The sequence below is a fragment of the Microcaecilia unicolor genome, chromosome 3 (genome assembly GCF_901765095.1).
Source record: "Microcaecilia unicolor chromosome 3, aMicUni1.1, whole genome shotgun sequence".
NCBI classification, from domain to species: Eukaryota; Metazoa; Chordata; class Amphibia; order Gymnophiona; family Siphonopidae; genus Microcaecilia; species Microcaecilia unicolor.
The window spans coordinates 308,727,716-308,799,804 of NC_044033.1; the positions used below are offsets into that span (position 1 = coordinate 308,727,716).

General features: G+C 43.7%; 1 protein-coding gene across 1 annotated transcript; it reads left to right on the forward strand.

Annotated features, from left to right (window-relative positions):
- The first annotated feature begins 10,159 nt into the window (after window positions 1–10,159).
- Window positions 10,160–44,999, forward strand: LOC115465067 (25-hydroxyvitamin D-1 alpha hydroxylase, mitochondrial). Its single transcript, XM_030195466.1, has 9 exons — window positions 10,160–10,363; window positions 17,054–17,244; window positions 28,595–28,791; window positions 30,654–30,854; window positions 32,434–32,597; window positions 35,181–35,347; window positions 35,523–35,604; window positions 37,330–37,527; window positions 44,886–44,999. Exons 1-9 carry the CDS (start codon window positions 10,160–10,162, stop codon window positions 44,997–44,999), a joined length of 1,518 nt encoding a protein of 505 aa, XP_030051326.1.
- Window positions 45,000–72,089: the final 27,090 nt, after the last annotated feature.

Consider the following 72,089-nt stretch of genomic DNA (forward strand, 5'->3'; position numbering starts at 1 on the left):
TTAAACCCTGCTAAGCTAATTGCTTTTACCACAGTCTCTGGGAATGAATTCAAGAGTTTCATTACACGTTGAGTGAAGAAATATTTTCTCTGATTTGTTTTAAATGTACTACTTTGTATCTTCATTGCGTGCCCCCTAGTCCTAGTATTTTTGGAAAAAGTAAACAAGTGATTCACATCTACCTGTTCCACTCCACTCATTATTTTATAGACCTCTATCATATCTCCCCTCAGCCATCTTTTCTCTGAGCTGAAGTGCCCTAGCTACTTTAGCTTTTCCTCATAGGGAAGTCATCCCATCCCCTTTATCATTTTCGTTGTCCTTCTCTGTACCTTTTCTAATTCCACTATATCTTTTTTGAGACGCAGTAACCAGAATTGCACACAGTATTCGAGGTGCAGTCGCACCATGGAGTAATACAAAGGCATTATAACATCCTCATTTTTCTCTTTCATTCCTTTCCTAATAATTCCTAACATTCAATTTGCTTTCTTAGCTGCAGCCGCACACTGAGAAGATTTCAACATATCATTAACGATGACACCTAGATCCCTTTCCTGGTTGGTGACTCCTAATGTGGAACCTTGCATCACTTAACTATAATTTGAGTTCCTCTTTCCCACATGCATCACATTACACTTGCTCACATTAAACGTCAGCTGCCATTTAGATGCCCAGTCTCGTAAGGTCCTCTTGTAATTTTTTGCAATCCTTTTGCGATTTAACAACTTTGAATAACTTTGTGTCATCAGCAAATTTAATTACCTCACTAGTTACTCCCTTCTGTAGATCATTTATAAGTATGTTAAAAAGCATTTGTCCCAGCACAGACCCCTGGGGAACCCCACTATTGACCTTTCTCCATTGAGAATGCTCTCTGTTTTCTCTTTTAACCAGATTTTTATCCACAATAGAACATTACTTCCTATCCCATGTCTCTCCAGTTTCCTCTGGATTATTTCATGAGGTACTTTGTCAAACGCCTTTTGAAAATCCAGATACACAATATCAACCAGCTCACCTTTATCCACATGTTTGTTCACCCCTTCAAAGAAATGTAGATTGGTGAGGCAAGATTTCTCTCTACTAAATCCATGTTGGTTTTGTCTCATTAATCCATGCTTTTGAATATGCTCTGTAATTTTGTTCTTTATAATAGTCTACCATTTTGCCCAGCACCAACATCAGGCTCACCAGTCTATAATTTCCCGGATCATCGTCTGGAACCTTTTTTAAAAATCGGCGTTACATTGGCCACTCTCCAATCTTACAGTACCAAGCTTGATTTTAAAGATATATTACATATTACTAACATTAGTTCTGCAAGTTCATTTTTCAATTCTATCAGTACTCTGGGATGAATACTATCCAGTCCAGGCAATTTGCTACTTTTCAATTTGTCAAATTGCCCTATTACATCTTCCAGGTTTATAGAGATTTAATTCAGTTTCTCTAACTCATCAGCTTTGAATACCATTTCTGGCACTGGTATCTCTTCCTTGGTGAAGACCGAAGAAAATAATTCATTTAATCTCTCTGCTATGGCTTTGTCTTCCCTGAGTGCCCCTTTTACCCCTCAGTCATCTAGCAGTCCAACTGATTCTTTTGCCGGCTTCTTGCTTTTAATATACCTAAAAAAAGATTTTACTATGTATTTTTGCCTCCAACGCAATCTTTTTTTCACAGTCCCTCTTTGCTTTCCTTATCAGCGTTTGACTTGCCATTCCTTATGCTGTTTCTTATTATTTTTTTGTCGGATCTTTCTTCCATTTTCTGAAGGATTTTCTTTTAGCTCTAATAGCATCCTTCACCTCACTTTTTAACCATGCCAACTGTCACTTGGTCTTCCTTCCTCCTTTTTCAATACATGGAATATAACTGGCCTGGGTTTCCAGGATGGTAATTTTGAACAGCATCCGTGCCTGATGTAAATTTTTGACCTTCACAGCTGCTCCTCTAATTTTTTTTTTTACCGTTCTTCTCATTTTATCATAATCTCCTTTTTGAAAGTTAAATGCTAACATATTGGATTTCCTGTTTGTACTTACTCAAGAGCCGATATCAAATATGATCATATTATGATCACTGCTATCAAGCGGCCACAGCACCATTACCTCCTGCACCAATCACACGATCCACTAAGGACTAGGTTTAGACTTTTTCCTCCTCTTACTGGCTCCTGATCATCACATAGTATGGAATCATTGCTGCTGGTTCTAACTACATATGTCAAACAACACATATGGAAAGGCGACCAAGTAATTCTTCTCCAATTCAATATATTGGTGGCATTCGATGCTGTTCATCACACATTGCTACTCAAACGCCTGGATCAGATAGGAATAACGGTGACTGTGATCAAATGATTCACTGAATTCCTTTCAAATTGAAGCTATTCTGTCAAGCAAAACAACCAATTTTCTAACTACTGTAAGGTTATCAATAGAAATCAAACAAAATAAAACATGGAAAAGAAAATAAGATGATACCTTTTTTATTGGACATAACTTAATACATTTCTTGATTAGCTTTCGAAGGTTGCCCTTCTTCCTCAGATCGGAAATAAGCAAATGTGGTAGCAGATAGTATATATGAGAGAAACATCAAAGCATTACTTTGACAGAGTGGGAGGGTGGGGGTATGCATGGGGACATCAAAGCATTTCATTGATATTCTAACAGAATGGGTGTTGGTAGGTGAGAGGAGGGTAATAAACAGAGAAATAAACAGAGAAATACACCTTTATGTTTTATAATGAGTTAGAAAACCCAGATCCTTATTAAGTCCTGTTTGTTGGGTGTCAAAATATTCAATCATTCTTATTTCAAAGGTCTTACGTTCCTGTATTGTTTTAAAATTACCTTTCAGTATTCTTACTGTGAAATCACTGGTGCAGTGTTCTGGTCTTGTGAAGTGTTGGCCCACAGGGGTGGGGGCCTGACTGGCACCGGCTATTTTCATGTGATGTCTGTGTAGATTGAATCTTGTCTTAAGCATCTGGCTTGTTTCTCCAATATAGCATCCTTCGTTACATTTCTTACACTGAATGATATATACCACATTGGAAGATGAGCATGTAAAATAGTCCTTTATGTTGAATATTTTTCCTTTGTGAATGACTGTGGGGTCTTGTGAAATGTTTTGGCATAGTTTGCAGCTGGCTGTGTTACACGGGAACGTGCCCTTTTCTTTTTCCATCTGTGTTGGAAGTTTACTTCTGATCAGCTTGTGTTTTAAATTTGGTGGCTGTCGGAAGGCCAGCACTGGTGGGGATGGGAATATCTCTTTCAGTAATTCATCTTCCTGAAGTAGTGGCTGTAGGTCTCTTATGATTTTCCTCAGTTTCTCTAGCTCTGGGTTGTATGTCACTACAAGGGGAATTCTGTCTGTGGCTTTTTTTTCTTTGTACTGTAGCAGATTTTCCCTGGGTGTTTTGAGGGAGGAGGCAATATTCTTGGAGATTATTTTGGGGTTGTAGCCTTTCTGTTTGAAGGATGCAATCGGGGTTTCAGGGTGTCTGTCTCTATCCTCTGGGTCCAAGCAGATACGGTGGTATCTTGTGGCTTGGCTGTAAATAATGGATCTTTTTGTATGTGAAGGGTGTAAGCTGGAGTTGTGGAGGTAGTTGCATCTGTCTGTGGGTTTCTTGTATATAGATGTTTGTATACAGCCATCACTGATTGAGACTGTGGTGTCCAAAAAATTGACTTTTTCTGGGGAGTAGTCAATTTTGAATCTGATTGTAAGATGGTATGTATTGAAGGAATAGTAAAATTGTTTCAGAGTTTCTTCCCTCTCTGTCCAAATCATAAAAATGTCATCAATGTACCGGTAGTATTTTAGAGGTTTGGTCTGGTATCTCTCTATATAAAAGGCAACACCAACGTTCTATGAAGCCTCCAGCCGGAAGTGTGAAGGGGGAGAGATACCCGGTTTCCCCATGAGTGTCTGCCCCGCCCTCTCTGTAACATAAACAGGCAGTGAAGGACTCAGAGGGGGGAGGGGAGAGAGGGCAGAGGGCAGGGACACACACACTCCCACATGCACACAGAAGAAAACCTTGCTAGCCCCCGTTTCATTTGCATCAGAAACGGGGCTTTTTTACTAGTGTATTCAGAAATGTCTCTTCCAGCTCAGCCATAAAAAGATTGGCATATTGGGGTGCTGTCCTGGTGCCCATTGCAGTGCCCATTATTTGTAGATAGATATCATTGTTAAAGTGGAAGTAGTTGTGAGTTAAAATGAATTTGATTAATTTTGTAACAGTTTTTAATTTTGTAATAGTTTTTAATTTTGTAAAAGTAATGCTTTGATGTTTCTCTCATATATACTATCTGCTACCTCATTTGCTTATTTCCGATCTGAGGAAGAAGGGCAACCTTCGAAAGCTAATCAAGAAATGTATTAAGTTATGTCCAATAAAAAAGGTATCATCTTATTTTCTTTTCCATGTTTTATTTTGTTTGATTTCTATTGATAACCTTTAAGAGTGGACTAACACGGCTACCACACCCCCCAATTACTGTAATAAAGATTTAGGTCTTTTTACCACCATCCCAATATTCATACATATCCCGAGAAAAGATTGGAATGATAAAAGACCAAGGCCACATATGAGAAAAGTAATTTATTAGCTTACCAGTAGAGTATACAAAATTAAAATACATTTTCTCATAGGAGTACAGTTCTGCTTACATAAACATATTGGCTGAGAACTGTCTCAAACATTTACTAATCATGCAGCTACTTATATATTGTTTCTACACAAAGCCTTTTCATAAAACATTACTTCATTCTTTTCACTTATCATCTTTTTCTCTTGTGTTGTACAGCCAAAAACTCCCTGCTACTTTGTCTATTACCTCATGTTCTATTTCCTGAACTCCTGTGCACATACCATTCTAACTACAGTGTGGTCTGTTAGTTTGGTCAGCCTTCACCTTTAACAACATCCCTTGATCCATAACTGTGCTGCTATTTCTTCACTACTGGTCTCCTAACTGTGGGGTCCAGCAAGAATCTCCCTTCTCACCTAACCTGTTCAATTTCTTTATGTCATCCCTTGCCTCAATACACCTGAGTCTTAATGAACTACTGTTATCCTACGCGGATGACATCCTGCTTCTCTTACCAGTGGCAGCATCAGACAAAGATATAACACAGTCTGTAGTGAATGGCATGACTACTGTTAGCACCTGGGCTCTGACCAATAAACTGAAATTGAATGTGCAAAATAACAAGGTCCTGTGGCTCTGAAATTAGGGAGTTGAGGTCCCATCATCAATATCTTTGTCCAATGGTCAAAGTTTTACAGTCGAGTCTGAAACCAGAGTATTAGGGGTCTTCCTTGATTCTTCACTCACCTTCTCTCCCCATATTAACCAGCTATGGAAAAAAAAACACTATTCAAAATGAAACAGCTACGTCTAGTCAGATCATTCTTCAACCAAAACGCCTTTGCACTACTAGTGCAAATGTTAGTCCTACCTCACTTGGATTACTGTAACATTCTATATCTTGGTATTAAATGTCAAAATAAGAAAAAAACTGCAAATAATACAGAATACAGCTGCTAGACTAATATACTGATTGAATAGATATACTAGTGTTTCAACTCACCTTAACAAACTGCACTGGCTTCCCATAGCAGAAAGACTCAGGTTCAAAGGTGCTTGTTTAGTTTTTCAAATCTCACAGGGTTTCACCTCTGAATTACTGACTAAGACCACTTTGCTACGTTTGGTCCATTCTTACAGACTTAAAGAGCAATTGATGGTAGCGCCATCATTTCAAAAGACAATTCAAAATCAGAAGATGTTCAGCTTTCTATTCCCTGTACTTGGAGTTAAAATATGGAACTCTACCTATTGCCATCAGAACAGAAAACAGCTACCTTAGCTTCAGGAAGAAGCTAAAAACCTTTCTCTTCCCAAAGACTGCTTCATAATAATCCATTGACTTCTACCTCCTAGTTTCATCCATTATTCTTTCCTCATGCTTTACACCAATGGTCTCTAATTGTTCTCATACCTCACACTAACTTTATTGGCTTTTGTCTCCTGTAGAATGGAAACTGCACTGATCTCTGGAAAGGGAATATTAGAATAGAATTGATTCATTTGATCCTGTACCAGCAAAGCAGTCTTTGATTTTGTCAAGAAATTTTACCTCCCTAGCAGTGGCGTAGGAAGGGGGGGCGGGAGGGGCGGTCTGCCCCGGGTGCACGCGCTCGGGGGGTGCCGGCCCCGCTGGTTCCCTGCTCCCTCTGCCCCGGAACAGGTTACTTCCTGTTCCGGGGCAGAGAGAGCAGGGAACCAGCGGGGCCGACGCAGCTCCGAGTGACGTGCACTCGAGGCGGATCGGCCCTCCCGCAGGTAAGAATGCGGTCCGGGGGGGTTGCGCTCTGGGGGGGTGCACTGCAGAGGGGGGTGCACCGCAGAGGGGGGTCATGCCGTGCTGCACCCGGGGGGGGGGGGGGGGGTGCGCAGCGGCGACCCGCCCCAGGTGCCATTAGCCCTCGCTACGGCACTGCTCTCTAGCATGTCCTGTTACATTTACCCAGTGAATATCGGGGCAATTGAAACCACCCATTATTACTGTGTTCCCTAGTTTGTTGGCCTCCCTAATTTCTGATAACATTTCTACCTCTGTCTGTTCATCCTGGCCAGGTGGGTGGTAGTACAGTCCTATCACTATCCTTTTCCTCTTTACACATGGAATTTCATTCCATAGGGATTCCAATATGTGTTTTGTGCCCTGCAGAATTTTCTATATATTTGATTCAAGGCCTTCCTTAACATACAATGCTACCCCTCCATCAATTCGATCCACCCTATCACTGTGATATAATTTGTACCCTGGTGTGACAGTGTCCCACTAGTTATCCTCTTTCCACCAGGTCTCACTAATTTTTCATTTAGTGCAATATATTCTAACTCTCCCATCTTATTTCTTAGGCTTCTGGTATTCACATATAGACATTTCAAACTATGCTTGTTGTTCCTATTTACATCTTGCTCAGAAGTTGACAGTGATAATTTGTAATTTCTTGTCTGCTTTTTCTTTCTTTCTTTCTTTCTTTATTTATTTATTTGTTGCTTATATCCCACATTTTCCCACTCATGCAGGCGCAATGTGGCTTACAGACACCTGGTCTGCTATGGTCTCTACTGTGCTATCGGGATCCCCTATCTTCCCTGTTTTGGTGATATCTTTGAAAGCTACCTTGTTCCGAACCATGCGCTTTTGAACAACTGTTGGCCTTCCCCCAGTTTCTAGTTTAAAAGTTGCTCTATCTCCTTTTTAAATGCCAATGCCAGCAGCCTGGTCCCACTCTGGTTAAGGTGGAGCACATCATTCAAGAATAGGCTCCCCCTTCTCCAGAATGTTGCCCAGTTCCTTACAAACCTAAAACCCTTTTTCCTGCACCATTGCCTCATCCACGCTTTGAGACTCCGGAGCTCTGCCTGTCTCTTGGGCCCTGCACATGGAATGGGGAGCACTTCTGAAAACCTAGAGGTTCTGGATTTGAGATTTCTACCTGAGAGTCTAAATTTGGCTTCCAGAACCTCCCTCCCACATTTTTCTATGTCATTGGTACCCACATGTACCAAGACAGCTGGCTCCTCCCCAGTACTATCTAAAATCCTATGTAGGTGACGCGTGAGGTCCACCACCATCGCACCAGGCAAAAAAGGGACCAGGTGATCCTTACAACCACCAACCACCCAGCTATCTACATGTCTAATTATTGAATCACCAACTACAACAGCCATCCTAACCCTTCTCTCCTGAGCAGAAGCTCCTGAAGACACATCCTCAGTGCAAGAGAATATTGCATCCCCTGGTGGGCTGCTCTTGGCTACAAAATTACTTCCAGCTTCACCAGGGTGATGCTGTCCTTTTAGATGACTTCCCTCCTCCAAAGCAGCACAGGGGCTGCCAAACTAGAGATGGGACTTCTCTACAATGTCCCTGTACGCCTCCTCTATGTACCTCTCTGTATCTCTCAGCTCCTCCAAGTCTGCTACTCTAGCCTTGAGAGAACGGACTCGTTCTATGAGAGCTAGCTCTTTGCATCAAGCACACACATACCGTGTTTCCCTGAAAATAAGACACTGTCTTATATTAATTTTTGCCCCCCAAAATGCACTAGGTCTTATTTTCAGGGGCTGTCTTATTTTTCGGGGAAACATCGGGGTTGGCCCGCCCGCCCTCCGTCGCTCCCGGAACTAACCTTAAACGCCTCCTTTCACCTTTGCAGCAAGCAGCAGCAGGGCAGGCCACTCCTTCCTTCCATGTCCCGGCGTTGCCTGACGTAACATCCGCGAGGGCGGGGCACGGAAGGAAGGAGAGGTCTGCCCTGCTACTGCTTGCTGCGAAGGTGAAAGGAGGCATTTAAGGTTAGTTCTGGGAGCGACGGAGGGTGGGTGGAGGGGGGCCGGCGACCTCGGGTGGGGGGGCCGCCCGGGGGTGGCCTTGTCCGGCTCTCGGCGGCCCTGCTTTCAAACAAATATTTGCTAGGTCTTACTTTCGGGGGAGGCCTTATATCTAGCAATTCAGGAAAACCTCTACTAGGTCTTATTTTCGGGGGATGTCTTACTTTCGGGGAAACAGGGTATAACCTCTCACCAATTGGGAGATAATCATACATATGACACTCAATGCAAAAGACTAGATAGCACCCCTCTTGCTGCTGGACTGCTGTCTGCATCTTAGTATTATAGAGTTGTTTAATTAAAACTTCTGTACTAGGGATATCAGATGAATATAAAGAGCCTTAAGATTATATGGTATAATATACAATTTATTCAGTGTTTGCTTCTCAGAAACTAATTAAATGTAATTAAACTCTAATGAAAACTCTCCTCTTGTTGTCCTAATTAGAATAATGCTTGCTGCATATGTGTCCAGGCAAAGGAAGTTCTCACATGGTATGCAACACCAGTATTTCACCTGTACAGTTTTTTTTTTAATGGCCTGAAAAGATAAATGCACAGAGGACAAAACCTTGCTACAAACAGTATTTTCAGAAAAAAAAGAGAGACGTTTTGCTATTTGGATTTGGGATGTTTAGCGCAAAATGTCCAAAGTCCAATTTAGACATCATATTGAAAATGCCCCTCCATGTCTTCCTACCCATGATATAATCTGGTGTGGATACGCCAACAAATACAATAACTGTCAGAAGAGCACATAGTCATACAGACATTACTGTAGTCCACCTATATGTGTGAATCTGTGAGAAACATCCCTGCCACGGTCCCGACGAGTCCTGTATATTTAAACCTTCCTTGACAAGTAGGTTGAAATTAAAACTGCACAGCACTATTGGATTGGCTGTCAATCTGTTAAAATCGTTATAGTTTTGTCTGTAATATTACGTAACTTATTCATTAAGAAAAATAAGTTTTATTTGTTGTATACATCCGCTATGAAAACTTACCAGATTTGCTACAGGATTTCTAACAAGCCTTTCCCTACTAGGACTCTTGTTTAAAAGGACGATCCAAGGAGCGGGGAATGGGACTGTTTATATGTGTCTGTAAAAAGACGCGTACACCTGGCTGGCACTGGCAGCGCTATACGATTAGCAACAACAGTAAATCATCATCGGGTTCCTTTTTCTGCACAGACTTAACTGTCTGTAGATGTGCAGAAAACTGAGGCGTCTTCAAAGGAATGAGGAATATTTTTTTTACAGCCAGAAGCAGGTGAGCAGTCAGTGGGTCAGGTTACTGTACAACCGGCTCCAAACCTTCCTGCTCAGACTGTGCACAGAGTCACACCCCCGTTAGGGTTGGGTTACACCCACTCTCTTCTCATTGGTCAATGCGGCATGCGCGACTGTATTTTGACAGTATGTTGCCAAGGAGGTTTAATACCTCTTTGATTGCTGCGGAAACCCAACCCTCCTTCAGAGGAACCCTCTGCCAAGCCTTCGGCGCGTGCAGAAAGCGGCAAAGCGATTGGCTGAGAGGCGGAGCCGGTGCCGGAGGGGCGGGACTCCCTAGCACGAGGTGGTGTTGGTGTCCCTTTTGCCGGCAGATTTCTGCTCTCCTGTTTCTGTATAAATAGGAGAGGCTGGACAGTGGGGAGATGTTAGGGATCCCCTTGTGCATAGTACCTCGGTCTCGGTTCTCCTCCGTCCCGGGGAAACATGTCACAGACACTGAAGCTGGCCAGCAAGTCATCACTGCTGTACAGGTATTTTCCAGAGATGTGGGCTGAAGTGGCCAGCAAGAGCCCAGAGGCAGTCGTCAAAAGGCAGAAGTCCTTAGCTGACATTCCCGGCCCTACAACCTTCAGTTTTCTTGCAGATCTGTTCTGCAGAAAAGGCTTGTCAAGACTGCATGAACTACAGGTAAGACAGCATAAATTCTGCAGAGCCTTTGCGATGTCTGCTGTTGCTGTAACAGTATTTAATTATAAGCATTACACGTCAGAGTATTAGACAACGTTAATTTCTTATAAGACACGTATGCGTGAAATCTAGTATCACATTGTTATATTAATGGTACTACAGTGAGTTGTGCTGCTGAAATCAAATGCGCTTTTTAAAAATGTCCTGGAGGTAATTTCTTTTGTGAGGAAATCATTAAAAAGTTCGATGTGTTCATTTTATGGAAGTTTGAAGAACCTTGTAAGTACATAAGTATTGCCATACTGGGAAAGATCAAAGGTCCCTCAATCCCAGCATCCTGTTTCCAACAGTAGCCAATCCAGGTCACAAATACTTGGCAAGATCCCAAAAAAGTACAAAACATTTTATACTGCTTATCCCAGAAATAGTGGATTTTCCCAAGTCCATTTTAATGGTCTATGGACTTTTCCTTTAGGAAGCCGTCCAAACCTTTTTAAAACTCCGCTAAGCTAACCACCCCTACCATATTATCTGGCAACGAATTCCAGAGCCCAATTACACGTTGAGTGAAGAAAACTTTTCTCTGATTCATTTTAAATTTACTGCATTGTAGCTTCATTGCATGCCCCCTAGTCCTAGTATTTTTGGAAAGCGTAAACAAACGCTTCACATCTATCCGTTCAACTCCATTTTATAGACCTCTATCATATCTCCCCTCAGCCGCCTTTTCTCCAAGCTGAAGAGCCCTAGCCACTTTAGCATTTCCTCATAGGGAAGTCGTCCCACCCCCTTTATCATTTTCGTCGCCCTTCTCTGCACCTTTTCTAATTCCACTATATCTTTTTTGAGATGCGGCAACCAGAATTGAACACAATATTCGAGGTGCGGTCGCACCATGGAGCCATACAAAGGCATTATAACATCCTCATTTTTGTTTTCCATTCCTTTCCTAATAATACCTAACGTTCTATTTGCTTTATTAGCCGCAGCAACGTATCATCAGCGATGACACCTAGATCCCTTTTTTGGTCTGTGACTCCTAACGTGGAACCTTACATGACGTAGCTATAATTCGGGTTCCTCTTTCCCACATGCATCACTTTGCACTTGCTCACATTAAACGTCATCTGCCATTTAGACGCCCAGTCTCCCAGTTTCGTAAGGTCCTCTTGTAATTTTTCACAATCCTCCCGCGATTTAACGACTTTGAATAACTTTGTGTCATCAGCAAATTTAATTACCTCACTAGTTACCCTCATCTCTAGGTCATTTATAAATATCTGTAAGTATTCATATAAATATCTAAGTATTCATATGTGAGAGATTTAAAGCATTATAACTCAAATGCCTTTCTTTAATGTGGTGGAAATAGTTGTCTTTCACATTTTATGGAACATAGATTATTTATTTGGGAAGAAAAGACACGCGAGAAGCATAGATACCAGGGTGCTTGAACACCCCCCAATTGAGCAAACTCCTTTATTGTAACCAGGGAATATTCGCGTGTGTTGAATTTAGCATCCCCAAGCATTTTGAAAAATTAGCTCTTATGGTGAGAGAGATTGATCTTTTAAAACATTTTTTTTTATGAACAATATATACGAACAGAGGAAATTAAGGAAGAGGGAGATCACTTACGTACTCTACATCACTCTAATGATTTAGCTGCAGAGCAGTAATGAAATACATACAATTCAGCTTTGAAAGCTTATAGAATCATTTCATTGGCATCGCAACACTTTCATGATAAGAAGTAATTATTATCTGAGTTGTCCCAGCTTTTTATTGTTGTTTTATTTGTTTTCCATATTCATTTCCCTGCTCCAAAGGAAAAGCTTTAACTCGGGCAGCAGTAAATAGAAATGATAAGTAGTAGTAAAAACTGCTCCGTTCAGCACTGGAACGACTGACAGGGGATGAAGTGGGGGGGTGGGGGTTGCTGGGCTGCTTTAATTATAGGAGGGAGACCTGGCATTTGGAAGAAAAAAGAGATTTTTCCGTGTGCTTGGAAAGTTTTCTAGTCTCACTAGAAGTTTGTATCCACCCCTGTGTTTAAAAAGATCAAACACTGAAAAAACAGAGAAAAATGACGGCAGATAAAGACCATATGCCTAGTACTCTCCATATCACTCCCTTTGAGATCATATGTACTAGTCCCAAGCTCTCTTGAATTGAGATACTGTTTTAGTCGCCACCACTTCCACTGGGAAGCCATTCCACGAATTCACCATCCTTTCTGTGAAGAAGTATTTCCTAGATTGGTCTGACATGTACTTTTTGATTGCAGAATAGGGGAAATAGTGTCATAGAATACCACGGATTTCACTGGTGTCACAGAACAGCCTAATGCCGTATTGCACTGCATTAGAAATCATCCACCCATCATCTGCCTGATGTTGACTAGATTCCGCAAATGGCTTTGCAACAAAAAATTAGTCACCCAAAGCCTTAGAAAACTCAGGTTTTCCTTCTTTCTGAACCTTTCTGAGGGGGTCTTTTACTAAGCCGTGCTAGCGTTTTTTGTGCACGCTAACAATTAGCGCAAGCTAAATGCTAGAGACACCCATAGGAATATATGGGCATCTCTAGCGTTTAGCACATGCTTATTTTTAGCGCACACCAAAAACGTTACGTTAAAAAAAAAAAAAAAAACGTTAGCACGGTTTAGTAAAAGACCCCCTGGAGTTTTCTCTATCTAACACAGTTGACCACTGGAATCCTTTTGGTTCCTAGTGGCTGGGATGCTGATGTTCTGTTCTTGTTGTTGGTTTTTTTTTTTTTATAAGGAATAAGGATGAGAAATAGACTCCTTTTTCAATTTTTCTCTCACCCTTTGCTACTCTTCCTTGTTATCCTATTTAGTCTTCTGGTTATTATGATTGTGTTTGAGTCAGACTTATTCCATCTGTAATGTGACACACTGACCTCATTTATCACACCTGGGTAGGTTTTTGGCTCAAAAGGAAAAACGTGTATATACGTATACAGTCATAAATGTAAGTTGAGTCCAGCAGGGCCGTGCCTAGGGTCTCTGGTACCCCCCTGCAGACTATCAGTTGGCGCCCCACCCCCCCCCAGTGTGGCACAAGATGCAAAGGAAATAGGAGCTGAAAGATGGAGTGCATCTTTGTTGGATTGCTGAACAAATAGAGGGTTTACAACCACTTAGTTTTTCGTGCTTTCATGTTCACAAAATTAGTAATTGAATCTTTAATATCTAACTGGGCACATATATCATTCTCAATAGCAATCATGGCAAGGCTCATAAGCCTTTCTTGCAAAATACTTGATCACAAATAATTTTTTATGATTTTTAACCGTGAAAATGATCGCTCACCACTTGCCACACTGACAGGAATTGTCAGCAATATTCTTAGAAACAAATTGCTATACATTGCAAAATAAGATAGCAGATGTAAATTCTCAAAGTGGACATATTCCAAACACTAAAATGAAAATAAAATGATTTTTTTCTACCTTTGTTGTCTAGTGACTTTCCTTTTCTGATCATGCTGGCCCAGTATCTGATTCTGCTGCTATCTGTCCGCTTAACTCCATTTCCAGGGCTTCCTTTCCATTTATTTCTTTACTTTCCTCTTTTCTTCTTCATTTCTTGCTCTATATCCATAAGTAAAAGCTGGGTCCTCCGCAGACTTGACTGTCCAGTGGATCCAGCTTCTGCCTATTTTCTCCATCCATGTGCAGTTTTTCTCCTCTCTTCCTTTTCCGTCATCTCATCTCCTTCCTCTCTCTTCCCTCCCCTCCATCCATGCCCAGCATTTCTTCTCTCTCCCTTCCCCTCCATCCATGTCCAACAATTCTCCCCTCTCCCCTCCCCTCCATGTCCAGCAATTTCTCCTCTCTCCCTGGGCCCTGTCCTCCCATCCATGTCCATCCTTGTCCCTCTCTGCCCTTCCCTCCTCCATCCATATCTAGCAATTCTCCTCTCTCCCCTTCCCTCCATTTCCAGAAATTTCTCCTCTCCCTGGGCCCTGTCCTCCCATCCATGTCCATCCTTGTCCCTCTCTGCCCTTCCCTCCTCCATCCATATCCAGCAATTCTCCTCTTTCCCCTCCCCTCCATTTCCAGCAATTTCTCCTCTCCCTGGGCCCTGCCCTCCCATCCATGTCCATCCTTGTCCCTCTCTGCCCTTCCCTCCTCCATCCATATCCAGCAATTCTCCTCTTTCCCCTCCCCTCCATTTCCAGCAATTTCTCTTCTACCTCGGCCCTGTCCTCCCATCCATGTCCATCCTTGTCCCTCTCTGCCCTTCCCTCCTCCATTCATATCCAGCAATTCTCCTCTCTCCCCTCCCCTCCACTCCATTTCCAGCAATTTCTTCTCTCCCTGGGCCCTGCCCTCCCATCCATGTCCATCCTTGTCCATCGATGCTCCTCTCTGCCCTTCCCTCCTCCATCCATCCTCCCATGTCCATCTGCACGCCCTCTGAGTCTGGTTTCTTGTATTTAAGTTAAATTTACCTCCATTGTGGCAGCAGTTGCGCAACGTCAGTGAAAGCGCTGCCGATGTCTCCAGCCTTCCCTTCGCACTCGTTCATTCCCTCAGTGTCCCACCTTCTTCTGACATCATTTCCTTGCGAGGGTGGGACACTGAGGGAACGAACGAGCGCGAAGGGAAGGCTGGAGATGTCGGCAGCGCTTTCACTGATGCTGCTCAGCTGCTGCGATGTCGGAGGTAAAAGATTTAAAGCCCCCAGGGCAGCGCGGAGCTGAGGTAAGTGGCGAGGGTAAGCACCACGGCGGTGCCCTCCAGAGGTCGGCGCCCCCCTGAAGTACTTACCCCGCTTACTGTGTTGGCACGGCCCTAGAGTCCAGTATTCACTCTGAGGGGGGCTACTAAAATGGTCAGTGGTCTTCGTCATAAAGCATATGGGGACAAACTTAAAGATCTCAGTATGTATACTTTGGAAGACATGCAGGCGAGGGGAGATATGATAGAGATGTTAAATGCCCAGGAGGTGAGTCTCTTTCAGTTGAAAGGAAACTCTGGAATGAGTGGTCATAGGATGAAGGTGAAGGGGATAGATCCAGAAGTAATCTGAAGAAATACTTCTTCACAGAAAGGATGGCGAATTTGTGGAACGACCTCTTGGTGGAGGTGGTGGAGACAAAAACTGTGTCTGAATTCAAGCAAGCTTGGGACAACTACATAGGATCTCTAAGGGAGTGATAGGAAGAGTATATGGCATGGATGGGCAGACTAGATAGGCCATATGGTCTTTATCTGCCATCAGTTTCTATGTGTATCATTATTTTCCTCTTTGAAAAAAATTACAGTACCTGTTCTGTAAAATTGAAAGCTAGATGAGTTTTCTCTGTACTGGATCAGGCTTCCTGTCCTCTTATAGATTATAATCCTGCCATTAATTCTCCCCATTTGTGTTTTTCAACTGGGGTATTTTTTTGGACCCCTCGGGTTCTTGGTCTGTGAGCTTTACCTCCTAACTATTTCCCATAGACACAAAAATGGCAGAAAACTCCTAGAACTCCATGTGAGTGTTCAGCATTAAAGTTAGTAGGATAATTTTATCTGGAAAATTCAAATCTGGAGCAATTGCTGGTGTGTGGATCCCTCTTGTCCAAGCCTGCGTGGATGGAACAAGGAAACTTTGCCATACACTAAGGGATCAATTCTATAAACTGGCACCTCAGTTTCTAGGTGCTCCAATGCCATGCACTGGTGCCTCAGTCTAGGCGCTCCAATGCCATGTTCTGGTGCCTCAATCTAGGTGCTCCAATGCCATGCAATGGTGCCTCAGTCTAGGAACTCTAATCCATGTGCTGGTGCTGCAGTCTAGGCGATCCATTGCCATGCACATAGTGCCATTTCTATAATGGCATCTTGGCACCAAGATGCCATCATAGAATACTAGTGTAAGGTCAGCACTGGCACACCCGCGTTTAGGTGTACCCTTAAACACCATGTCAATGTAGGCATAAGTTGATGCACCTAAGTGTGTCCAGTGATGTGTGTAGTTCATAACATTTTATAAACTACCTGTGTACCTGGGAGATACACCCATGGCCCGCTCACATGTATTCCCCCCTCCCTTGCAGTTGGGTGCTGCCTTATTTATTTATTTATATTTTGCTCACACCTTTTTCAGTAGTAGCTCAAGGTGAGTTACATTCAGGTACACTGGGTATTTCTCTGTCCCAGGAGGGCTCACAATCTAAGTTTGTACCTGAGGCAATGGAGGGTTAAGTGACTTGCCCAAGATCACAAGAAGCAGCAGTGGGATTTGAACCGGCCACCTCTGGATTGCAAGACCAGTGCTCTAACCTCTAGGCTACTCCTCCACTCTTATGGCATAGTGCTTCATGCACATAGATGCCTAAATGCCAATTCATGGAGCTTTTGACACACTTAAGTGGCGCCTTCCTCTAGGTGCTACTGTATAGAATTGTCCCCTTTAAAGCCTTTAAATCACTAGGAAAATGTGATTTAAAAAGTTATGTTGTTCTTTTGCATTATAACATTACACTGTCAGAGAGAAGTATTTCCACTTACAGATCTTTCACTTTGGACCCAGCTGCTCAGCTTTCAAGCTTTGTAAGGATCAGCTTATGGAGCATTTCTGGCGGAATTGTTCATAGTACAAATGTAACTTGCCTTGAAAAGTTGTCAGCTGAATTTAACTAAATGTTATGTAAATCATTTCCCCCTTAGCTGGAAGGAAAAGCCAAATTTGGCCCGGTTTGGAAGGCAAGTTTTGGACCTATCCTGACTGTCAATGTGGCGGATCCTGCCCTAATCGAACAGGTCTTGAGGCAAGAAGGGAAACACCCCATCAGATCGGACCTCTGCTCCTGGAAGGACTACAGACAATGCCGAGGTCATGCCTATGGACTCCTCACAGCGTGAGTTCCCCCATATGCACTCACTCCTCATATTCTAGGCTTCCTCCAGCTTTTTTCTTCTTCTTATGTTCATCCACCATACATACTTTTTCCACTGACAAGCACATTTCAGTGCTCCTCAGAAAGATCCATCACAGTGCAGCGCCTATCCTTAAGCAATAGGTAAATTCAAAAATCATTCTGTGATCTGCCTCTTCCTACCAGTGCAGATTCTAGATCTGGTGAAGTACTCTCATTTCACCATGTTATCTCTTGACTTATGAAAGGAGGTATTTTAGGGCCTTCCAGATGGTCCATTCTTCCTCCTCCTCCACCGTTGCAGGAAGCTGCTCAGTTCTGATGCTCAGACTAATTCCAGTCATGAGATCTTCAAGTCATATCTACCTCTTTTGGTTGTGGGAGATCACAGGTATGTTCTTTGTTGTAGTGAAGAAATTCCTGCATGATTCAAGTATTTTTCTGTGGCTGTGTGAGTATAAAGAGCAGGGCATCCCAAACCTGTCCTGGGGACCCAACAGAGAAACAGGTTTTCAGGATACCCACCATGACATGCATGAGATAAATTTTCATATGGGAATCTTCAGTGCATGTAGTGTGTCTCTTTAATATTTATGGTGAATATCCTGAAAATTGGACTGATTGTAGGGTCCCCAGAACAGGTTTGTAAAGTCCTTGTAGAAAAGCAGTCACTTCCTTTCTGTTTGGAAGCCCACAAATGTGGATGTTATGTTTGGCAGCGCTAGTCCAACAAGGATATACAAACAGGCCTGCATTTAGACATAGGCAACATAAGCAAGTAGCTGAAGACAAAGAAGAGCCTGGTACTGCTTGCTGTGGAGCCAGGTGGTACTTCAGAGGGACTTCACAGTGGTAATCTGTCCTCCCTGACCAGGGCCAGCGTTAGTGGGAGAGGGGGGCAAACATGGCAGCTGCCCTGGACCTCACAGCTCCAGGGGGCCACATGGTCCAGGTATCTCTTCTCCTTCTCCCCACCACAGTCCGTCTCCTCCTCCCTTCCTGATCGTCTTAAAAAATTTATTTCCCTTCTCAGAGGGGCCTTGGCGCAGCAGCCTTACTCACAAGTTGCCTGCGGCTGCCCTGAAGCTTTCTCTCTCTTCTGCGATCCGCCCCTCTCTGATGCAGTTTCCTGTTTCTGCTTGGGTGGATCACAGCAGAGAGGGAAGCTTTGAGAGAGCAGGAGGCAGCTTATGAGAATGGCTGCCGTGCCGGGACCCCTCTGAGATGGGAAATTAAAATTTTAAAGAAGACCGCAAGTTGAGGGGAAGGGAGGGGAAGAAATGCCCAGGCCGTGTAGTAGCAATGCAGGTGGGGAGATCAAGGGGAGGGGGGAAGCATTGATAAGGGGTCCCCTCCTTAATTTCTGCCCTGGGCCCCACCATGTCTAAAACTGTCCCTGTCCCTGACGCCTGCTCTCCGGGGGGGGGGGGGGGGGGGGAGAGGCGGGAGGGAGACGGGATGTTAAAGTCTTTAATCCAGTCCTCTGTACAGATTGTTGAGATTAACTTGTGATAATTTGGCACAGGGCTGCCAAGAGTCTGGTCACCGCCGCCCCCCCCCCCCCAGGCCACCGCGCTGCAGTCTCCAGTCTCCACCCACCCACCCCCCCAGCCACATTGACAGCCCCCCTCCTTCCTCCAACGGGCCCCCTGCATTCAAATCACAGCGCCTCACCTCCGTGTGAAAGCGCAGCGACAGATCGCTTCCCTTTGGGCCTTCCCTCCCTGTGTCCCGTCCTCGCGGAAACAGGAAGTTACATCAGACGAGGGCAGGACACAGGGAGGGAAGGCCCAAAGGGAGGCAATCTGCCACTGCGCTTTCACACGGAGGTGAGGCACTATGATTTGAATGCAGGGAGCCCGGTGGCGGACGGAGGGGGGCTGTTGACAGAGCTGAGGGCGGGCAGGTGAGACCGGGGACTGCAGTGTCGGGCCCGGGGAATTTTGTCCCCCCCTGCTCCCCCTCTCAGCGGCCCTGATTTGGCAGCTGTAATTCAGTACTGCCTTAAGTTTTGTCATATCGGTTGAGCATTCCTATCCCAGGCAGGCATAGTCAGCCCTGGAGTAATATAGTGCAAGCACAGCAATTCTGTGCTTCCTGTTCTGAGTGTTCAGGCTTACTGATGATTCTTTTTCAGGTGCTGATTTCATATCTTGGTTTTTCTCTGTGCTCCTTGAAGAAACCTGTGTGGCCCGGGGTCAGTCTGAGGCACACTGGATTTGCACAGTGAATCAGACGTGTGTCATTACAGCAGACAGTTCTTTATCTGCACTGTGTATTAGTAGAAAAGGCTGACACAGGTCTTATTTGAACTTAGTTGAATTTTAGTAATGATATTGTAGTCAGTCACTCTGGCTGGTGCAGCCTCTTAAAACGTGCTTGATCTGAATAAAGTTTCCTAGTTTTGCTGCTCTAACTAGCATTACTAACTGGCTCCATTTGAGTCAGGCTTCTCTGATCTAGTCCTATTGTTACTGCCATTATGTACATGGACTTGTAGTCCTGATTGCTCTCACAAAGGCAGGAGGGCTTCAAGAATCTATACACCATGGGCCTGATATTAAAAAACAAAACAAAAGAAGTTGAGCTCCTACAGTAAGTTACTGTGCCCTATTTTCAGGCAATCCAAATCTGTGTCCTATTTTCAGCCAAACTTAGAAGCCTAAGTTTTCAACTGAAAATTCATCTTAATTTAAGAGCCTAAAAGATGTGCTTATAAATTTAGGCCTGCCATTTGTGTGCCTAGATTTATGAGCCTAGTGCTGCAACTCAGTCATAAGCACCTAACATTTTTCCTCACCGATGCTACCCACGTTTTATGTTCCTAGAGGGGGAAGTTATCAACATGTGCATAACATGGGACCCCTTGCTAAAATAGCATGGCTTGTGGTAAAATAACCCATCCTAATGTTAACCCACATTGATAACTTCCCTCCTAAATTTAGGAGTTTAGGCAGGGCTGGCCCAAGGCAGAGATGAGATGCTGCCCCTGCCTCTGCCTGCAATTCCCATAAGCTACCCTGCCATGGCCTCTTCACTCTACTGTGCCCTGCCTCTGAGCAAACAGGAAGTTACGTCAAGAGGCAGGCACAGTAGGGAGAGCAGGCTGGTGCCGGTGGCAGGGCAGCCTATGGTGATCGCTGCCACTGCCAGGACCACCTTTTGGAAAAGAAAAAATAAGGTAAACGTGGGGAAGAGGGTTGAGCAGTGCTGCTCCTGGAAAGTGCCGCCTGAGGCCCCCGCTTTAGGTGGCTTAATGATAAGGCTACCACTGAGTTTAGGGGTAAATATTCAGTTAGTGGCAGGCAGCAGTTTTTGGCCATTGGTGGCGTTATAGCCAGATATTCAATACCAAGCCTCGTCCGAATACTGGCATCGAATATCTGAGTTTATATGACCGGCTATACTCGGTTATGTGTGATATTCAGCATTTTAAACTCCTAAATTAAGATGAATTTTCAGCAGAGAACTTAGGCTCCTAATTGTTGCGGTTGTCCATGTCTTGCTGCGTCTTGAGTAAGTTGAACCAACGTTTCAGCCTTCATGCTGTGTTTTCTTCTGAGTATGCTTCAGGGCATAGATCGGCATATTTTATAACAGTACAAGTAATTGTAGGCATGCCCATGACCTGCCCATGTCCCTGTCATGGCCACACCCCCTTTTGAAATCCACACATTAGAAATTACGCACACCACTTTACAGAATACACTTAGAAAGTTGCATGCATAAGTTCTAATTAGTGCCGATAATTGTTTGTGGCCAATTATCAGTGCTGATTGGCTTGTTAATCAATTAAGTTGAGCACACAATTTAAGCACGGAACTTTAGTCGCCATATATAGAATCCGGGCCTTTCTGAATATTGGGCCTATAATTTTGAAAGTTAATAACATAAATCCTCTGTATATTGGGCAACATATGACTGGATATGTCTGTAGTTGCTGACTCTTATGGATTTGGCAGTTCTGGGCTGGGTAAGGAATAACACTGGGGACACTGTCCCTTTTCATTCTGTTTCAATCTATATTTCTTATTGAATTCTTTTTTGGGGGGAGGGGTTGTTATAAATTGTACTTGAAAAAAAAATAGTAAAAATGTGATAAAAATGGTAAATGTGCCCCTTCTCAGTGGTAGTGGTGCAGTGTGCACTCCTTTGGTGACTCCACACTTTTTATTTTGGCCTGGCACATTCCTCCTGCTCCTTTGTACTTTCAGCTCATTCAGAACGAGGGCAGGAATCAGACAACTTGAGGCTTCATTGAGATTGTCTCTATATTTTATATCCATCCTTCCACTTCAACTCTACCCAATCACTGAAGTGGCAGCCCCCCAACAGGGGCCATGCGGGGGGCTCCTTCCAGAACCCTAAATCTAGTCACCAGGTGCCACTGTTGCACAATGACTGGGACTTCCTGCTTACCCAGATGCCTGTAAATACTAAGGGGTCGATATTCAGCTTGCGGTGGTAAGTGGCCTGCAAGCCGCTTCCAACTGTGGGCTGACCTAACCCTCATATTCAATGCCAGGGCATGCGAAACTCCCAGGACTGAATATCTGGGTATGTCCGCTGACCTGGGCACTGGTCAATATTCAGACTGGTGTCCAGTTGTCTCGCTGCATAAAGTTAGGACAGCTATTTTGTTGTCCTAACACTTAGCCGATTAGCGGAATGAATATTGCCACTAATCAGCTAAGGAAATTAGAAAGTCATGGGATAGGAGGTAATGTCCTATTGTGGATTAAAAATTGGTTAAAATATGGAAAACAGAAAGTTGTGAAGACAACCTATGACCACCTAAACTTCAGGAAATCATTAAAGACCTACCTGTTCAAAAAGGCATACCCCGCCGACCCAACATAAATGCCTGCACTCTGCAACACAAATAACCAAAGCTTGTACTGGACACTAAATAATCTTTCCTCTCCTTGATTCCCATTGTAACTGAAACATATGTTCCTTACTCAACCCCTTTGTTTCTTTACCGGACCGGCGAATGCCTCTCCGGTACTATGTAAGCCACATTGAGCCTGCAAATAGGTGGGAAAGTGTGGGATACAAATGTAACAAATAAATAAATAGATAAATGAAATTATGGTAGTTAATTGGCTCCAATTAGGATTTGCGCATGCATCATGCTAAGTGCTATTCTATAAAGATGTGCATGCAAATCTTTTAGTGTGCAACTGAAAAGGGGGCGTGGCCATGGGACGGCATGGGTGGATCAGGGGTATGAACTAATGATGCGTGCAGTATTATAGAATTCGGAGGATCCGAGCCAAACTTACACATGAGGATTTATACCAGGTTTCAGTTGGTGTAAATCCTTGTACCCAAAGTTAGACGTGGTTGCCAGGATTACACGCTATTCTATAAATGGTGCCCAACTCGGAGCACCATTTACAGAATAGTACTCAGTGTGCATTTTCTCAGCGCCATTTACTGAATCTAGTCCTTAATATGCATAAAAAGTTAAGTACATAAGCGTTGCCACACTGGGACACACCAAAGGTCCATCAAGCCCAGTGTCCTGTTTCCAACAGTGGCCAATCCAGGTCACAAGTACTCAGCAAGATAAGCACATAAATACATAAGTAATGCCACACTGGGAAAAGACCAAGGGTCCATCGAGCCCAGCATCCTGTCCACGACAGCGGCCAATCCAGGCCAAGGGCACCTGGCAAGCTTCCCAAACGTACAAACATTCTATACATGTTATTCTTGGAATTGTGGATTTTTCCCAAGTCCATTTAGTAGTGGTTTATGGACTTGTCCTTTAGGTAACCGTCTAACTCCTTTTTAAACTCTGCCAAGCTAACTGCCTTCACCACGTTCTCCGGCAACAAATTCCAGAGTTTAATTATGCGTTGGGTGAAAAAACATTTTCTCCGATTTGTTTTAAATTTACTACACTGTAGTTTCATCGCATGCCCCCTAGTCCTAGTATTTTTGGAAAGCGTGAACAGATGCTTCACATCCACCTGTTCCACTCCACTCATTATTTTATATACCTCTATCATGTCTCCCCTCAGCCGTCTCTTCTCCAAGCTGAAAAGCCCTAGATCCCAGAACAGTAAAACAGACTTTATGCTGCTTATCCTTTTCCAGATTTTAACTGTAAATGCTTTGATTTTGTATGAAAGCAGTATATCCAATGTGCAATAAACTAAAATATAAGTGAAGAAGAAGACCTCAGCAAAGTTGCATCTCTCTCCAAGGTTCTTAAATACCATTTTCTTCACTTACATAAGAAATTATACTGAGAAGTGGTTTAATTTCAGGATATCTGCTTTCTTTCTAATATATAATCACAGATTGGGTGACCTAGCACTGTTATTGTATTCCCTTCTGTATCCTGTGTAGGTGGCTGTGCTGGTGCTATTTTGCTGTTATTGGTACATTGTGCATTTGTTTGGTACATTAATTCCTTTTTGGTATTTGGGGGAGATGATTACCATGAAAGCAGTTTATGTTCATAGGTATTTATTTTGTACCAGGGGCAACAGAGGGTTAAATGACTTACCTAGAGTCACAGGGAGTTGCAGTGGGAATCAAACCCAGTTCCCCCCCCCCCCCCCCCCCGGGTTCCCAGGCTGTTGCCTTAGCCATTAAGCTACTCCCTTACAGCTACAGTGTCTATAATTTTGCTAAATCGGTCCCATTTCAGTGTTATCAGTACCCCTTTGGTAAATCAGTAGAGTAGATACTTCTGTTGGTGTAGTGATTCTAAAGTTTTTTGAGATTTGGGTTGGATGAGAGGTAGTATGTGAAAACCAAAAGGGACGTTTAGGTTTATTACTGCTCTTAACAGCGGGGCAGCAGCCCATGCCTGAATGTGGTTTCTGAGCGGATCTAGCTGTTGAAATACATTGCAGTCCTGAACACATCTTCCTGTCCCATAATTCTGCATCGTGCCACTCTCTCATAATCGCATGAGAATGGGGAAGCACCAGGTATAGATCTGGGTACACGATGACCATGACGTTGGAGCGGAATAGCCCTGCTGGTGCTATGACTCACGCTTTTCTTTGTGTAACTCTGAAAGTGAGAAATTTGGCTGTCTGCTCTGCTGCCTGGAGGGGAGAGCAGGATGTGAGTAATTTAAGATTGGGAAAAGAAAGACACATGCATAGGTTAATATACACATGATTTCCATCCTGCCTCCTGCAACATTTGGTGATATGATTTGGAGTGGTGGCATCTGCCACGCCCAGGATGCACTGGTTTAAACGAATGATGTAATTGGCTAGATCTTTTGAGTTTTCTGTTATGATGGAAAATCTTTCACCCTTTCATGCCCTCTGGGATGCTGCTCTGAGGTTCTTAGCACCCCATATGCTGTTTGTTGGCTAATCACAGTCAGCAGCCCATCACTCCCAATTCACAGATTCTGCCTGTCAAAACCTGTTCCCTAGGCTCCAGTAATTCAGCTCCTGGCCTCATTTTAGCAAGTCAGCATGTGGCCTTATTTTGGATTCTTGTACTTGAAGATTATTCAGAGCCGCCAAGGTGCCCAGTTCTAGGAGAGAGACTTTTTGACTAGTCTTAACTTACATACCCAGTTCACTGTGGTGTTCATAGTCCCTGATTCTATCCAATCTCAGTTCCTTCAGAAATGTTCTGTTGTGGATTGGGAACTGGTTATAAGATAGAAAACAGAGGTTAGGGGTGAAATAATAATTCTCTCAATGGAGGAGAGTGAATAGTGGAGGACCCTAGGGATCTGTACTGAGACCAGTGTTTTTTTTTATAAATGATCTGGAAATGGAAGCGATGAGTGAAATGATCAAATTTGCAGATGACAGAAAACCATTCAAAGTTGTTAAATTCCATGTGGACAGGGAGAAATCAAAGGAGGACCTTAGGAAATTAGGAGATTGGGCATCCAAATGTAGATGAAATTTAATGCGGACAAATGCATAAGGACATAAGAATAGCCATACTGGGTCAGACCAATGGTCCATCTAGCCCAGTATCCTGTTTCCAGCAGTGGCCAATCCAGGTCACAAGTACCATGCAGAACCCAATTAACAGCATCATTTCATGCTACCAATCCCAGGGCAAGCAGTGGTTTTCCCCATGTCAATGAGTTCAAGAGCTTAACTATTTTTTTGAGTGAAAAAATATTTCCACCTATTTGTTTTAAAAGTATTTCCTTGTAACTTCATTGATTGTCCCCTAGTTTTTGTACTTTTTGAATGAGTGAAAAATCAATTCACCTCCACCCACTCCACACCACTCAGTATTTTGTAGATCTCAAACATATACCCCCCCCCCCCCCTCAGCCATCTCTTTTCCCAGCTGAAGAGCTGTAACCTCATAAGGGAGCAGATCCATCCCGTATATCATTTTGGTTGCTCTTCTTTGAACCTTTTCTATTTCCACTATATCTTTTTTGAGATACAGCAGCCAGATGCACATAGGGAAGAATAATCCAAATTATAGCTACACGATATGAGGTTCTACACAAGACTTGCCCAACCACTAAGTACGACTAGACTGTCGCCTAGGGCATCACTTTTGGAGGAGGAGGGAGAGAAAAAGCAGCAGCAGTCAATGTAAAACAATAGAATTATGAGTGCAAATCTTTACCTGCAGCAAGGGTGGGCAATTTTCAAACAGTTCTTTTACCTGGTATATGACTTTTGGAAACTGCCCCGCACGCTTCTGAAGTTTAATATTTAAGACCAAGCTGGTCTATATTCAAAAATGATATAACTGGCCAGAAATGGCTGCTGATCAGTTAAATCACTTGTTCGGGGCTGTCCACTAATTTTCAGTGGCAAGTAACTGCCTATCACTACTGAAAATTAGGAGTCCTTTTACTACTCGCGGGAGGTGGTGGAGATGAAAACGGTAATGGAATTCAAACATGCGTGGGATAAACATAAAGGAATCCTGTGCAGAAGGAAGGGATCCTCAGGAGCTTAGCCTAGAATGGGTGGCAGAGCTGGTGGTTGGGTGGCGGGGATAGGGCTGGGCAGACTTATACGGTCAGTGCCAGAGCCGGTGGTGGGAGGCGGGGCTGGTGGTTGGGAGGCGGGGATAGTGCTGGGCAGACTTACACGGTCTGTGCCCTGAAAAGGACAGGTACAAATCAAGGTAAGGTATACACAAAAAGTAGCACATATGAATTTATCTTCTTGGGTAGACTGGATGGACCGTGCAGGTCTTTTTTTGCCGTCATCTACTATGTTACTATGTTACTAAGCTGCGTAGGTGCGTACACACTTCAATTTGGAGTTACTGCCTGGCTACCCTGTGGCCCGGGTGGTCATTTCATTTTTTACATATGTCCGCTACGCGCACCAGAAACTAATTTTTATTTTCCTGCATGCAGCTTAAAGTGGGCGGTAATCGTCATTGAGACCTTACTGCTAAGTCAATGGGTGGTGGTAAGGTCTCAGACCCAAAATGGACGTGTGCCCATTTTTATTTTCAGCAAAAAAAATTTTTAAAGGCCTTTTTTACAGGCACACTGAAAAATGGATCTGCATGCACCCAAAACACACACTTACACTAGCGCAGCCCATTTTTCAGCACACCTTAGTAAAAGGAGCCCTAAGTAGTTAGCATCTAAGTGAAAACTGGCTATTTTGGGAGTGTTCTGGGGTGGAGTCAGCTGTTGGTCAGTTAAATACTGATATTCAGCACTTAACCGGCCAGGGTAACGGCATAAATGGGGCCACATAAAACACAATCATATCTTTATGCGGCATCCATGGCCGGTCAAGTTCTGAATATTAGCTAGCTCCGTATAAACTGGATATTCATTGCCAAAGCCCAGACATGGCCTGGAATTGAATATCTGGGAATAAATTCGGCAGCATTCAGCAAAACGTTCACCGCTTCCGGCTGAATATTAACACTGTAATGTCTGTGGGGGGCAGATTAGGAGTTTGAAAGATCATCGAGGGGGTGTAAAGGTGAACATTTGTATTGGGTGCCACCCTTGCACTGGCCTGGTTCCATATTAGAAGTCAACACCTAGGAAAAGGATCTATCTTTGAAATCTTCAGCTCAGTGTGTGACAGTGGCCAGCAAAAATCCAGAATGTTATTGGGAAAGGAATACATATTGCCTTTGTATCGTTCTATAGTGACACCACACCTTGAGTATTGTGTGCAATTCTGGTCACTGCATCTCAAAAAAACATGTAGTGAAACTGGAAAACGTACAGAAATGGGCAACATAAATGATAAAGGGGATGGAAATCCTCTCATATAAGGAAAGGCTGAAGAGGTTAGGGCTCTTCAGCTTGGAAAAGAGATGGATATGATTGAGGTCTACAAAATCCTGAATGGAATAAAACGAGTAAAAGTGAGTTAATTGTTTACTTTTTCAAAAAGTATAAAGACTAAGAGACACTCAATGAAGTTACATGGAAATACTTTTAAAACAAATAGGAAATATTTTTTCACTCAACGAATAGTTAATCTCTGGAACATGCTGCTGGAGGATGTGGTAACGGTGGTTAGCGTATCTGGGTTTAAAAAAGGTTTGAGCGAGTTCCTGGAGGAACATTTCATAGTCTGTTATTGAGATAGCATGGAATGTTGCTACTATTTTGGATTCTGCCAGGTACTTGAGACATGGATTGGCCACTGTTGGAAACAGGATACTGACTTTATGGACCTTTAGGTCTGATCCAGTATGGCTATTCTTATGTTCTAAAAAAGGAGAGAGTAATCCACCTAAGTGGATGAACACTAACTCCCACGTAAAAAATAACAGCACAGAAAGAGAGTGGGAAATGGACCAATGACTCCAGGAGAACGGGAGATAAGATTTCAAAGAACCACTTTATTCAATGACTCGACACAGAAAACTGTGTTTCGGCCAAAAGGCCTGCCTCAGGAGTCTTGGTGATTCTTGTATTTTTTCCTATATTGTTGATGATGATGACAGATTGTGTGATCTCAACTTAGGCAGAGGTGCTGACTGACTGACTCTGAAGCCTGAAGGTTTTAAAACAAACCACTCGACCTCAAGTTTTTTATTTGGGAATACAAGAATCACCAAGACTCCTGAGGCAGGCCTTTTGGCCGAAACACAGTTTTCTGTGTCGAGTCATTGAATAAAGTGGTTCTTTGAAATCTTATCTCCCGTTCTCCTGGAGTCATTGGTCCATTTCCCACTCTCTTTCTGTGCTGCTATTCTTATGTTCTTACATTTTCACAGGGCCATACCTCTCAGTGTTTGATTTCTCATAACTGCCTTTTTATACTCTATCTTGCAGCCTGCTTCACTAAGGCTTGGTACTACTTTGTACTTTTCAGTAGAAACACTCTAGTCCCCAGTGAATTCTAACTCTGGCTGTATCTCTTTTTTCTAGTGAAGGGGAAGAGTGGCAAAGGCTACGTAGCATCCTCGGGAAGCATATGCTAAAGCCCAAGGAGGTGGAGGAGTATGGCGGAGCCCTAAACGATGTGGTCACTGATCTGATCAAATGCCTGGAGTACCAGCAACGCCAGAGTCAAAGCCTGATGATTAAAGACATTGCCAGCATATTCTACAAGTTTGGCTTAGAAGGTGATTCTTAAAACCCTACCCTTTTCCCTCCCCAACTACCTCCCACTTTCAATCTCAGACTACATTTAACATTGTGGGTTTTTTTTAAACACCTAACATACTCACTGTTGCTGCATATAGAAAATGAAATGTGAAGCTCAGAATGTGTTCTACATCTGATGCTTTCAATTAATGTTCTTGGTCCTGTCTAACGGTATCATCTGTAGAATTTTGAACCTTGGATTCTGTTTTCTCTCTTACGTTACTTTGTAGAAGACAGGGAGTTCAATCAGGAAATGAATCTCTTTGCAATAGGAGATCAAAAACAGGAATTCACAAACAACATTTTTAGGTTCAAGGTTCAATTCTATTTGATATACTGTCTATATAAAAATAGAGTCTAAGTGGACATCATTTTTTAAATTAAGAATTTCAAAAAATAGGGAAAGGGGGACTGAGGATGAAGCAAAACACCACTAATACTAAAACCGAGAGGAGCGGACAACAGCATATTAGGTCTTCTGGCCTCCACTTAAAATCGGGTCTCTATCAGGCTTTTGAAAGAGAAAGGTGCCCATCTTTCGACACAAATCGGGAGATGGGCGTCCTTCTCCCAGGGTCACTCAAATCGGCATAATCAAAAGCCGATTTTGGGAATCCTCAACTGCTTTCCATCGCAGGGACCACCAAAGTTCACGGGGGGGGGGGGGGGGGGGGGGGGGGGGTCGGAAGCATAGCGAAGGCGGGACTGGGGCGTGCCTAACACATAGGCGTCCTCGACCGATAATGGAAAAAAGAAGGGCGTCCCTGACAAGCACTTGGGTGACTTGGTCCATTTTTTGTTACGACCAAGCCTCAAAAAGGTGCCCGAACTGATCAGATGACCACCAGAGGGAATCGGGGATGACCTCCCCTTACTCCCCCAGTGGTCACCAACCCCTCCCACCCATTTTAAATATTTTTTGTCATCCTCTATGCCAGCTTCAAATGTCATACCCGGCTTCATGACAGCAGTTTGCAGGTCCCTGGAGCAGTTTCAGTGGGCGCAGTGCACTTCTAGCAGGCGGACCCAGGCCCATCCCCCCCTACCTTTTACACATGTGGTGGTAAATGTGAGCCCTTCAAAACCCACCAGAAACCCACTGTACCCACATGTAGGTGCCCCCTTTCACCCCTTAGGGCTATGGTAGTGGTGTACAGTTGTGGGGAGTGGGTTTTGGGGGGGGGGGGTTTGGGGGGCTCAGCACACAAGGTAAGGGAGCTATGCACCTGGGAGCAATTTCTGAAGTCCACTGCAGTGCCCCTTAGGGTGCCCGGTTGGTGTCCTGGCATGTGAGGGGGACCAGTGCACTATGAATGCTGGCTTTCCCATGAGCAAATGGCTTGGATTTGGTAATTTCTGAGATGGGTGTCCTTGGTTTCCATTATGGCTTAAAACCGGGGACAACCATCTCCAAGGACGACCATCTCTAAGGTCGACCTAAATTTTGCGATTTGGGCGTCCCCGACCGTATTATCGAAGCGAAAGATGGACGCCCATCTTGTTTCGATAACATGGGTTTCCCCGCCCCTTCGCTGGGACGTCCTGCGAGGACGTTCTCAGGAAAACCTGGGCGCCCCTTTCGATTATGCCCCTCCACTACTTTCAGCTTATATCCACTCAGTTTGTTGGTTAAAGTCTTTGTAGAACATTCATTATACTTCACATTGAGAATGGGAAATGAAGTTTGGGGTGTGTTCTGTGTGGACATCTGACGGTCACTGACTTCATCTTCTATTATTCTCTGGTTGCATCCAGGAACTTATTAACCCCTTCTTCTCTCCCTTCCACCGTGCCATGAGAGAGCTCTGCCAGTTTCTGAACCTCTCCTTGTCTTCCACAGGCATTTCCTCAGTTCTCTTTGAGTCACGGATTGGCTGTCTGGAGCCAAATGTACCAGAGGAAACAGAGCAGTTTATCCAGTCCATCAACACCATGTTCGTGATGACGCTGCTTACCATGGCAATGCCCAGATTTCTGCATCACATCATCAAGAAGCCTTGGCAGAAGTTCTGTGACTCCTGGGATTATATGTTTGCTTTTGGTAAGGAACAGAGGTGGGACAGAGTGTTGCCCCTCTTTGGTTAAGGACTTCCTGCTGTCTCCCATCTACTTCCTGCTTCCTCTCAGGACTCTGTGAAACAACGGTGTAGCCAGACTCCAAATTGTGTGTGAGTCAACCAGCAAAATGGGTGGGCACAATGCTTTAGATCTCTGCCTCCTGCTTTCCCTGACCCTCCTAGCTCAATTTAAAATTTACATACCTTAGCTGGCAGGGATCCCCAAGCCCCGCTAACAACATCTTCCTTAGGCCCCCCAGAACTCCCCTCAGCCAAGCTCTGCAGGCAGTTTTTGAACTGAAAATGCCCAGGCTGTAGCATTAGTGGCCCAGGAACACCTATGGCTATGCCCCTGCTGTGAGCCTCCTATATACTTGTACCTTCCTCTTGGAGATGGGAAGCACTCCTGTCCTACCACAGGAACCCTCCCCATTTTGGAACATTCCAGAAAAATGCCTTGACAAGAGTGCATGATATAGAAAGGTAGAGCTTTTTGCAGTTCAGAACCTTCTGAGCCACTCAGTCTGTGCAGTTGCCACCTGCTAACTGTACCATTGCAGACCCTGCTCCTTCTCTGGTCAGCTCCCTTCTTTCCTCTTGCCATCATCCATTGTGTCTGTCCCAAACACTTTTGAATTCTGCCACTGTTGTGGTTTCTATCCTGGTTGAAAGCTGATGTTAAGTAATGTACTGGGCTGTGTTTGGTTGCTATCCTTATAAAAAAAAAACTCAGGCTAAGTTAGAAAATCAAAAGGAATCTTTATTTCTCACTGCAACAGCACAAGAAATATTATTGGCTCTTGGCATTAGTAGTTTTACAGAACATAGTCTAACAATAAGGAAAGAAAGAAAGAAAGAAAGAAAGAAAGAAAGAAAGAAAGAAAGAAAGAAAGAAAGAAAGAAAGATTCTTAGCTGTAAAGAATTAGTTCTTACAAGGGGGGGGAAGGACACCCCCATGGAAATAGGCTGTGGCAAGGATATGAAACTCTCTTGCCATCCGATCTGGACTATTTCAGAGTCTCTTTAGATAAGCAGTTACTTATATACCCTTCCCATCACAAAGGACCACCTCATATATCACCGAGTCAGAAATCCTGCAAGTACATAGGAGTCCTGTGATAGGGCCTTAGTGTCCTTGCCACACCTCTGCTCAGTAACAAATAGCTGGGATGTCATGACAATGGGGGAGGGGGGTCTTGTCAGTTTGTTTGTAACAAGACAGTTGGTTGGGATGTCATGGCAATGGTCTTGTCAGTTTGTGGTCAGCCAGAAATTCCTATCTTGCCACTATCTGTGGAAACTCACAGAAACACACAGAAATAAACAGACCCAAAAGAAAAGGCCAGAAAATTCCAGAACAGTAAATTGGGAGAAGATGTAAAGTACAATCTCTAAGTAGTGATGAGTAAAGGCTCCCAGCCCTAGTTGCAATTGAGCAGAGAAGCAGGATGAGACTCCATGACAGCAGAAAAGGAAAAGGTCCATAGAGCAATCTATCCCCTTCCAGTTCCTTCCTGCTGCACGCTCCCTTTCCATGTTTGAAAGAGTCCTTTGATTTTCAGCGAAGCGACACATCGACAAGAGAATGGCTGAGGTTGCAGAGAAAGTGGCATGGGGGAAGAAAGTGGAAGGAAAGTACCTCACCTACTACCTGGCTCAGGAGAAGCTGCCCATGAAGTCCGTGTATGGAAATGTGACTGAGCTTTTGCTAGCGGGCGTGGACACGGTGAGTCCAGCACACGCATGCCAGTGCCAGACCCTGGTTTAGTTTCAAAGTTTACTTTGTCCCTTTACAAAGTCCATGATGTTCTGTGGCAGACAGAAGAACTCTCATCTCTTCTGTGAAGTCTCTGCTGCTTCATACTACATGTGTTACTATAGGGGAGGGCAGACTTATATGGTCTGTGCCAGAGCCGGTGATGGGAGGCGGGACAGGTGGTTGGGAGGCGGGAAAAACTGCTGGGCAGACTTATACGGTCTGTGCCCTGAGAAAGACAGGTACAAATCAAGGTAAGGTATACACATAAGTTTATCTTGGGCAGACTGGATGGACTATGCAGGTCTTTTTCTGCCGTCATCTACTATGTTACTATGTTACTATGTGTTACAGGAACATTTCACCCCTCTACTGAGTCCCAGCACATTCATTCATACATAAAAATTGCCCTACTGGGTCAGACCAAAAGTCCATCTTGCCCAGTATCCAACAGTGGTCAGTCCTGGTCGCAAGTACCTGGTAGCATCCTAAAAAGTAGCAAGATTACATGCTACTTAACCTCAGGGACAAGCAGTGGTTTCCTTTAACTGCTAGTTCTACTCTAAACTAATGCTATAGATACAACAGTAACTTTAAGTGCTAAACTTTACTCTAAAGCAGTGTTTCCCAAGTTGGTCCTTGCCAGTCAGGTTTTCAGGATATCCACAATGAATATGCATGAGATTGATTTGCATACACTGCCTCATATCGTTTGCAAATCTCTTTTATGCATATTCATTGTAGATATCCTGAAAACCTGATCGGTAAGAGGTACTCCAGTACAGAGTTAGGAAACACTGCTCTAAAGCAGCTTTTATTTTAAACTCTTAACAGAGGCTTTAAAAGCTAAACCAGTAGTTCCCAAACCTGGTCCTGGAGGCATCCCAGCCAGTCAGGTTTTCAGGATATCCACAATGAATATTCATGAGAGATTTGCATGCAGTAGAGGCAGTGCACGCAAATCTCATGAATATTCATTGCAGGGGCATAACCAGATCTCGATGGGAGGGGGGCCAGAGCCCAAGGTGGGGGGCACATTTTGGCCCGCCTTCCCCCCCCCCCCAACCGCCACTGCGAAGGTACCTTGGCCGGCGGGGGTCCTCAACACCCACCAGCTAAAGCATTTGTCCCATGCTGGTCTCACATTGCCTGGTGCCCTGTCCTGTTTTCAGTCGCTGTGCAAGCTTGTTTTAATGAAACTTGACATGTGCAAGCATGCTCGGTTTCATTAAAACGAGCGTGCACAGCAACTGAAAACAGGACAGGGCACCAGGCAATGTGAGACCAGCGCAGGACAAACGCTTTAGCTGGCGGGGGTTGGGGACCCCTGCCAGCCAAACCGGGGGCCCCAAAGCCAATTTGGGGGGCCCAGGCCCCCATGGCCCCCCTAGCTATGTCACTGATTCATTGTGGATATCCTGAAAACCTGACTGGCTGGGGTGCCTCCAGGAACAGGTTTGGGAACCACTGTGCTAAACTATACTCTAAAGTGATTTTGTTAAATAAGCAGAACGCTCAACACTCCTGCTAATCATGTAACATTCTCTAATTCTGTATTGTGCAGTTTCTCTTTGGGTTTTTCTAGCCCATTATAAGCCATAAAGTTGTATTGTTCTGTTTATCACCCTCCTCTCACCTACCCATCCCCACCCTGTTAGACTGTCAATGAAATGCTTGGATGTTTTACTTATATATACTGTCATCTATCACATTTGCTTATTTCCGATCTGACGAAGAAGGGCTACCTTCAAAAGCTAATCAAAAATGTATTGTTATGTCCAATAAAAAAGGTATCATCTTATTTTCTTTTCCATGTTTTATTTTGTTTGATTTCTATTGATTATCTTTGAGCCAAAAACTCACAAAAAAGGGGGAATGACCAAAGAAGTTCCAACACAGGGATATTTATTAAAATTAACTGAAAACACATGTATAAAAAAAGACTCGATGTAGTCCTCTGTTTCAGAACTCTGCATGCCTGCCCCAGGAGTCAATGCTATTCCCAGCGATTAAGATTGTTGGTGTTCGGATTTCTTCTTGGCAGTCATTTGTCATGTTCATTATTTGACTGCATGTGGCATTTTACATTTAGATTCATCTTTTGATGGTGTTTTATCGGTGTATCTTTTGGATTGTACGTCGGACACTTCCCTAATATCAACTCCGATTGAAGTATTTACATTCCTGAGGCAGGCGCGCAGAGCACCAAAATCCAGGGCTGTGTCGAGTCTTTTTGACACATATGTGTTTTCAGTTGATTTTAATAAATATCCCCTGTGTTGGAACTTCTTTGATCATTCCCCCTTTCTTGTGTGTTTTTGGTTCTGGTTTGTTCTTTCAGGGGGTATCTTCTGCTGTTTCCTTGGTATCTCTTTTAGCTCAGGTAGCTCCCGTAACTTGCTAACATTCTCAAAGTGACTGGTGGAGGAAGGAGTGTGTGCTATGGTGGGAGGATCTGGGAAGCAGCCAGACGTCCTGCCATGATAAATTCTCCTTACCTTCACTAACCATAGTCTCTAAACAGTGCTCTCTCTTTTTTTGTCATCTTGTTAGATCTCAAGCACTCTCTCTTGGAGCCTTTACGAACTCTCACGTCACCCATGTATTCAGACAGCACTGTACCATGAGATCTGCGAGGTGACACAGGACGAGCCCATCCCCTCTGCTGTTCACGTTGCCAAGATGCCACTGATGAAAGCTGTCATGAAGGAGGTGCTCAGGTGATGTTTCCCTTCTCTTTACACAGATTTCTGTTTCCTATCTGACTCTCAGCAGGGAGCTGTCACATACAGCCTCTCTCCAACCAGCTCCCCTTTCTTGGACTGGACCCCAGAGTGCCTCATGGAGGCCTTACCACACTTTCTGTTTATGCTAATGCCTGTTTTCCCTCTACAGGCTATATCCAGTGATTCCTGGCAACGCTCGGCTTATTTCTGACCGGGATATTCTTGTGGGGGAATACACAATTCCAAAAAAGGTGAGAAAGAATGTTATTTCTTTGAAATGAACAAAAGAGAGCACACAGACTGCAGCATCTGACATGGTCTTACACCTCGGTTTGCCATCATATCTTTCCTTTGTTATGATTCATTGTAAACCATCCTGTTTGCTACACTCTCTTGACTCACATTGTTCGGTTCTCCCTTCTCCCAGACTCGCTCATTATGAGTCCACCCGCAGTTCTCATTTTTCTTTCTTTCTCCATTCCTATGGAATAATTTACTACTACTACTATTTAACATTTCTAAAGCGCTACCATTTACCTCCTTATCTTAGGTCTGAGCTGTCTTTCACAAATGTTAGGGTTCTGCTAAAAGGGAAAAGGAAATGGGACTTGATATACTGCTTTTCTGAGGTTTTTGCAACTACATTCAAAGTGGTTTACATATATTCAGGTACTTATTTTGTACCAGGGGCAATGGAGGGTTAAGTGACTTGCCCAGAGTCACAAGGAGCTGCAGTGGGAATCCAACTCAGTCCCCCAGGATCAAAGTCCCCTGCACTAACCACTAGGCTACTCCTCCCTACACAATAAGACCAAGAATATTATAATGCCTCTGTATCGTTCTGTGGTGCAACCTCACCTTGAGTACTACATTCAGTTCTGGTCACCATATCTCAAAAAACATATAGCAGAATTAGAAAAGGTTCAAAGAAGAGCGGCCACAATGATAAAGGGAATGGAACTCTTCCCATATGAGGAAAGGCTAAAGAGGTTAGGGAAATGGAATGGGACTTGATATACTGATTTTCTGTGTTTTTTCCAGTTACATTCAAAGTGGTTTATATAGTATATCCAGGTACTTATTTGTACCTTACTTATTTGTACCTGGGGCAATGGAAGGTTAAGTGACTTTCCCAAAGTCACAAGGAGCTGTAGTGGAAATCAAACCCAGTTCCCCAGGATCAAAGTCTGCTGCATTAACCACTAGGCTACTCCTCCACTCTTCAGCTCTTCAACTTGGAAAAGAGACGGCTGAGGGAAGATACGATTGAGGTCTATAAAATCCTGAATGATGTAGAACGGGTAGAACTGAATTGATTTTTCACTCTTTCAAAAGTACAAAGACCAAGGGGACACTCAATGAAGTTAGATGGAAACACTTTTAAAGCAAATAGGAGGAAATATTTTTTCTTTCAGAGAATAGTTAAGCTCTGGAACTTGCTGCTGGAGGATGTGGTAACAGTGGTTACCATATCTGGATTTAAAAAGGGGTTGGACAAGTTCCTGGAGGAAAAATCCATAGTCTGTTATTGAGATAGACATGGAGGAAGTCAGTGCTTGCCCTGGGATTGGTTGCATGGAATGTTGCTACTATTTGGGTTTCTGCCAAGTACTTGTGACCTGGATTGGCCACTGTTAGAAGCAGGGTACTGGGTTAGTTGGATCATTGGTCCGACCCAGTATGACTATTCATATGTTTTTATGTTATGTTAATTGGCTTTTGGTATTTCGCTAACCTGGTACTGGTGGCTCTGCACTATTTCAGTGATCATGATGTGAAAACAAATAATGGATTTTGTGTTGTGGGTGCTTAAGTGATGTTGTAAGCTTGGTATTTACTCTGTTTTATTTTTATTTAACATTATTTTCTCAGAATTTTATAATTACTTTATTGTTATCTGCTATGATCTGTTCTCATTAATGGCGGGATGCCAAAATTTTAATAAACATAAACATAATTCCATTGTGCCTCCTTAGACACTGATCTCCCTGTGCCATTACGCCACTTCCCGAGACGAAAGGTTCTTCCCAAACCCAAACAAGTTTCACCCGGAGCGTTGGCTACAGAAGGACGAGTCCCAGCACCCCTATGCTTCCATCCCGTTCGGGTTCGGTAAAAGGAGCTGCATTGGCAGGAGAATTGCAGAGCTGGAGGTGTACCTGGCTCTCGCCAGGGTGAGTGAGTGCTGAATTGTGCATGGGTCAGTGGTTGGCGGGTAGCAGCTGTTGCTGTCATCATCATATTATTACTAAAAAAACCCAAGTAGGAAACAGTTGGGTTTTTGTTTTCATTAAGTTTTCAACATACACTAGATACAAAGTATCAAGTAAATGCAAATACTTCAAAAACCAATACAAAATGAATAATACAAACATACAGTTCACATCATGAGGAAATGTCAACATTACCAAATGTGAGAAAACTAAGAACAAAAAAATATTTAATAAGATGGCCCGATGTAGTTGTCCATGGTAATGCCTGCATACAGTGTCCACAACACACAACTCACGGATAGTAAGAGCTTACAAAATGAATCATGGAAGGGCTCTCCCTTATGAATCAGTTTGTCCTCAGGATCTTCAAGGTGGCCTAATGTAGTTGTCCACAGAAGTGCCTACATACAGTGTCCACAACACATGACTCACAGAAGTAACAGTTTCCCAAATGTATTACATTACATTTGACATTTATACCCCACACATACCTTTACAGTTCAGTGTGGCATCCACAACACACAGCTAATAAAGAATAAGAGCTTCTGAAATGTACCACAGAAGGGATCTCCCTTATGAGTCAGTTGGTCCTCAGGATCTGCCAGGTGGCCTGATGTAGTTGTCTGTGGCAGTGCCTGCGTACAGTGCCCACAACACATGACTCACAGGTGGTAAGAGCTTCCCTGGAAAGAGTTGTACATCGCACATAGGGGTGCATGTGGGTTCAAATGATCCAAAATGTAGATCAGTCTGAACTAGATTTAGGATTTCCCCACAGTTTTCAACAAATAATCATTATGCTAATTTTCATGCAAGTTGTACACTGGTTGCACAGCTACACTATGTATATGGATGAACATACAGACAGTGAGACAGAAAGGCTGGTTGTCAAGACTAGTTGCTTTGCCCTCACAAAAGTACCTAAAGAAAGAACAGAATCCTGGAAAGTTGGCAGGCATGCACAATATTGGACATGTGCTTCTTCTGACCGAAGATTTAATTTCCTTCACCTTCTGGGAGGGACAACTTTGAACAGTATAAAGTGTCAGAGTAAAGCCTTAGGAAAAGCACTTTGGGGTATTGTACCCGATCCCAAAAGGTAACCCTTGGGGCCAAAATTTCATGCAGTTTTTTTCTGCACAGGGCTTTACACTGGTGATTATTTTCTATGGATTGCTTTTTCCTTTCCAGAAATTGCAGAAAATTACATTTGTGGTTAGGAGCAATTTGACTGGTGAACTCTTTGCATTTTTTTCTATCTTTACTCAAAATTTAAGTATGACACTTACAGGGTCATAGCCAGAACTGATTTTTTGGGGAGGCTCAAGGTTAACTGTACAGATCTAAGCTGTGCTTGTTATACTCATTGTGATGCTCCCCATAATAGATTTCTAAGTGGTTTGTCTTAGCTATCATTCATTGTGGGTGATACTTTAAAATACTTAATTATTTCAAGTACACACTTATAATTGAACTTTTTCCACATATAAAGCTGTCTCAGGAGGTTAGTATGCCATAGATCAGTGGTTCCCAAATCTGATCCTGGAGGCACCCCAGCCAGTCAAGTTTTCAGGATATCCACAATGAATATTCATTAGAGAGATTTGCGAGCAGTGGAGGCAGTGCATGCAAATCTCTCTCATGAATATACATTGTGGATATCCTGAAAACCTGACTGGCTGGGGGTTTGGGAATCACCGCCATAGATTAATTTTAACGTGGCACGTTTGCTGTGAAGACAAAGGGCCTGATATCAACTCGTGGTGGTCAGCAATGTGTAAGCCGCTGACAGCCACAGGCTGAATTAAGTCCAGATATTCAATGCTGGGTCACCTGGAAATTAACTGGGCACCTGTTGATATTCAGACTGGTGCCCGGTTAGCACAGCAGATAAACGTAGGATGACTTTTTTGCTGTCTTAACTTTATCCACTTACTTAATTGGTCAGTGGACAGAATATCACTGCCTCCAGCTCTGTTCCCAGATCACCCCGACATTAACGGGACAGTGTCTGGGTGGTCACAGAAAATATTCAGTGGCACTACCCACTTAAGAGCCACTGAATATTGCCAGGTGGCCAGTTCAGCACAGTTTAATCGGGCAGGAGCCTCTCCTTTTGAATATCAGGCCCAAAAATTTCAACACACACTATCCTACAGCATTGGTTCCCAAACCTTGTCCTGGGGGCACCTCAGCCAGTCAGGTTTTCAGGATACCCACAATGAATATTCATGAGAGAGATTTGCATGCACTGCCTCTATTGGCAGTGCATGCAGATCTCTCTTATGAATATTCATTGTGGATATCCTGAAAATCTGACTGACTGGGGTGCCTCCAGGACCAGGTTTGGGAACCACTGTCCTACAGTGTTCTAAAACTCCATCTGATGTTATGACAAAATAATTAACCAATACTATGGAAAACCAAAATATGGGAAAGATACACCTTTAGTCAGAGTATAACCAAAAAGCAAGGAGTGCGACCTCTTCTCCACTACCCCCCCCCCCCTAAAAAATGCTTTTGAGTGCTTTAAATACCAAAAATTACTTGAAACAAAAATATATAGTAACATAGTAGATGACGGCAGAAAAAGACCTGCACGGTCCATCCAGTCTGCCCAAGAAGATAAATTCATATGTGCTACTTTTTTATTTGTACTGTCCTCTTCAGGGCACAGACCGTTTAAGTCTGTCCAGCCCTATCCCCGCCTCCCAACCACCAACCCCACCTCCCACCACCAGCTCTGGCACAGACCGTATAAGTCTGCCCTGCACTATCCCTGCCTCCCACCACCGGCTCTGGCACAGACTGTATAAGTCTGCCCAGCACTATCCCCACCGCCAACCACCAGCCCCGGCACAGACCGTATAAGTCTGCCCAGCACTAGCCCCGCCTCCCAACCACCAGCTCTGCCACCCATTCTAGGCTAATCTCCTGAGGATTCCTTCCTTCTGCACAAGATTCCTTTATGTTTATCCCACGCATGTTTGACTTCCATTACCGTTTTCATCTCCACCACCTCCCGCGGGAGGGCATTCCAAGCATCCACCACCCTCTCCGTGAAAAAATACTTCCTGACATTCTTCTTGAGTCTGCCCCCCTTCAATCTCATTTCATGCCCTCTCGTTCTACTGCCTTCCCATCTCCGGAAAAGGTTCGTTTGCGGATTAATACCTTTCAAATATTTGAACGTCTGTATCATATCACCCCTGTTCCTTCTTTCCTCCAGGGTATACATGTTCAGGTCCACAAGTCTCTCCTCATACGTCTTGTAACGCAAATCCCATACCATCCTCGTAGATTTTCTTTGCACCGCTTCAATTCTTTTTACATCCTTAGCAAGATATGGCCTCCAAAACTGAACACAATACTCCAGGTGGGGCCTCACCAACGACTTGTACAGGGGCATCAACACCTCTTTTCTTCTGCTGGTCACACCTCTCTCTATACACTACTACTACTTAACATTTCTAGAGCGCTACTAGGGTTATGCAGCCTAGTAACCTTCTAGCTACGGCCACCGCCTTGTCACACTGTTTCATCACCTTCAGATCCTCAGATACTATCACCCCAAGATTTCCAAAAAGTGGAAAAGCTGAAAAAACAATCCAACACAGTTTAAATAATCAAGACAGAAAACTGATAACGAAAAACAAATGTAGAGCAAAGCTTATAAATTAAAGAAACTTTTGGAAGTGAGGATGATTCAATACAAGATCTCTTGAGTTTGCCAGTTTTTATTGTATAAATTCAGAGTCAGGCTGTTGTTGGATTCAAATTGGAAGCCATCCACTTCTCTTCACCCTTCTCCCTGAGCATGTGCCCCCTGCCTCTCACTTTTTTTTATTACCTGCCTTCTCCTTTTCTTCCAGAGAATCTGAGGGGCCTTTCCCCTTCTCTGGTCTGCTGCCAGCATCTTCCACTCATCTCCAACATCTCTTCCTGCTGACAGTGAGAGGAGCCCATCCTTCTGCTCCTGGCCACTCTGCTTTCCCAATATTTGTTTGCCATCGTGCACATGTTGAAACCTCACAGGCGCACATCTTGTTCATAATCTCACAAGATCACGACCAAGTTGTAGGATTACCATATTTGCATAGACAAAGAGGACACAAAATATAAATTCTGGCCCCGCTGCCAGCCCTGCCCCCCAGCCCACTCCCAGCCCCACAGCACACCCTGATGCACAGTCACCTTGACCCCACAAGAAAGCCAGATTCCATAAGCAGTGAAAATACTGGTAAAAGCAGGGGCAGCCCAAGGTAAGATGCCACCTGAGGTGGAGCTAAGATGCTGCCGGCCCCCCCGGGCTGAGATGCTGCCCCTTCCTTCCTCCCAGGCTGAGATGCTGCCCCCTTCCTTCCTCCACCCCGTTCGCGGCATTTACCTTGTCATTTCATCACATTTCAAAAGCCGGCGGCAGCAGCAATTCCCATACGCTGTGCTGCCGCCGGCACCCACCTCTTCCCTTTACTGTGGTTGCCTCTGATGAAACAGGAAGTTACATCAGAGAGGCGGGTGCCGGTGGCAGGGCAGCGTATGGGAATTGCTGCTGCCACCAGCTTTTGGAGCTTCACAAAACAGATAAATGCTGCAAACGGGGTGGAGGAAGGAAGGGGAGATGCCGCTCCCCAAAGAGTGCCAACCAAGGCCCCCACAACAGGTGGCCTAATGGTCGGGCCGCCCCTGGGTAAAAGTAATAGAAATGCATTTTCTTCCGTACTCTGCTAATTACAAAATTAGAAAATATGCACATTTCCAAAAAAGCAAGCATCCAAAAAAGCTGCATGTCCCTTTTTCCTTTCCCTCCCATCCATGAACAACATGACCCCCCTCCTCTCCATCCCCTTCTATCCATGTGCTGCATTTTTCCCTTTTTTTCCCCCTTCTCCCTTCCCTTCCCTCCCTTCCATGTACAGCACATCTCCCTCTCCTCTCCCTTCTCTTCCATCCTGTTCAGCTTGCCCCATTCTCTCCCTCCCATCTATGAGCAACTTGTTCCTTTCTCTCTCTCCCATCCATGTGCAGCATATGAACCCCTCCCCTCTCCTATCCATGTGCAACATATCAACCCCCTCTTCTCCCCTGGCCTACCTTACAGCCCTGGTGGTCCACGGAAGTCTCGCGAGGCCACTGCTTGAAGTCTCAGCAACCATTTTAAAGCAGCAGCAGCGGGCAGGAAAGAGTGGGGTTCTTTCCTGTCCCGAAGAGGCCACTAGACCACCAGGTTCAGGCGGGGGAAATAGAAGGCCCGCCCGCCAGCCAGCCCATCTCTCCGTCCACCTGCCCACCTGCCTGCTAACCGGCTTGTCTGTCCAGAAACCTGGACAGACCCAGACCCCTGAAAAAGAGGACATGTCCAGGGGAATCCGGATGTATGGTAACCCTATGACCAAGACATTCCATTTAGATTTTAACATGTGCACTGAGCTAGCCAATGTCAGGAAAGGCAGAGGCTCCTGGATCAATTTTGTTGGTGGGACTTTCACATCTTACCAGCCATGATAACCTATGCTGACTGTGATTGGGCCAGGAAAATTGGAAAGACCTGCGCTCCTGAACACTTCCTTCAGGTTATCAAGCCAGGGTTGTGTTCTTTTTCTTGGTCCAGGAGTTTCCTCTGGGCTTTCAGCTCAGTCAGAACCATGGCTGCTCCCCAGGGATTTTTACCCTATTCTATACCCTCCTCCAAATTCATTTAATCCAACCACTGCAATGAGAGGCTCCCCCACCCCACAGCTAGAGGAGCATGCACCAGGACTGTCTGATACTCTACAACCATGGGCTTTGAATCCAGCCATTAGAAGTCAGCCAGGGAGCAGGAGCCCAGCTCCTCCACATGGCAATAATGCACAGCACTAGCAGAGAGCCAGCTGAAGTTGTGTACCTTTTGAAATTGATCTAATCAGATTCTAGGGGGTAATTATAAAACAAGGCACCAATGTGGAAAGTCCAAAAAGGCCTTTGTAAAGTGGCCACCCAGATCTTTTCCCAATAGTACAAAATTCTCCCGCTCAAATTTATACCTGTTCTGAAGACAGTGGAAATTTGGGCACGTCTGCATATTTTATAAAACAGCACTGTGTATCCTAACTCCACTCAAATTACGTCTCCCGGAATGCCTTCACTCAAGCAATAACTGTACCAAGTTTCATGCAAAGCCCTTGACTGCATGTAAAACAGGCTTTACATGTAGAAATAACTTTATAAAATTGTCCTTTTTGGGATCGACATTCAGCCAACGGCGCTCATGCCTGGAAATTCAGTGCCAGGCCCTGGTATTGAATTTCTGGGTCTCCGGAGCACTTCATCCCCTAATGATATCCTTCTGCCCTTTGCACAAGACATTCTTCTGTAACTGTACCCAATGAATCCTTGCTATGCCACCTCAGGGCCACACAGGGATTCATACAAACCAAGAGACTTCTGGGTAAAACAGAAATGGTCAACCCATCAGAGCAAGGTTTTCTTTTTTTGTATCTCATAATTTTTATGTTCATTTTCCAATAAAAAGACAAAATGCAAACCAAGTAAAGGAAACAGTAACATTTATATCATCATAAATAACATATAAATGGAAGCAGATATACATATTACTGTTCCAGAACAATGATGAATAACACAGTAAACAATGCCTTATAAGATCCCATCCCCTTGCCCCCACTCAAAGTAAATTCCTATTAGATTCAGGGCTCATAGCGGTTCCTTCAGTGAGCCCAGTCTCATAAACCTGTCCCCCACCCCTTACTCCATCCCATCCCCAGCAGTTAAAATGTCTTGTAAGTGGGTTCATTCTTTATGTGTAGGGTCCTAATGGCTCTGATGTCTGCCTTTCTTTCTTCGAGTCTCTAACAACTCTCAATTCTTATAAGCCACTCCTGCAAGGTGGGTCCATCAGATTGCTTCCATTTGACAGCTATTTCACGATGAGGACATTATGAAAAATTGATTGGCTAGCTGTCTCCCTACAGCTCTATAGTCCCAGAGATGGAAAACATTTTTAATTTTCCAATCCAGAGCTGTACGATTGTGGGAGGAGATGTAAGTTGTTCAGCCACTGTGAGAAGACAGTTGATCGTGAGGGAAGACAGTTGACCGTGCTACAAGCCAGATGGCAAATTAGGCAGAAACAGACATATTTTATTAATCTATGTAAAAAATATAACAGGGACCCAGTCACTTATTCTTCAACTGAATTTGAATAAAACTGATTGTGTTTCTCTAGTTAATCCATCTCTTATGGCAGCATGGCTATTTTCCACTATGGTTCAGAATCATTCTGGTTTCTTTAATTAGTTGTTCATGGTTCTCTGTTTCAGATTTTGACTCATTTTGAGGTCAGGCCAGAGGATGAGGACAGCATTGTGCGACCCATGACAAGGACACTGCTAGTGCCTGAGAAGGAAATCAACCTCCAGTTTATACATCGCTGACCTGCACTGGCGACCATGATGACAAAACTTGACTCTGTTACACTTCCGGCCTAGAAATGAAACTGCCAGATGTCCTGATCTCTGTAGGGAGATTTTAGAATGGTACTGGCTCTTTGACTCCCTCCTCCTGATGCTTTCTGGGGCCTGTAATTTGATTTAAAGTAGAAGAAACAGGACCAAGAAATTCCATGGTGTATTTACATGCAATGAGGTTTAATTGACAGGAGACTGTGTCACGTGACAAGGCTGAAGCCATAGCCATCATCTTGATACACTCAAAGCACAGCAAACTATTGGTCCATGCCAAGCCACACATAGGCAGTCCTTATTTCTAATAAGCGTTTGCTATTGTTTTGGGTGACTCAATATGGCGGCAAGCTCCATCTACTGGCTTCCAGATAGATAATGGGCCAAGCACGATCCTGCTGTCTCCTGTCAATTAAGCCTCCTTGTTTCCATGTAAATTCAAAATCCAGGACTGACCATGAGTGGCTTCTCATGAACTGGGTTGCCTAGGCCTGCATGAGGCCTAGCACATGGGCTTCATTGGGACTGAAGTACCAGAGCCTGCAGACACTCTCTTGTGGCAAAGCTGGAAGTCTCAGGGATTGTAAGGCATGTCAGCTTTCTTTAAAAATATGCAAAAAGTTTCTACCATGTAGGAATAATCTCTTAAATAATAATCACAAGGACTGAGCCCATTCAGGGTCATTTTTTAAAATATTATTTAAATTAAATTATGAGTCAAACTTTTCTTAGGAAAACTGAAATTACAATCTACACCAGGACCAACGCAACTTCTCCCAGGTGACCTGGCATCATCTAGTCAGGATTCAGTATGGTATGATGTTCATCTCACCCAGATAAACCCAAACAGCAGGCACAAAGATCTGCTTCTACTTTTCACAGGGAAATCAGAATTACAACACCATGTGTACCATAGAACAAACCCAGGACCGGATCAGCCTCTCTGACCTGACCCGGGTGAGACAAAGTTGCCAAGTTCCTCTGTTCCTGGAAACAGACTAAAGGTCAGTCCCAGATTTCTGGCAACCTCATCCTGTTGCTTTATGGCACCTGCAGCACTGTTTTCAATGGATAGAACTGGGGACTACAAATACCACACTGGCTAAAAAATCTCCCTCCAGCTCTGGTAGGGTGGTATTCCTTTTGTGGACTTCAGGTGAGACTTACACAATCAGTATAGACACCACCAGTGCAGTGCAGATGTGATGCACACAACCTCAATTCCTGCCCATAGTGAAGGGGCACTGTGCTTGTGGTGACATCACTTCCTGATGCCACCTTACTAGCCAATGGGAATGAATGCTCTTAGCACTTTTCACTGAGTTTTTACCTCCAGACTTGTCTGATGTCATTGTATTTCTTTTCCCTGCTACAGTTTGTTTTGTCATGTGAGCAAACTCAGGGTCATTTGTAAAAATATTATTTAAATTAAGTTCTGTATTTTCACTATTTATTGGTTATATTATTATGTATTTTGATGATATAAATGTATATGAATTATTAAGTAATACAGATTATGTCCATATACCGTAACTATGTTTTTGTATCATCAATTGGAACTCCCAAAATTCTACTTTTCCCTGTTTATACAATGTGTAATTTAATATTTAGTGTTATTTATTATTGCTTTACTCTAATAAATTTTATCTGCATTCCTATTCTGAGGGAGACCCATATGGGTTAGTTCTTTCCTACAATCAGGCTGTGAAAGTTATCTGTGCTTTTTTGAGAATACAGCAGCTTTCTTTTGATTGTTAAAGAAGTATGTGATACAGTGAACCATGACACTGAGTTGTGATTGCTGTGCAGGTAATTAATCTGTAATGAGTGGTGGATTTGCTGTAACCTTGAGTGCTGTCAGTGAAGACTGCATGTGGGACCTTTGGCTTCTATATAACCTGTACCTCATCTTCTGTGACCAGAGTTGGAAAAAGGGCAGTCATTACCCATCCAGGGCTAGGGGAAAGATGTCTTCCAGGACTCTCCTCTGTGGACCTCACATCAACACTCTAGATATTTTTATTTTCACACTTTTTCAATGGCAGCTCAAGGTAAAATACATTTGTGTACATGAGATATTTCCCTGTCCCTTGAGGGCTCACAATCTAAATTTGTACCTGAGGAAATAGGAGGTTAAGTGACTTGCCTAAGATCACAAGGAGCAGCAGCAGAATTTGAACTGGTCTTCCCTGATTCTCAGCCCAGTTCTGTAGCCACTAGGCTACTCCTCTATTTGAAGGCACTTGAAGAAAACTACTGATCAGTCAAGTTTGATTATTTAAAAGTAAAAATGTATATACTGATGAATTCTTGTGCCTCAGAGAATCGACAGCAATTAGGCATACATGAATAACTGGGTGATCTCTAGACACAGTCCATACTAGAACTTTAAAAAGGCAAAGTCAATATAGATCCACTTATATATCCAAAAAGCAAAGCAAAAGAGAGAGCTGGGATCCCTCCATTCTTCTTCCACTCATCAGTGACCTGTGCAGTCCACCTCAAAACTCTAGTAGAGCTGCAAGCCCCTGTCCTGGTCTATGGCCAGAACACATGTAGCCAGCTTCCTTCAACTGCGCTCCGCTTTTCCTTATGACTCCTTGAACCTAGGATTTGCTGTAAAGCAACTTTAACACCTACACACTTCTGATAAGTGGAACTCCTCTCCTTGAGCCTTAGGCTTCCACAGTCCATGGGGGACCCACTCTCCGGAGCCCAGGCACTTTGCAGGAGACATAAAGAGGAAAATCCATTTCTGAAAAGCTTTGCTAACCACAAACTCCTCCCATATCACTATCCATTAGTGAGTGTCATCCAACTATGTGGCTTCCAGTATGACTAAATTACTGCCAGGGGTTGTGGGACAACTGGAGCCACTTTAGACATGAAAAGCTTTACACACCCTCCCCCAGAAAAAAAAATAAAATTAAACAGAATGGCTAAAGTTATATATCAGTAAAAACACCAGGGGTAATTTAGCATTTTTTAGATACTAACCGCAGCCACAAAAATTATGCCTGTATATTCAAGGCCAGTGCCATCTCTTTGACAAGATATACCATAAAGATCAACATGTGAAATTCTCCACACTTCAGTGGTGTACCAAGGGGGGCAGTGGGGGTGGTCCGCCCAGGATGCACGCCGCTGGGGAGTGCTGCAGCGCGCGCCTGCTCTGAGTTCGCTAACTTCGCTCATTCGCTGCAGCTCCCTCTGCCCCGGAACAACCGGGATAGCCCTTACCGGCACCTCAATGAGTGGCGGTAAGGGCTATCCCCCCCCCCCCCCCCCAAATGGGCACATGGCAAGTGCTTCACTTGCTGCACAGCCATTTCCTGAAGAAAAGAAAGACCTACCTTTTACCTGCTATGGTAAAAGGGAGCTTCAGCACGCTTCAAAAACATGCCAACGCCAGCACAGGCCCCCTTTTGCCGCAGCTTGGTAAAAGAGGCCCATTGTTAGGAAACAGCAAAGTCTTAACCTTATTTCTAAAGAGTAAATAATTTCTCTCTAATTTAATAAATTTGGGAAAAGAGTTTCAGAGTTGAACTGCCATAAACGCTTAGGAATCAAATGTTTTTAAAACAAGGCTCGGGATGAAAAAACAGATAAGGAGATTGATAATGTTTTGATAAGTAATTCAGAAGTAAAGCCATGTACAATCTGAAGAAGCAAACATGCTGCTTTAAAATTAATTCTATCCTGAATAGAAAGCCAGTGTAACTTTATTAAACATGATGAAACAATACTATATTTACTAAGTTTGAAAACATAAATCATGCTGCAGTGTTTTGGATAAGCTGTAATTTTTTAGAATGTTTGAAGCTAATGCCCCAGAAAAGAACATTGCAATAGTCCAAATGGGGTAATATTAACATTTGGACTAATAGGGCAAAGGTATTTTGATTGACTAAAGCTTGAATTAAGCACAGTTGTCTCAATTTATAGAGTTTTCCTCCATAGATGGTTAATGTGAAAGTCATATGAAAGAGTGGAGTCAAGAATTATACCTAGAACTCTGGCCTCCAACTCAACGAAGAGAACTTTACCATTAGATAGAGTAATTTTTCTTAATTCTTTATTACTATTCACACTCCCACTCACCCACATATATATCTACTAACCCATATACATGATATCCAATAACTCCAAAAGTTTCCTATACACATTACAAGACTAACAATGAACATGAATAATTCACTTATCTCGCAGTTGACCCTGTGCACTACGCATCATAATGAAACGTCCACACAGTGTGTTGCACAAAATCATGTCCAAGAAGTTCATTCCTCCTTTTTCAGTTCCAACACAATCCAATGATGAAAGATGGGCACAACCGTTGACCAACGTCCCTTCTCCCCTTCATCACCATCAAAGTGTTCTTGTAAACAAATTCCAGTTTCTTTTCGCCGTAGGTTATTGGGTACCCACGCTCACTTTACAAATACCATTCTGGTCTCAACACTGGCCGTGTTTCATTCATCTTCTTCAGGAGACCTACTTGAAAATGACAAACATCACACTCTGCTCTCATACAATCTTACCATATTCACATGTTTAACACAATATATTCTAAATACCTTTAACAGCCTCGAATCATAGTATGGTACACCAAGAGAACTCTCTGCAATTGGTATTATCTCCCACACTGAGTATATCCCCTACCACTGATCATCAACTGTTTTATAGCGTCATCAATAATGGCCAATCTACTTCCTTATTCAGACCACATGGTTCCACTGTGCCCCAATCATAGATCAGCTTTTGTTTCCTCTTAATAAGCTCCCACTCGCAATTCCTGACCACCCCTGTCAAAACAACTAACACCACAAATCTCAGGTCCTCCACCCCGTGATCTTCCTGTATCCAATGAGAAATTAACGGAGTTTCTAATTTATGTAATCTAATGTTACTCAAACGTTGCGCAATACGTGCTTTAATTTTCCGTATAGTTTCCTCGATATACCACTGCTGACACGGGCAAACCACCCCATAGACAACATTTTTACTGTTGCAATCAGATCTACCCTTTAAATAAAATTCTCTTCCAATACCTTGAACCCACACCCGATCAGTGCACAAAGCATACCTACAATATACACATGACCCACATTGCCTGTGACCACTGATTTTGTGCAACACACTGTGTGGATGTTTCATTATGATGCGTAGTGCACAGGGTGGACTGCGAGATAAGTGAATAATTCATGTTCATTGTTAGTCTTGTAATGTGTATAGGAAACTTTTGGGGTTATTGGGTATCATGTATATGGGTTAGTAGATATATATGTGGGTGAGTAGGAGTGTGAATAGTAATAAAGAATTAAGAAAAATTCTTTGAAAAATTTGTGCAGCTTCTGGTAGTCTATTTAAGAGTAGGTAATACATATTTGACTACTGATATTATATATGAACCCTTGAAGTGATTATTAGATAGATTAAGAGAAGGTACCATAACTTTCTGATTCTTAAACCATAGGACCCTGGTCTTATCTGGGTTTAGTTTCAATCTATAAGCCTGCGCCCACTTTTGAATTTGATCTGTTCCTAAAGTATCCCGCATTACTAAATCCTGATAAATAGTTGGAACTGGGTAGAAGAAGAAAGATGTCATCTGCATAGGATAGCAACAGTTACCCAGGGCCTAAATCAATTTTTCCTAATGTAGCCATATAGAAGTTGAAAAGAATTAGAGATAGTAGAGAGTCTTTGAGAATTGATTATTTTGAGTCACAGAATAACTACGATTGGACAGGAATTCCCGGAACCAATCTAACACAGGGGATTCCTATTCCATCAATTCCTGGAACCAGTCTAACACAGGAGATTCCTATTCCATCTAGATGTTCTAAAAGTAAGATATGATCCACCGCATCAAATGCGGCAGATAACGGCTTAGAATTATTGACCCCCCATCAATTATAACTTTGCTGACCAAGACTTAGGATGTTTACAACTCATCCAATCCACCGCAGTCAAATTTTTATATCGTGCACATTTCTTTGACCATGTCATCCCACTCCTCTGAACTGAGCATTGGCTCCCTGTCTCCTTTCATATCAGATTCATACTCATCCTTACGTACACCGGTCACCTTCTGCCCGTCCCGCCTACCTCAGTGAGCTACTTATCCCCTACTCTCCGAGTCGCTACCTCCATTCCTCAAGCAAAAACTTACTGTGCCTCCCCTCCCTCTCTTCCCTCCATCTTAGCATTTCTCTTGAGGCTGCCTTCAGCTACCTTGGCCCTAAGTTGTAGAACTCCCTTCCCTCCCCGCTCAGAGCTGTTCCCTCCCTCTGTACTTTCAAAGCCCTTCCTTTTCTCTAATGACTTTGGTGCTACTCAATCCTGATCTTTCATTTGTCCTTTGCTGTCTTTTCTTTCTCCTCCTACTCTTTTATACTTTCTACATAGTCGTATTGTATAAACCGCATAGTTGGCATTGATGGCTCCCATCATGGTATATCAATTAAAGAAAATAAATTCCATCCATAGAATTCCTGGAGCAAAACATTACCTGTAAAAACAAAGGGTTAAGCAAAGACACTCTATTCAGATAAAACATTAGCAATATTAAGGATACACCATACAACAGAATGAAGAGGTATAAAACGGCCAGGTTTTATATTTTGTGATTTCTTTTTCTTTTGGGTAGTTTTATTTCCAGCATCTAATAGAAATGATGCAGGCAAATTTTCTGAGGATCTAGGAGCCAGGCTTGGTATGAATTATCATTTATGCTCATTTATATATTGTACATAATAAATTTATCAGTGCTCCAGAGCTTGCTTTGTTATTTGCAATGCTGTACTGTGGATTTCAGTGTTGCGCTATATGCCTTTATTTTTTATTTTTATATAGAAATATCTTTATTGTCATCATAAGAAAAAATACAGGCATATAGCGCAGCACTGAAATTCACAATACAGCATTTTGAAATATAACCCTCCCCCCTTCAAAGAACCCTCGAAAACTCCCCAACCCCCCCAAATTCCCATTATATCTCCCTAATCCCCTCCCGACATAAAGAATGCAAAACCTAGGAGGGTTAATAAAACAATATAAACCTCACAAGTTTGCTATTGTTTTCAATAGTGATAGCAATTGTTTTGTACTGGCCAATATGGGGGCACGCTTCGCCCACTGCCTTCAGCCCAGATAATGGGCCAGATAGGATCATGTCAGCTCCTGTCATTAAACCTCGTTGGTCCTACCAGAGAGGAAAGAGGAAATGATGTCAGCGAGGGCAGGACATGGCAGAGGGAAGCCTGCAAGGCTGATGCAGGCAGCAGATGTGCATCATTTCTCCGCCAATGAAGATCGCGTGGGGGGTGGGGCGGACGGCAAATGCTGGATCTGGGCATGGGAGAGAGGACAGCAAGGTGGCTTTATTGGTGGGCCAGACAGGGTGGGTCTGTGCCCACCCATAACTAAATCACTGATCAGCAGTTCCTGGATATGTTTCAGTGACTGCTGAATACCCTGGATATTTAGCCCTAGTATCCCGGTGCAGTCTGGTGCTGAATATTCCAGCTTAGAAAAACCTGTGGGCCACTGCGGGTTTAATATTACTCCACAAATGTCAATGTGAATGTCTTTTGGGAAGTTCCTCATTAACTAGAAATCTGATCCCCCTCCCAAAGACAAACTCATGAATCTGAACTGCATTATTATTGCCAGGAGAAAGGTCCAAACTGAATCCATTCAGGTAACACAGGATGAGAAACTGGATAGCTGTGCCAGTCAGGGAGTAGCTTCATAGGGGTATGCATTCAGTCTCTGTGGGAAAATTTTATGCGTATAAAGAATGCATGCTAAATCATCTCTGATGCACACATAGTTGATTTATGCATATTGAAACATTTTCACATAGATCAGTCAAATGTCTGAAAATTGGAAATGATCCAAAAATCATTTCCACGCATCCCCCTGCAATTTCCTCTCGACAGCAGTCTCTTAATCTGGTATTTCTGAACTTGGCCATCTTACACAGTCACCAGAACAGCTTGCTATCAAATGCTACAAAGAGAGCTGGAATGATCTTTTTGCTACCCTTTATAAGGGTCTTGGAACAGTCTCTTCAAGGCTTCCTGGTGTGCCCACTCCCAACAATGACCCTTTATATAGAACATTATGTTCTGGGGTTCACGTGGGCACTAACAGTTGGAAGCCTGCTCTATCTATTGATAAAGGACTCTGTCCTCTTCCTTTATCAATAGATAAAGCAGGCTTCCAACTGTTAGTAGCAACGTGTACCCCAGAACATAATGTTCTATATAAAGGTAGGCAGGGCGGGGTTCACACTAGTTCAGGCAGTAGGGTCAGCAAGGTCAGGTCATAGGCTCATTCTTCCTCCTTTTCAGTACTAATAAAGAACTTTTGATGGAGACAAACTTCACAGATTGTCAGCATCTTTGCTAGCTAGGGACATAGCTTGGGAAATCCTGCTTAACAATACATCTTCATCCCTTTCCATAGCGAGTCAGAAATAATCTTCCATCATGTCTTAGAATCCAATTAGGGGCATATGCCCCCAAACTATATAACCCTGAGTTGGATGCAGCAGAAGAATTGGGGTACACAGAAAATAAATCATCTTTGGGGCCATTTCAGTTACTTCCCAAGCCTCTACCCATTTAACCCAGGATAAAGGAATGGGATTTTTTTATTTATTTATCATGGACTTGCTTGGATAATGGCTTCATAAGCTTCCCAGAAGAACTGGCCCCTGCTTTTGACCTGGGTGGAGCTGGGTCACCAGGAAGAGAAGCAACAAACTTCTTCCAGACTTACTTAGTTTTCTGTCACCGAGCCTGGCAGTGCCATTTCACCTTGTCAGGCTATCTTTCTTCAGTCCGCTTGGAGTCATCTGGTTCTGCAACACCTCTTGCTCCTCATCTAGAACATTCATTCTTCTAATTCTGAACATCTTTCTGAGGCCTTCTCAGTCACTGGCTCTTCCTTTGCTACTCTAGCCAAGTTACTGGATTGATTGGCTTGGCAGTTGTCACCTCCTTTGCAGGGATTGTTCTAAGTGTAGCAATGTCTCAGATCACTGGGCCTTTCTCAGAGACTACTAGCATAGCGGAGCCTTAATTTTTGTATTTCCCAGGACACTTTCAACGAGGGGCTTCTTGAATAAGAAGGGGAGATGCCTCAAGGCTTTCCTCATCAGTTGGGCTTGGGAATCCCATTACCTCTCCAACCCTTAATGGAGTTGGTACTGCTCCTTGGTCATCCCTGGACTTTAGCTGTCCTGGGTCTAGGATAGCAGAATACCCTCACTGTGGGACCATCAGAACTATTACAGCTAACAGGTCCCAATGGCGCAGGCATCTCCTGAAATCCCTCGGACCCAGGAGTTGTAGCTTTGGCCTCTAGAACCATCCCAATAGCAACAGCGTTGACAGTTGGCACAAAGGTGAAGGGAAGTATGAGAATACACTTGGCCTCTAGGTCATAAAAGTGGTATGATATGTAACTCTGGGTTGGGTATGAGCAATATATTTTTTTTATGGACTGGCTGAGGTCAGGGCTGAGGCTAGCAAAGCTAGAAGGCTGGCTGGCACAGAATCCACACTCTCCACACACCTCTCACAGTAAATAAATCAATTCACATAGTTTAATATGCTTAAAACTGTGGAGGGTCTACTGAACTGGGATAGCAATGTAACAAGGGTAATGCCTCCATCAATTAATACACCATTTGTATATTCCAGTAAAGATACTTAAAGTAACAGGAACTGTTACAATCCTCTAGAGTCTTCATCCTTATTCTCCTTTGCTATGTACAGTTCTCAAGGCACAGTGGATTCCTTTAGGAATAATCTTTTTTACTAGATTTACTTATTGGACTCCTTATACCTCCCACTTCCACTGGGCCTTGTCCCCAAGGAAAACTTCTCTGACAGTCTCTCTCTCTCTCTCTTCCAATAGGTACACTAGACTGTCTGAGCCTCAGCTCTCTGAGTCCTTGTAAGCTGTTCCTTCTCTCCTGGTACACAGCCTCTGGATTCTGTGGAAATGCTGGTCAGATGGTTAAGGCTTGATCTTGATTTCTCTTCCTCCACTATCTCTTTGTAGGGTGGAAAACAAGTTCCTGGTTCCAACTTCCTCCTTCAACAAGTGCAGCAGCTTTTGCATGCTCTGGTGTTTCTTTTCCCTTGTTTCTTTCTCCAGGTTATCTGGCTTGAGTGGCCAGGGACCCTCTTTCTCTTGATGAGGTGAGAACCAAGCCTAGTCCCCTAGTAGTATCCTGGTACAATTACCAGGGACTGTGAGGCAAAGACAAAGATCCTACCCCTGGGCTGGGTATTTACAGGAGCCCTGCTTTCCCTCCAAGGGCTGGATCCTCCTTTCCTGCCAATGAGACATAGGGGTGCAGTCCCTGTTCTGGAAGTTGTAGAGGCTAGTGGAAGGTAAGAGCTGCTTTTACTCTGGCAGAGTGTTGAGGTTCTGGTACTGCAGCATAGGCACAACCTTAGTCATCTCTACAAATACAAAATAAACCCCAAACAAACCACATTTAAAATATAATGGGATAGGTTCCTGATGTAAGCAACAATGGGGGAATTCATCCTCAAGTGTTGGCCAGGTTCTTCTGAATTGTGGGCAATAAGGACATCCTGAATTTGAAAATAAGCCATGCCACAACCTTGTTCTCACTGGAAGACACGTCTTCAAAGATGGATGTACTCAGTGGTGTGCTGGAGCGGGCTCTCAGGGGCTCGCTAGAGACATTTGTTAAGTTTTTAAGAATTTTGGGAGCCGGTTGTTAAAGTAGCCCCCCCCCCCCCCAAATGGCTACTTTAACAACTGGCTTCCAAAATGCAGGTTGAATTCTCTTTTACTTTGCTGGTGGGGATGCTGAGCCCTGTCAACCAGGTAAATAGACTGCTGCTGCTGCTCCCTGTTCTTTGATTCCAGCTCTGAGCAGCAGGCTGGGACTTCTCGTATATGCGAGAGAAGTCACAGCATGTTGGTCAGAGTCAGAAACAAGTAGTGGAGATTGGTGGCAGTCCATTTATTGGCTGGTGGGGCTCAGCATCCCTGCCAGCAAAGGTATGCATAGCAAGCCCGCACAGAGGGAAGAGAGAGAGGCATGCATTGCCCCCACCAGTCCACCCCTGCCCCCTAAATTGTAGAGCCCGTTGTTAAATGTTTACCAGCCCACGCCTAGATATACTCTTTAGGATTGAAAATGAATTCTCTCCTACACACACTTCCTCCTTCAGAATGTTCTATTGAGGATGTAGAACACTAGTGTCTTGTACACCAAGAAGTGACAACAGTGGTCTTCTCAATGGCTGGCTGCTCTTTGGCATCCAAATTCTGTGAACTCTTACTTGATTCATGGAAGAAAATGGCGACTATCTTGGATCTTCCTTTAGCTTCCATAGGAGCCACCTCTGTGGGTGCTGAAGATGCTTGAGCACCCCCAATATTGAGAAAATTCCATGTATGTGTCCAGGGAGGGTTATTTCCATTGGGCTTAGCACCCCCAATAATTTTGAAAAGTTGGCTCCTATGCTTCAAATAACATGTATCCTTCACCAAACTCTTTGTGGAACAAACTTCCAGTAAGGAACAGATGGAAGCACACTCCGTTAACTCCACAAAGGTTCAAGTGGACTGCATGTTAGATGTCAAATTTATGTAACCCTGGGTATCGCATCTTCTGTAGCCAGAGTCTGAGAGGAGGCAGTCATCACCCATCCTATGCTCCTGGGGCCACACTGTTCAGGGATGAGGGGAATTGCTTCCAGGAGTCCTCATCTGTGGGACTCGTACACCACTACTCCTGATGCAATCACAGGCACTCCAAGAACTCAACTATTCAGTCAGGTCTGGCTGTTAAGAATAAAACATAGATTTACTGATGAATTCTTGTACCTCAGATCCAGCTGTAGGGCAGCTGGTTATCTAGTGATGTGGGTGTCTGCATAGATTCTCAGTGCCTCTACTATGACCAGTATAATTTCATCTTTGTCTGACACCAGTGGTTGCCAAGCAGAGCACTATTCTACATTTGGACATTCTGTTTCCTACAGAAAGAAGAATGAGATACGAGCGTAGTATTATAATCACAGAGGGAGATGTGTTCAAAAGGAAACTCCTCCTGCATGGTTCTGACTGCATAGGAAAGTGGGCAGAAGAGGAAGCAGGAGGTAAGAAGTACTGCTCACCCACTCCTCCTGATGACTAGAGGACAACACAGAGGGAATGGGGAGAATAGAGAGAACTGTGCACACAGTGATGGTTCTAGTCTTCTACCCCACCCCCCACTACTCTTCTTTTTGCTAGTGACTTACTAGAGCCAAAATCTACCTTGGGAGTCATTGAATTACATATCTAAGAGGGCCTCTCTTAAACAGCTAGGCCTGAGGCCTAGTTTGCCTGTGTCTTAATCCTGTTGTGCCTCTAGGGCTTGATGACATAGGGTGGGTGGAATACAAGGACACAGCCCAGAGCAATACCAACAGCCTGTACCTTTTATTATAGCCACAGCGTTTTATTTTTAAAAATTCTTCCCTAGGTCCACTCTTCAACTGTCTGTGCTGTATTCATACAGTGTGTATACCCAGTGTGTTTTTTCTAGCAAAAATGGTGCCGGTACTCGAATAACCAACAAAAAGAAGGTCCAGGTTGCCAGTAAAAATCACAAGAAACATTTTGTTAGTCTTCATAAATTTGTGAAGATGTTTGTTTTTAACTATTTGTTTTTAATTATTTTTGTGTCACTTATATATTTGATGTATATGATTTTGTTATATATATATATATATATATATATATATATATATATATATATATATAAGTTTGTATACACTTTGATATATTATGTTTCTCTTTGGTTTTAGACCCCTGAAGAAGGCCGGTTGGCCGAAACATGGACCCTGTAGGGTCCTAATAAAATTCTTTTGGTGCTCTTACTCTTGGCTATTTGTATCTGGTCTATCTTGGCTATCTTCAGTTCTCTTTGTTGTTTCTTGCTGGTACTCGAATGCCATGCTATCCTTCAGGGGTGGGGTGATTACTGAAGGACACACTCCACAATAGGCAGGCCTCCGGCCAAAGAATCTATGGAAAGGCAGAATTGGTGTGCAGAGTCTGGGCTCTTTTATTACAACTTGGGGACCATGGGTCAGTTTTAACAGGCAATGGGTAAAGTGCCCAGTACCCCTTGAAAAAAAGCCCTGTGTATACCACTGTGAAGTCTGATGAAGACCAATACTTTAGTGCTTCTTCCTACCCACCCACCCATAATTTACTTACATGTGATCTTGGTCAAGTAATTTAACCCCTCATTGCCTCAGGTACAAACCTGGATTGTGAGCCTTCCAGAGACAGGGAAATATCTCATATACCAGCTACTACATACTGAAAAGGGCATGAGCTAAATCTTTGAACTACAAGGAAATGTTTTCAAAATACTGAAGTACTAATATTGCTCTGTGCCTCTTGCTTACCTTTAAACAAAAGTAAGCAGAATTTGTAGCTGCTCAGTGGAGGATGTCTCCGGAGGGGAAGCATGCCAGTGCAGAGGTGGCAAGGATTGTCCTTGTATTTCTGCTGCTGCTCCTTCAATAATTAACATTTATAAGCAAGCCCTCTCTTCAGGCTGAGCTGTCTGTAACACTGTCTCTTTCAAGGTTAAATTCAAAAGAAATGTCTGCTGAATGTCACATTGAACCTGGGTCTTAAAAGACCTGAGTTCTTCCACCAAACACCCTCCTTGTTAAGGTTTTCCAAGCACAGCTCCATTTTGCCTTCCAAATTTCCTCTGTATAAATTCCATCTGTCTCTCCTCTGGATCTCATCCAGGGAAGATACCTCAGAGCTGGCAGGTCCTGCAAATGATCTGACTCAGCAGATCAGGAAGGTGTGACCTAATGTTATCTGCCTGATTGGTCATGCAGAAATCCGCCAAAGCAGAAGGATGAAGAAAGTTGGTTACCCCTAGTCAGGTTTTTTAATGAACTTTAAATGGTTTACTTTGCAATATTTTAACTTTTAAGTTAAGTCTGTTTCCCGTGAATGTCAAAATGTTTATTTATTCATAAGGATTTATTTATCATTTAAAAACACACACACACACACACCACCAGCCATGGCAGTGTACAGGAGGAATAAACCAGAATATCAAGGGCACTGGCTTTCTAAACTTTATGCTTATTATTATATATAGCTTTCTCTCTCTCTGTCTCACCACAGAACAGGTACTGCACAGGCACAGTTAGTCTTTCCACTATGGCCTTGTCCTTCCTGAGTGCTCCTTTAACTCCTTGGTAATCTAACAATCCAACCCTCCCTCACAAGCTTTCTGCTTCTAATGTACCTCAAAAAGTTATTGCCTCAACAACAAGTTGGTCTTCATTTTTTTTTTTTTTTAGCTTTCTTTATCATTGCCTTGCATGTACTGTAACTTGCCAGTACTTAGCTGCATCCTGTTTTCTTTATTTGGATCCTTTTTCCATTTTCTCAAATCTGTTCTTTTGGCTCTAATAGCCTCTTCCACCTCACCTTTTATCCCTGCTAGCAGTCACCGCCAAAGAAAAGGATTTAGGGGTCATTGTGGACAAGACGTTGAAATCTGCTCAGTGTGCGGCAGAGGCCAAAAAAGCAAATGGAAGGTTAGGAATAGGAAAGAAATAGAGAATAAATCAAACAATATCTTAATGCCTTTGTATCACTTCACGGTGAGACCACATCTTGAGTACTATCTGCAATTCTGGTCACCACATCTCGAAAAGATGTAGTGGCACTGGAAAAGGTGCAAAGATGAGTAACCAAAATGATTAAGGAGGTGGAATGACTCTAATACGAGGAAAGGCTAAAGAGGTCAGGGCTCTTCAGCTTGGAGAAGAGACAAATGAGGGGAGATATGATTGAAGACTATAAATTCCTGAATGGAGTTGAATGGGTGAAGGTGAATCGTTTGCTCTATCAAAAAGTACAAAGACTAGGGGAAACTCCGTGAAGTTACATCAACTTATAGTTAAGCTCTGGAACTCATTGCTGGAGCAAGTGGTAAAAGTACATAAGCACATAAGCACTGCCACGCTGGGAAAAGACCAAAGGTCCATCAAGCCCAGCACTCTGTCTCCGACAGCGGCCAATCCAGGCCCCAAGAACCTGGCAAAAACCCAAAATTTAATAACGATCAATGAACTTTTTAATGTTAATGTTAATGTAACTGGGTTTAAAATAACGTTTGGACAAATTCCTGGAGGAAAAGCCCATTAACTGTTATTAAGTTAGACCTGAGGAAAGCCACTGCTTGTCCCTGAAGCTAAGTAGCATGGAATCTTGCTACTTTTTGGGATTCTGCCAGGAACATGTCACCTGGATTGGCCACTGTTGGAAACAGGATACTGGGCTAGATGGACCCTTGATGTGACAACAATACTTATGTACCACTGTTTTAGCCCAGGTCTTATTTCATGCACTGATACCTAGTTATCAATAACCAGGGCTTTTTTTGAGGGGGTGCTTGGGGGTACTGAGTACCGGCACCTTTTCCATTCTCTGCTAAAATTGACCCATGGTCCCCAAGTTTTAATGAAAGAGCTCGGGCTCTACACACCAGTTCTGCCTTGTCATAGATTCTGTGACTGGTTGCAGGGGGCCTGGCTATTGTGGGGTGGGTCCCTCAGTGATTACCCCACCTCTGAAGGGTGGCCTGGCATTTGAGTACCGGCACCTTTTTTGCTAGCAAAAACGCACTGCCAATAACTGAGGTTCAGATAAAATAACACATCTTAACAGTAGTCTATAGTAATAACTTCCCCCCCTGAGGCCCCGATGCTCAGAAGCAAATGTGGGCACTAGAAGCCCTTAGCACCAGACTAGCACCCATATTTGCTGGTGCCAAATGCTCGGAGGGCTCCAGCGCTGGTGACAGCGAGCGTGGCAGAGATTAGCGCAAGTAGCATGCTAATCTCATTTAAATTAGGTAATTTTCTATTCAGCAAGATGCTCAAAGAAGAGTGCCCTGAACAAGGGTACTTTTACCACCGGGAATCTTATGCCAACTTGGAGCTGGCATTAGGTAACCTGGCAAGCAATGAAGCAGCCCGGCCAGGGAGAAGAAACAGGAGATGCGATACCGGATTGGCTGTGTTTATGTATTTGACATCAATAAAAAGAGACCCATCCACAAAAGCAGTAATGAAAATAACATTTTAAAAATATGTTCCCCTCTCTGTATGTGGAGGGCAGAGCCCATGTTAAGGGTAGCAACCAGGGCAACTGCTCTGTGGCTTCCATGTTCCGAATCTTTCTGCCATGGCCAGAACCCCTACCTTTCCATAATTAGTCTGGGATGACTTCAGAGAAGAAAACAAAACTTCTTGACACTGTCAGCACTTCCACCTCCTTCTCTCCTCCTCTCTGGCGCATGCGCCTCTTCAGCGCATGCGCCACGCACCATCTGCTCGATTTACTTTCTCATGCTCGAAGCTAATAGCGCACATATCATTTGCATATTATTAGCTTTGAGCATGAGGAAGTAATTCCTCGGTGCTGTTGTCGCGGTATTTCCCAGCGCTGTTTTGTACAGTGCCAGAGTTGTGAGCGTCTGATTGTGAATGTTTCTAAATGTAATGTATTATGATGTACTAAGAATGCTCCCATTCCTACAATTGCACCCCTTATCAATGGAAACCTGATAACTGTGAAGGATAAGGTTATCTCTTCATGGATAAATATATATATCCTTTTTTTTAAATGTAGGGGCCATTTTACTAAAATGCATTTAAAAAAAGGGCTTAGCATGTTTTAATGCAAGACTTCCCCGTACACTAAGCTCATTTTTAATGTGGCAGTAAAATAGAGCTTTTTATTTTCTTATTTTTGGAGGTGCTGTGCTAATCTTTCCATTAGCACGCAAAAAATTAACTTGGGAGCTTCTGCCGCCTCTTATTTAGAAGCCGCTGCCACTCCACCCCTTGCTCATTCTCAGATTGCGTGTGTGTGTGCGGAGACTGTGTCAGCAGCCGTCTTCTGTTTAGGGTGTAAGCGTCCTTCTGCTGGGAGGAGGTCTTTGGCGGGTGGGACTTGCGGATTCCTGCCAGCTCAGGTATTTCTTCTGGTTTGGGGGGCGCAAGAGGGGCAAGGAGAGCGAGGGAAGAGATGAATTTTCAGGCCCACACTCTTTGGGCTTAAGCCTATCCTAAATCGGCCATCTGGCTGCACCACTGCTTTGGGCATTCACCTACTGCACCTGCCTCTTGGTTTCTTGTAGACTCACATCAGCTGGAGGTTTTCCAATTAGCTGGAAGCTTTCCAGGCAACACAGTCTGTTCCAGACACCAGCGCTATCCGGACTGCATCGTTGATCCAAAACCTGAGTAAAATATTCACTTCCAGCCCGTGTGGTCTCTAGGAAGCACCCTTCATTAAGCATCAAACAGGCTGCCAGTGTCTTGCTGACTTGTTTTAAACAGTATAAAGGTGCACCAGTGGTCACTGTGAGAATAAACACTTGCAAAGGCCAACCCCAGCACATAGACAGCACCAAGGCCCTGACTCAGCCATGTTCTTAGCCCACACAACCTTGCTTATGAGGCATGCAGAAAACACTTCTTTTCGGATTACTGTGTGGCTTTACTTGGTGCAGGGTTAAAGAAAAATATTTTTGCAGCTGCTGTCATTTAGGGGTCCTTTTACCAAGCTGCGGTAAAAGGGGGGGGGGGGCTGCGGTGGCATCGGTGCACGGGTTTGCTGTCGCCGAGGCCCCCTTTAAAAGGTTTTTTTCCCAAAGGGGAAGTAAATGGCTGTCCACTAACTCAGCACATTAGCACATGGCCATTTACTCCCAGAGCCCTTACCGCCTTCTATTTAGGAGGCAGTAAAGGGTCCCGCGCTAACCTGGAGGTACTGGACAGCACATGGTGTTGCCTGATTACCACTGGGTAAGCCCCTGGCACTAGAAAGAAAATGTTTCTAGCACTGGAAATGGCGTGGTGGAAGCCGGAACTACTTTTGGCTTCCTGAGCGAGCCCGGTAGTAGGGCCGATTTGCCACGTGCCGTTCCTGTGGTAGCCCTACCATAGCTTGATAAAAGGGCTCCTTAGTGCAGTAAATTTTCCAAATGGCCCTGTCTCTGCGGGCAAACCTTTGTCCAGTCTGAGTTTTGAACATGTAGCCCACTGCACTGTACATTAAAATATAAGAATGTAAGAAAAGCCATGCTGAGTCAAACCAAGGTCCATTGAGTCCAGCATCCTGTTTGACAATACCAGGCAGATCCCAAAAAGTAGATCTGTTTCTCATAGCTCATTTCCAAGTCTTTCTGGCTAATCACCTTACAGACTTTTCCTCCAGGAACTTATCCAATCCTCTAGTCACCTTGACTATGTCTTCCACAGCTTAACTATGGACTATGTGAAAAATATCTTTCTACGATTTGTTTTCAGTCTGCTGCTCATTAATTTCATGGAGCATCCTCTTATTTTTGTGTTGCTTGACAGATTAAATAACTGTCTCCTATACAGTGGCAATCTTACCATTAGGCCAACTGAGGCAGGAGCCTCAGGCCTCACTCAGGCAGCACTCTCCGCTTCCCTCCTCAACCCACTTCCCCACGTTTACCTTAACTTTTTCCCTTTTCCAAAAGCTGGCAGTGGTAGTGGCAGCAGCAGCGATTGCCAAAGGCTGCCCTACCATCAGCACTGGCCTCTTCTCCCTACTGTGGCCCACCTCTTGACGTAACTTCTTGTTTCCTCAGAGGTGGGACATAGTAGAGTGAAAAGGCCAGTGGCAGCAGCATCGCGGCACTGCGGCCTATGGGGATTGCTGCCACTGCCGCCTTTTGTAAAAGGAAAAAATAAGGTAAACACAGGGAAGGGGGGAGATGCCAGACTGGGTGGGGCGGGGGTAGCAGATTGGCTTGGGCCACTCCTGCCCCTATATTACCATTCCATACTAATCATCTCTCTATATAAAAAGCAACACCAACGTTCTATGAAGCCTCCAGCCGGAAGTGTGAAGGGGGCGAGATATCCGGTTTCCCTATGAGTGTCTGCCCCGCCCTCTCTGTAACACAGTCAGTGAAGGAAAACAGCAGAGCACCAAATCGCTGGCTCTGTAACAGTGAAGGACTCAGAGGGGGGAGGGGAGAGAGGCCAGAGGGCAGGGACACACACACTCCCACATGCACACAGAAGAAAACATTGCTAGCCCCCGTTTCATTTGCATCAGAAACGGGGCTTTTTTACTAGTGATTTTATAAACTGCAGTCATATCCGCTCTCAGTTGTCTTTTCTCCAAGCTGAAAAGCTCTAATCTGGGTAGCCTTACTTCATAAGGGAAGTGTTCCATCACCTTTATCATTTTGGTTGCCCTTCTGTGAACCATTTCTAGTTGCACTATATCTTTTTTTGAGATTGGGTTACCAGAGGGGGGATCTTATACATAGACATAATGATATTCTCAGTTTGTTCTTAATCCCTTGTCATATAATCCCTAACATTTAGTTTGGCTTCTTGGCAGCTGTGATACACTGGGCTAAAAATTTCAATGTATTTTCCACAATGACTCCAAGGTCTTTTTCTTGGGTGGTGACTCCTGACTCAGCATTTTGTACCTATAGTTGCGATTATTGTTTCCTATGTGCATCTCTACGTACTTATCCACATTAAATTTCATCTGCTGTTTAAATGTCCAGTCTCCCAATCTCACACAATCCTTCTGTAAATCTTTGCAGTCCTGGGGAAAGCCACTGCTTATCCCTGGAATTACATAGTAACATAGTAAATGACGGCAGATAAAGACCTGAACGGTCCATCCAGTCTGCCCAACAAGATAAACCCATTTTACATGGTATGTAATACTTTATATGTATATCCAAGTACATAGGAGCCAAATTTTCAAAATGATTGGGGGTGCTAAAATTTTTTTTTTTTTACAGGTGATGCATTCCCCTCCCCCTCCCCTCCGAGTTCCAGGCCCCTCCTCCCTCCCAAACACAAGAGCTAGGAATGTAGAATAAATGTTGAAATATCGTATAGGGAGCAATAGAGATCAGATAAAACATGGAGAAGGAGGACACACACCCTGCTCGAGATGTGTATATTGCAAATATGTTTGGCAAATGACATCAGTAACACACCCAAAAACAAGGAAAACATATTGGCTAGCCACAAATACTGATCGTGACTCCACACAGGTAGTGTATGGTATCGTATGCCCATGTGAGAAAAATCAAACAAAGAATAGCCGAACACATCAGCAACCTTCGGGTAAAAAAGAGGGAAGCTCCACTAGTAGAACACTGGGAGACAATGAGGCATGATTTATAAGATCTAAAATACACAACATTAACACAAATAAAAATGCCTCATGGTGGAGATATAGCCCGATTATTGAGACGAAGAGAACAAAGATTGATTTTTCAGTGGAACACGGTGATACCACATGGCTTGAATCGCGAAATAGAATGGCTTCAAATTTAAAGGGAAGTGACGTTAGAGGAATTTTATATATAAGCCAGAGCGCATGTGCAGGTGTTTTTTGGAAGAAACACTTGAGTAGGAGCATGATTCCACACCAGGTATGCTATGGATACAGATGCAAAAAAACAAATTATTTATGAACTACAAGGATGTTTTACATAAAATAAAGATAGTAAGGGATAAAATATAGATGCGAAAATAACATAGGTAAAAGTGAAGTGGTGAATATTTAAATGGCCATTTTTGTTTTAGGTGAAATAGTTCTCCTGAGGATGCGAGAAAACTGCAAAACACAGCTAGTGTCGAGAACTAAGAGGGAATGATGGAAAATTAAGAATGAATGGGAAGATGCAGAGGAGTCACAACTGCACAAACATCGCGACGAGTTACTCTGGAAGGAAACCACATCATAGCCGATAAGGAAGAAGCCCTGCCCTAAGATAAGTACAGCACTTTATTTAACGGCAAATAAAAGAAAAATAAGAAGAGTGTACAAAAGAAAGTGTTTATGTGAGTCAACGAGATGGCAGGTAGGGAGGCTACAGTGCATTGATGTTGGGGTAAACATATTACTAAGAGCAACCTCCGCCAGAGTAATATGTAAGCACTGAGCACTGCTTTTGAAATTTCAAAAAATTTTCTAAAAAAATATTTTATTCACAATATTAAATGTTAAATTACATTATAAGAGTGAAATTCACAGCAAAAGAAAAAAAGTAAAAAAAATGGTTTCGGTTACAGTAAGTACAATACAGGAGAAACCAGAAAGAAGAGGTACCCCAGGAGATAGATTAGTGTATTAAATTTTAACTGCCAGACCCTCGACCATTCTTCTAACTTTCGGAGATCCCTTCTCATCATTTCTATTCCCTCCAGGGTATCCACTCTATTGGCTATCTTCGTGTCATCCGCAAAAAGGCAAACCTTTCCTACCAACCCTTCAGCAATATCTCTCACAAATATATTAAACAAAATGGGCCCCAGCACCGACCCCTGAGGAACCCCACTGCTCACAATCCTTTCCTTCGAGCGGATTCCATTTACCACCACCCTCTGCCAGCTGTCAGTCAACCAGTTTTCTATCCAGTTCACCACTTCCGGTCCTAAATTCAGCCCTTTCAGCTTATTCATGAGTCTTCTGTGGGGAACCGTATCAAAGGCTTTGCTGAAGTCCAAGTAGATTACACCTAGTGCATGGCCTTCATTCATTTCTTTTGTCACCCAGTCAAAGAAGTCAATGAGATTCGTTTGGCAAGATTTTCCTTTGGTAGCACAGAGTCTTGCCACTTTTTAGTATCCTGTCAGGTGACCTGGGTTGGCTGCTGTTGGAAGCAGGATACTGGGCTCCATGGACATTTTGGTCTAACCCAGTACGGCAATTCTTATATTCTTAATAATTTTACAATAAAACAGAACAAATCATTGGTGAAAATATTGATGTATTCTACTCACTATATAGCGGTGTGTTCAGTGGCATTCCTATGGGGGCTGACACCTGGGCGGATCACCCCCCCCGGTGAAAGAACCCCCAATCCCACGACGAAAGAACCCCCCCCCGGGGTGCACGCCGCTGGGGGGGGGAGGGTGCCGCGTGCCTGCCGGCTATTCGTTTTCATGCTCCCTCTGCCCCGGAACAGGAAGTAACCTGTTCCGGGGCAGAGGGAGCATGAAAACGAAGAGCCAACAGGCGCGCGGCACCCCCCCCCAGCGGCGTGCACCCAGGGCGGACCGCCCCCACCGCCCCCCCTTGGTATGCCACTGGGTGTGTTCATATGGAACCCTTGCAGGGGCATAATTGAACAAAAACGTCTATCTCCATGGGCGTTTATCTCCGAGAACGGGTCCGTGAAGGGGCGGACCGAACCGTATTTTGGAAAAAAATAGACATCCATGTTTTATTCGACAATTTGTGAGCTGGGCGTTTTTGTTTTTCAGCGATAATGGAAAATGAAAGTGCCCAGCTCAAAAACGAATAAATCCAAGGCATTTGTTCGTGGGAGGGTCCAGGAGTCGTACTGCACTGGTCCCCCTCACATGCCAGGACACCAACCGGGCACCCTAGGGGGCACTTTTACAAAAAAAAAAAAAAAAAAAAAAGGTAAAAGAGCTCCCAGGTGCATAGCACCCTTCCCTTGGGTGTTGAGCCCCCCAAATCCCCCTCAAAATCCACCGCCCACAAGTCTACACCATTACTATAGCCCTAAGGGGTGAAGGGGGGCACCTACATGTGGGTAGAGTGGGTTTGGGGGGCGGTTTGGAGGGCTCCCATTTACCAGCACAAGTGTAACAGGTGGGGGGGGGGGGGGATGGGCCTGGGTCCACCTGCCTGAAGTCCACTGCACCCCCTAATAACTGCTCCAGTGACCTGCATACTGCTGCCAGGGAGGTGGGTATGACATTTGAGGGTGAAAATAAAAAGTTGTGAAACGGCATATTTTGTGGTGGGAGGGGGTTTGTGACCACTGGGGGAGTCAGGGGAGGTCATCCCCAATTCCCTCCAGTGGTCATCTGGTCATTTAGGGCACTTTTTGGGGCCTTATTCGTGGAAAAACAGGGTCCAGGAAAAGTGCCCTAAATTCTCGCTAAAAACGCATATTTTTCTTCCATTATCGGCAAAAGGCGCCCATCTCTGATCGCCCGATAACCATGCCCCAGTTCCGCCTTCACTACGCCTTCGACACGCCCTCATCAACTTTGTCCGTATCCGTGACGGAGTGCAGTTGAAAATGTCCAAATTCGGCTTTTGATTATACCGCTTTATTCGTTTTTGTGAGATAAACGTCTATCTCCCGATTTGGGTCGCAATATAGGCGTTTTTCTTTTTCAATTATAAGCTGGTTGGTCTCTTAGCTTTAATCATCACACACTTTATAAGGTAATTGTTACCTTATAAAGTGTGAAAAAAATAAGTGGAAGAAAAAGACTTTCATAGGCATATTACCTTTAAGTAACAGTAGTGCTTATCATTTCTATAGCACTAGTAGATGTATAAAGCACTGTACACATTATATGCAGGTATGTTTTTGGTCCCTAGTAGGTCACAATCTAAGTTTTTGAACCTGGGGCAATGGAGGGTTAAGTGACTTGCCCAGGGTCATAATAACTGCATTGAAGCCAGTTCCCTAGGATCTCAGCCCACTGCCCTAACATTAGGCTACTTCTAAACTTCATGAAAATCTTTCTGCTCACTTTCACATTTTACAGAAACCTAAGCCTCCAAAGAAGTTTGAAAGTGGGCAGAAAGATGCTTTATAGTCTTCCTTCAATGTGAAGCCAATATTTTGGGTCCCAGACTGCATTCAGCTTGGGGTCGGGGGAGGGTGGTGAGCAATAAGTTTCAGAAAGCCAGGTCTGGTCTAAAGTATCTTTGCATAGATTGGATCAGGAAGGTCTGCTGAGCGATCTGACTGTATCTGTGGCTTCACGAGTACTACTACTTAACATTTCTAGAGCGCTACTAGGGTTACGCAGTGCTGTACAGTTTAACAAAGAAGGACAGTCCCTGCTTGAAGGAACTTACAATATGTGTAGTGCACTTCCCGTACTAGCAAGTTCCTGTCATTAGAGAACTGGCAGAGGAGGAAGTAGCAGGTAAACTGACTCCTCCTTTCCACTGGAGGACAGGGAGTGGAAGTGATGAAAATGGTATGAGGTTTATGTAGCAAGATGTACATTGCTGATATGATATGATACAGGCATTCAAATATTTGAAAGGTATTAATCCGCAAACAAACATTTTCCAGAGAAGAAAAGGCAGTATAGAGGTTGAAGGGGGGCCAACTCAGGAATAATGTCAGGAAGCATTCTTCACCGAGAGGGTGGTAGATACCTGGAATGCCCTCCCGTGGGAGGTGGTAGAGATGCAAACAGTAACAGAATTCAAAACTGCATGGGCAAACACAAAGGAATCCTGTTTAGAAGACCCTAGGAATGGATCCAAAGAGGCTTAGTAGAGAATAGGTAAGAAAGCCAGTGCTGGGCAGACTTCTACGGTCTATGACCTAAAAATGGCAAGGATAAATCGAGATCAGGTATACATATGTAGTAGCACATCATACCATACATAATGAGTTTATCTTGTTGGGCAGACTGGATGGACAGTACAGATCTTTATGTGCCATCATTTACTATGTTACTATGAGAATAAACAGACTTCTGCAGGCAGTGTTAGGTATCATCCCCCCTGCTCCTCACTCTTTTTCTGCAAGTAGCTGACTTTTCAGGCAAAATTGGACTTGGGGGCCATTGATTAGTGCATCAGAGAGGGCCCTTCCTAAATATTTGGGCCCTAGGCATGTTCCTAGGCATGTTCCTAATTTGCCTATTCCATAATGCAGCCCTGAGCAGCATGGCTTAACTAGAACTGATCTCTTTGAGGAAGTGCCTGGAAGACTGGAAAGGATGGGATGGATGAGGAGGTTGCATATAGTAAGAAACAAACTTGGGATGAGATGGGCATCATAATAGAAGGAAGTATGCATGCTAAGTTACCCAGCTCCAGGAGGGAGACATATTGATGGCCAGTCCTGGTTTTGAACTTACATCCTAAAGCAGTATGCTGGTTGTTGTTCCCAATTCTAACCAATGAAATCAGTGCTGCAGGTTTCATAATGCTTCATGGTTACATTCATCAGAAATCCAAGACTGGCGGGAAATCTCCCTCCTGGAACAGGGAAACTTGGAAGTTCTGCAACTAAAGTTTTCAGCTTGTCAGTACAGAGCAGAGGTTCTCAACCCAGTCCTCCGGTCACCCAGCCAGTCAGGTTTTCAGGATACGCACAATGGATATACATGAGATAGATGTGCACAGAATAGAGGTAGAGCACGCAGATTTCTCTCATGCATATTCATTGTAAGTATCCTGAAACCTTGCCTGGCTGGGTGTATCTGAGGACTGGGTTGAGAGGTGCTGATATTTTGGGCTCCATCTGCCAGTTGGGCTCTGCACTGTAGTAGGAGATAGTCATTTGCTGCCATCTTGTGACAGCTGAAGGAACTTCAACTGAGCAGAAGGGATTTCTGTGCCCTGCCCAGAAATAGTTTCAGGAGAGCTCCCAGTCAAAGCTATTACCCCTGATTTGGTACTGTACATAGTACATAAGTACATAAGTAATGCCATACTGGGAAAAGACCAAGGGTCCATCGAGCCCAGCATCCTGTCCATGACAGCGGCCAATCCAGGCCAAGGGCACCTGGCAAGCTTCCCAAACGTACAAACATTCTATACATGTTATTCCTGGAATTTTGGAGTTTTCCAAGTCCGTTTAGTAGCGGTTTATGGACTTGTCCTTTAGTAAACCGTCCAACCCCTTTTTAAACTCTGCTAAGCTAACCGCCTTCACCACTTTCTCCGGCAACGAATTCCAGAGTTTAATTACACGTTGGGTGAAGAAAATTTTTCTCCGATTTGTTCTAAATTTACTACACTGTAGTTTCATCGCATGCCCCCTAGTCCTAGTATTTTTGGAAAGCGTGAACAGACGCTTCACATCCACCTGTTCCACTCCACTCATTATTGTATGAAGTAGAAATGAAGTGGTATTTAGAGCAAATATAAGCTTGTTTGTTTTGTCATCCTACCACATCCCTTTTTATCCTCATTTTCTTTATATCTCCTGAGCCCTAGCATAAAAGAGGAGAGAAGTCCCAAGACAGAAGAGGATGATTGAAGAAGAAATACCCTAGGGACAAGTCGCTGTTGCTGGTTTTTTGCTTTTTAAATGACGATGATTTTTATCACCCAGTAAATTATCAAGCCAAAAGTTAAACACCACAATAAGCATTTGTTTAAAACACCAGCTGTGGCATTTAAATAATCCACTTATATTCAGTGCCACTATCTGGATAAGCAGCATTGCTGAATATATGTGTTTGCTGTTCTCCACAGCCACTATACGTATAGGGGGTAATTCTATAACTGGGTGCCTGTAACTACAGTAGGTACTTATTTTCCTTTATAGAATGCTAGTATAACTGAGTATATATGCACATATATGTGTAGTTGCAGGAGATATGTGCATTACTTATAGCATGCTATATGTTACATATATAACTGCATGCCCTCACACTCCACCCAGACTTGCCCATGTGAGTGCCCACCTGTAAACTATGTTATTGAAAATATGCATGTAGTTACAGGATGGCATGTAGGTGCATATCCTACATTTACATGCATTTGCATATCTCTTTACATGTGTGCATGCCAGTATGTTTATTTACATACATGTATGCACGCATGCCCATCTGCATGGCATTACATGTATGCACACATGTGCATGACAGTATCTGTTTATTTACTTGTAAAGGTGCACACATGCGTGTGTATATGAGGGTAACTTTATTTTACATAGTAATATAGTAACAAAGTAACATATGTTACTATTAATCCTCTCTGCTCCCGGCTGATGCGCAGACCTCAGCTCTGACATAGGCACGAGCATCAGATGTCACCTAACTTACTGGCGTGTGCGTTTGGCGATCTCTTAGCACACAGTGCCAGTGAATCAGAGAAGTCTTACATGTGCGCACCAGAGTGTTCCAACTTCCGTTCCTTCCTTGCCTGCAGTGTTGCGACTCGAACCCCGAGAGCAGACAGGAAATTTTTTAAAAT

Excerpts from the sequence above, each read along its gene's own strand:
- LOC115465067 (XM_030195466.1), top strand. The coding sequence starts at position 10,160 with ATGTCACAGACACTGAAGCTGGCCAGCAAGTCATCACTGCTGTACAGG. Across the intron at positions 10,364-17,053 it reads CAAGACTGCATGAACTACAG|CTGGAAGGAAAAGCCAAATT; the intron begins GTAAGACAGCAT and ends TTTCCCCCTTAG. Across the intron at positions 35,348-35,522 it reads GTCATGAAGGAGGTGCTCAG|GCTATATCCAGTGATTCCTG; the intron begins GTGATGTTTCCC and ends TTCCCTCTACAG.